The following is a 52744-nucleotide window of genomic DNA, read 5'->3' as shown; positions in this document are numbered from 1 at the left end:
ATGCAAATAGTTATGTAAATCACACATAGCAGCATATGTATAGAGAACTAGAATAACCCAAAAAAAAGTCAGCAATTTATTTCCATTGGGATTCTTTTAATACACGCCATAGTACGTATACCATTCCTGACCATGGATAGATATGACTCACGAAGTCGTAATGACACAATTGCAAACAAACCATACCACAGGCGGGGATAGAACCCGTGGTTACCGCAACAGTCTGGAGTTTTGAGACTCTCTGATCACGGGTTCTATCCCCGCTTGTGGTATGGCTTTTTTTATGGATAGATATATTAATTTACATTTATATCGGTGTATCAAGTAAACTGAAGTATTTTGCAAAATATGGAAGTAACTGGTTACTTAACCTAGAACCTCAAGGGAAATTTACTATGAATTTACTGGGTTATATTTCCTTGATTTAAAAAAGTAAATATGACCAAATAGCTGCAAAAATATCTGTAAAATATCTGAAACTTGTGTATTGAACATGAATTTTAAATTTAATTAAAGTTTACTCAGGTAAAATAATCTTTTTTTGATAAACTCAAAATTTCTACGTATTTCATTTAAAATACCGGGAAGCACTGTACCCGTAGGGGTTTTACAGCGCCTGGGACAAATTCAGGTTCAATCCAAGGAAGGGGAGGATAAGTTCTCTTCCTTGGATCAAGATCCCCTCAAATTTCTACAATGACTGAATTGATTATACAATTATAAGCATAATTATATTCAGGCTCTAAACCCGTACGGTCCAGACAGCGCCTAGGGATGGGGAGGTAATCAAGTTTGATCCAAGGGTAGGGCAGCTCCAATTCCTTGGATCAACAGCCCTGACATCAAGGCACTTGCCAGATGATTCAAAATATATTAATTACTATTAGTAATATAATTTAAAATGCGTCTCACCACTATCAGGATGTAAGACGAGGTCTTCTTCTTCCTCTTCCTCCTCTTCCTCCTCTTCTTACTCTTCTTCCTCTTCCAAATATGTAATATATTATGCCTCTCTTCTCTCTGGTTCAAATTATGTGTCCTTCTAGCTCCGGGCACACCATTATTTCCACCATCATAATTCTCGAATTTATCTTTATTATTCAACCCAATGAGACTAATAACATATTTCATATTATATAGAATAATTTATTTTAGCATTAACGAGGTTTTTGGAGAGTAAGCTTTATATTTGAGTTTATTGTAACTGATGTTTCCGGTGGAAATAACTTTTTTTTATTATTTCTGACTTGTTCTAATATACCAGATTTTACAGTGTTCTTCTCTGAAATTTTAATATATTACACTGATTACTGCTTCATTAAATGCTGTTAAATGGTTCTGAGTAATAACTTGTTTCTTTTCAAGTGCGGTATATATTAGTTTTATCATGTGTATAATAGCATCATTTATGCTTTTATTATTCTTGAATCCAAACTGACAAGGGTTTAATATGTTGTGTGAGACGAGGTAGGAATAGATCCGTCTATGAATTAATTTTTCAAAGATTTTAGAGAGCAGTGGTAAGTTAGATATTGGTCTATAGTTATTCAAGTCAGCTTGGTCACCTCCTTTGTGGATCAGTGACCCTCGCTATTTTGAGGATTGTTGGGAAGGTAGATGATTCATTCAAATTTCAAATTCAAATTCAAATTCAAAGTTTATTCTCTATAAGGATTACAATGCTGAGTTTACAGAATTTGGTTACTGTGTGGTTTACATGTAGTAAAATACTAATTACAGAAAGAATGCAGATGTAATATATACAGACTTTGCAAAAGCCTTCGACAAGTGTGACCATGGCGTAATAGCGCACAAAATGCGTGCTAAAGGAATAACAGGAAAAGTCGGTCGATGGATCTATAATTTCCTCACTAACAGAACACAGAGAGTAGTCGTCAACAGAGTAAAGTCCGAGGCAGCTACGGTGAAAAGCTCTGTTCCACAAGGTACAGTACTCGCTCCCATCTTGTTCCTCATCCTTATATCCGACATAGACAAGGATGTCAGCCACAGCACCGTGTCTTCCTTTGCAGATGACACCCGAATCTGCATGACAGTGTCTTCCATTGCAGACACTGCAAAGCTCCAGGCAGACATCAACCAAATCTTTCAGTGGGCTGCAGAAAACAATATGAAGTTCAACGATGAGAAATTTCAATTACTCAGATATGGTAAACATGAGGAAATTAAATCTTCATCAGAGTACAAAACAAATTCTGGCCACAAAATAGAGCGAAACACCAACGTCAAAGACCTGGGAGTGATTATGTCGGAGGATCTCACCTTCAAGGACCATAACATTGTATCAATCGCATCTGCTAGAAAAATGACAGGATGGATAATGAGAACCTTCAAAACTAGGGAGGCCAAGCCCATGATGACACTCTTCAGGTCACTTGTTCTATCTAGGCTGGAATATTGCTGCACACTAACAGCACCTTTCAAGGCAGGTGAAATTGCCGACCTAGAAAATGTACAGAGAACTTTCACGGCGTGCATAACGGAGATAAAACACCTCAATTATTGGGAGCGCTTGAGGTTCCTAAACCTGTATTCCCTGGAACGCAGGAGGGAGAGATACATGATTATATACACCTGGAAAATCCTAGAGGGACTAGTACCGAACTTGCACACGAAAATCACCCACTACGAAAGCAAAAGACTTGGCAGACGATGCACCATCCCCCCAATGAAAAGCAGGGGTGTCACTAGCACGTTAAGAGACCATACAATAAGTGTCAGGGGCCCGAGACTGTTCAACTGCCTCCCAGCACACATAAGGGGGATTACCAACAGACCCCTGGCAGTCTTCAAGCTGGCACTGGACAAGCACCTAAAGTCAGTTCCGGATCAGCCGGGCTGTGGCTCGTATGTTGGTTTGCGTGCAGCCAGCAGCAACATCACAACATGGCGCAGTCTGTGAGAAGGCGTTTGCACACAGTGTGCATTGAATTATTGCGTGGTGCAATAACGCCTCAGTCTGCACAAGTGCTTTTACCGCAAATTATCCGTGACACCTATGGTGTTGCGGATCAAGAACTGTATGGTGTGGCACTAAATGGTGCCTATCGTATTTTCGTCAAGCTAAGTTCAGCTGGAGTGTATGAACGGCTGGTTGACAAGTACCAGGACAGGAGCGTGGATGTTAATTCAGCGATACGTGTTCGCCTAATCGACGTGTCGAAGCATTACACATGGGTGAAAATCCGAAATGTGCCATTTGAGGCGGACGAGAATGATCTGCGGTATGTTTTTGAACAGTATGGACCTGTACACCTGGCTATGGCTGGTAAATGGACGGATGGGGCGTATGCCGGCAAGCCGGATGGTACGTTCACGATCAAGATGGAGTTGAGGCATGCCATCCCGTCTTACGTCATACTGGACGCATTTAGGACACAGGTAATGGTGTACTACGCTGGGCAGCAGAAGACGTGTAGGTTATGTGGTGCATATGACCATATGGCGGCCCAGTGTGGGAGATGGCAGCGGAGAAAGGACCTAGGTAGTGAGAAGGTGAAAGAGCCAGAACCAGAGGTGGGTCATGCTGATGAGGCACCTGTACATAGAAGTGGCACTTCCTGGAGTGAGGAAGTGGAGCGTGAGCTGCCACTGGTGGGTACCAGCCCATCACTGTCACAGTTGGTGGGAAGTGAGGCATCTGCCATGGAGAATGGGAAGACTGTGCAGATTGGTGACGTGCGGGTAGAGGAAGGCCTACTGGTGAACGTGCAGGAAAAATCCTTTGAGAAGCAAGTTGCTGAGGATAACTTAAGCATGGTGAGGAGCAATGTTCAGATTGAAGATGAGCAACTTGGAAGATTGGCGAACATGGCAGATGACTCGCCAGGAGTGGTGGAAGTAATTGAGGTGACTGCTGAGATTCACAGGGAGGCATCCAGTGAGTTGGAAATGGATGCAGAGTGTGTCAACCGTAAGAGGGCGGCGACATATTCTGACTCTGATGATGTTTTGACCCCGGCACAGAGACCGGGGAAAAAGCCATGGGTTGATGTGGTGCGTGGGAGCACTAAAGGTACGCCTGATCAGGTGTTGGATAAGGGGAAGCCACCAGTGGGCAGTGGAGAGAAAAGTGGACGCAGCAGACACACTGAAAGCGTGTCAGTGAAAGGTGAAAAGGGGCAGAGGGTGAAATCACATAAGTAGGTTTCCGGTGCATGACAGTGAATATTAATGGATTGTGTGCGAGTGAGAAGCGTCTGTGGGTAAAGGGATTTTTAAGATGTTATGCTATAGACATTGTTTTTGTGCAGGAACATAATTTCAAGTTGGGAAAGGAATTGGAGGTGGATGGGTACAGAGTGTTTGTGATGTATTCGGAGCGAATGAAGGGGGGGGTGGGAATCCTGATCCGAGAGACGAGCCCGTTTGTTGTTCTTAGGAGTGAAGGGGGGGGGGGGTCGTGTGTTAAGAATAGATGGGTGGTGGAGAGGTGAGCGGATGGCAGTCATTTGTGTGTATGTGCCGGCTGAGAATGATGTAAGGGTAAAGAATGAATTTGTGAATAACGTATTGGTATATTATTTGCGGTCATTACCGTCTGTGACAATAGTTGGTGGCGACTGGAACTGTGTGGTGCGCAGGAAGGATGTGGAACCGAGAGGGGCAGGGTGTTTTTTGGCAGGTTTAGGGGATCTATTGAGAGGTGTGGGATTGAGGGATATAGTTGATGGAGGGGATTGCGAGATAGAGCACACTTTTCATAGAAAGGGATATGCTGCACGATTAGATAGGTTGTATGTGACAAGGGGAGTGAGGGTGATGCGGGTGCAGACGGTGAATGTCGTTTATTCAGATCATAGGGCGGTTTATGCTGATTTAAATTGGGACGGTTTGCCTAAGAGATATTTGGGGTACTGGAAGCTGAATGTACGACTACTGGGTGAGGGGGTGGAGGGAGGGGATTTTGAAAGTTTGTGGGAGGACTTATGGGGTGGGGGTAAGAGTGCAAGCGATTTATTGGGGTGGTGGGATGGGGTTGCAAAGACGAGGATCAGGCAATACTATGTGCGAAGGGGAAAGAATGAGGCATGGATGACATTTGGGCTTCAACAGTATTTAGAGGGGCGGTTGCAGGGTTGTTATCAGAGGGGTGCTGTGACAGGTGTGTATCCAATGGAGGAAATTGAAGCATTAAAGTGGCAGATAAGGGATATGCACAATGAGAGATTTGATGAGGCGAGGGTGCAAGGTGGGTTAGAGGAGGCGATTTGGGGTGACAGGCCGTCAGCCTGTGTGTTACGGGGTCAGCGGAGACGCAGGTTGGCAATGGAAATTGATAAGCTGGTAGTACACGAGGACTTAGGTGGGTATACGAAGGGTCAGGAGTTGAGAACTACTGAGGGTATGAGTGGTTTTATGGATAGTTGGTTTGGAAAATATTTGAGGAGTGTAGGAGTGAACGGTGAGGATTTAGAGAGATTGGGAGAGAATGTATCTTGTGTGCTGAGTGGAAGTGATCGTATGGCATTGGGTGGGGATATTGAAGAGGGGGAGGTATGGAGAGCTTTGGAGAATATGGCGAGAGGTAAAGCGCCAGGTATAGATGGGTTACCTTGTGAATTCTATGTGAAGAATTGGAGTGTGTTGAAGGATTTTTTAGTGAACCTGATGAATGTGATGAAAAGTGAGGGGAGGATGGGCGAGTTGCAGCGTACTGCAGTAGTAGTATTGATTCCAAAAGGGGAAGGTCCTACTACAGTGCAGAACTACAGGGCGTTGTCGTTGTTATGTGCTGATTATAAGATATTCGCAAAAATCTTGGGGAACAGGCTGAAGTGCGTGATAGATAGAGTTGTTGCGAGAGGTCAGTATGAGGTGCCTGGAAGGACGATGTATGAGGGACATGGAATAATAAAAGATTTTGTGGAAAGTATGGAGGGGGAGAATGAAAGGGGGGGAGGTGTCTTAGCATTGGACTGGCAGGCTGCGTATGATTGCGTAGAACGAAAGGCACTGTGGCATATCTTACGGAGGCAGGGTTTTGGGGAAGAGATGGTACGTTGGATTGAGACTTTGTATAATAGGGTAGGTGTACGTGTGCAGGTGAATGGGAAATTGGGTGAGTGGGTTTCAATGGGTAGAGGCATAAGGCAGGGTTGTCCTCTGTCTCAACTGTTGTTTGCTTGTATACAGGACCCTTTTTATAGGGCAGTGGGGCGATGTTTAGGGGAGGTACGTGGTGTGGAGAATGGTGGGATGGGAATAATAGGGTATGTGGATGATACAACAATTCTAATGAGCAGGGAGGAAAGTTTACATGAGGTGGAGGATGTAATTGGTGGTTTTGAAGGTGTTACAGGTTTAAAAGTGAATGTGGAGAAATCGAAATTATTGGTCTTAGGGAATTGGGTAGGGAGGGCGCGATGGGACACAGCTGTGCGTTGGTGTGTGGTGGATAGACTAAAGGTGTGTGGGATAATTTATATGGGAAATGCCGGGGAGGCACGGATGCTTAATTCTGGGAGGGCAGTGGATAGGTTGGTGGGTAGGTTAAATGTTTTGAGACCCTTGCATTTGACGATACATCAACGTGTAATAGTGGTGAATGTGATGTTATATAGTATGGTCTGGCATGTGGCAGCAGTATATCCGTTGGCAGGACCGGACATTAATAGAATGCTAAAAAAGGTTTTTCGATATATATGGGGTTCTGGGTGTGATTGGTTGGGTAGAAGTGTTGTTATGCTACCGGTCGACAAAGGTGGATTGGGTTTAATAGATATAAGATTAAGGGTTAAGTGTATATATTTGAAGAGGGGGGTTCTCCGAGTGGAAGGTCGTGTGGGGAAGGGCGTGCAAGCATTATATGAGGAGGCACGCAGGTGGTGGGTAGGATCAGAGATGAGAGAGTGTGAGGATGTGCTGCGAGCTTTATTGTATGTTAGAAATCCGTCTAGGATACGGGTAGGTGTGCTGGAGCGTGCTGTAGGGGTGAGGGTGATTGCAAATGTTGAGGGCATATACCCAATGTATGCATGGGGAGACATATGGGTAAGGTTGCGGTTGGTGCGCATCAGACCAAGAGTGAGAGAGGTAATGTTTCGTTTCCTTCATGGAATACTGCCGTCTGGTGTGGTGCTTCGGGAGAGAGGGTTGATGGTGGAGGACGTATGTAGGGTGTGTGGGGATAGGGAGACAGCTTTTCATGTAGTATATTTTTGTAAAAATTTGGAGTGTATACGGGAGTGGATGGGTGGGATTTTGAGGAGGGTGGGTGGGGGAGGGATATCGGTATTAAGGGCATTGAGTTTAGATGTGGGAGGTGTGGAAGAGTCTGTGCAGCGTGCTTTGGTGTACATCATAACTGATTTTGTTTTTGTATCATGGGCCATGAGGGGTAATGGGGATTGGATGGTGCGAAAGAAGGTATTGGCTGCAACAATGTACAAAACACTTAGTCGTAATAGGGGGATATATGGAAGTAGATGGGAAAGGGTTTTTCCTGAAGGATATCGAAGTATGAATGTCAGAGGTTTGTTGGCGTGAGTAAGGAAAAAAAAAAAAAAAAAAAAAAGGGGGGGGGGATGTGTTCGGATTTTCAGGGGTTGCATCGGGCTCGTCTCAGAATTTGGGAATGTATGAGGAGTTCCGTGATATGGTGTGAAATGGCAGCGTAGTTGTGGAGTGTGTTTTAAGTAAGTTTGTGGTGGTTTGTAAGGGAAAAGTTACGTTTTTTATATGGTTATGGAAATGAGCAATATTTGTGTGCATGTGAAAAGTATACTGTCATACTCAGAATGGTATACTGATGTATGTTATGGATAAGTTAAATTTGAAATATGTTGTAATGTATTATCAGGATTGGTGGTTGTATTAAAGCAAAGGACATGCGGGCGTGATAAATATGTCTGTGTACCAAATGTACTGCTAATAATGAGATAATGTAATGTGTGTGATTTTTATCATACATCAAGTGTATATAGCAGTATGTAAGAGAGAATTTCATGTACTCAGTATGGGTTGTATATTGGTATTTGGTGAAGTTCAATGAATATTAATGACGAGTGTTGGGTATATAAGGATGTGTTGATGTACAATGTGTCAAGTAGGGTTAGGATGGTGAGGCAAGAACTGCTGAGGTCTGTAGAATAAGAATATAGTCTTGTTTAAGTTAATGTTTAATAGTAATGACTATGTATATTTCATTATATAGTAGAAGAAGTTTGTTATTTAAAACTGGAAATTATATTTGAAAAATATTACTAAATATACGTGATTGTGTAATTTTGCTTGTGGTGATGAATGTAGTGTATGGACGTGAGGTGGGATGAATGTAGTGTATGGAAGTGAGGTGGGATGAATCATTTGTTATATTGTACTGTGTTTAGTTTTTCTGTGGTGAGGTTTGGAGATTATTTTCAAACCTTTATTTGTTTCGTAATTATTGAGGTGTTACGTATTATGTATTGATATGAAGTTTAATATACAACAATAATAAGTGTGTAAAGAATTTTTGGATAATTGAGAATGTCTTCGTACATACAATTTTATGTAAAATGTCAATACCTGTGACATTCTTTGGGTTATATTGCATATTGTGTTTATGGCTGCAATTTTGGATGTAATAAACCCACCTGTATATGAAGCTGTGGGCTGTCTTAGTTTAGTTCTTATGTATAAGTTTAGTGCTACGGTAGGGAATGTGGAGTTTTCTTTTGTTATATATAATGGATACGTTTCATTGCTTACATTGTCTACATGTATAACTATGTATTGCGTTTTTCAATAAAATATAAAAAAAAAAAAAAAAGTCAGTTCCGGATCAGCCGGGCTGTGGCTCGTATGTTGGTTTGCGTGCAGCCAGCAGCAACAGCCTGGTTGATCAGGCTCTGATCCACCAGGAGGCCTGGTCTCAGACCGGGCCGCGGGGGCGTTGACCCCCGGAACTCTCTCCAGGTAAACTCCAGGTAAACAGAGGGGGGCCACTAGGACACCTAGCATGGCTAGGCATTTCGGGCAGACATTCATTGGATTTGTTAAAGAACGTTGCAATAATTGGTGACAATACTTGAGAAGCTTTTTTGTACATAAAAGCAGGCAAGTTATGTCTCCTGCCTTGTTTTTAAGGGTGTTTATGATGAGAGAGACTTCTATTGGGTTTGTTGGAGCTAGGAATAGCGTATTTGGGAAGGTGCCTATAAGATAGTCTGATGGATTGGTGTTTGTGCTTGGTATTTTTTTTTTGCTAGATTTTTCCCTGTGGTGAAGAAAACATTGAGTCTGTTTGCTGTTTCAGTTGGAGTGAGTAGGGGTTCATCTGATTTTGTAAGCTTGATTGTTTTGTTTTTGGGTAACTTTTTAGTTCCAAGAATTTCAGATAGAGTTTTCCAGGTTTTTTTCATATCACCTTTGATGTTATGTAATCTCTTTTCATAATACAATTTTTTAGATCTTCTTATCAGGCTGGTAAGTGCTGACGAGTAACGTTTAGACTGTTCTCTAGTTATTTGACCCGTTCTATACTGTTTTTCATATTTGTACTTTGTGTTAATGGATTTGAGAATGCTTGGTGTTAGCCAGGGAGTATTCAGTCTCTTTGCTGTGATCTGTTTAGTTTTTTTTTTGGGGGGGGGCATTGTTTGTTATAGAGGCTTTGGGCTTTTTTTTTAGAAAATTATTTATATATTCATTCATATCTGTATGTTTCAAGCTCATTTTGCCAACTGATGTTATTCATAGCTGCTATAAAGTTGTTAATAGCTGTCTCGTTATGTAGTCTGAAGGTTATGTGGAAAATACTGTATATATTTTCCGGAAATACGGTAATTTATAGGTAAATAGATGCCCTATATTGTATTTTTAAAAGAAGTGTTATCGAAAAAAAGAAGACACTCGCCATCTTGGTTTTGAATTGTGTACAACGTTGGTGTGTTGTGTACGAATGGTATATAATACCGACAAGATGAGAGTAAGACACATGTGCAACATCTGGGAATCTCCACGACTATGGTGCTGTTCGCACCTACTCCTAGGTTGAGGGACTGATTACCTCATCTTCTGTACATAGTTCTATTGTCTTCAAGTTATGTCCTGGAATTTGTATTGATAAAGCCACTGGATGGCGAAACGTCTACAATAAAGATACCCAGATGTTGCACATGTGTCTTACTCTCACAACGTTGGTGTGATGGGAAGGAATTTTTTGTGCTCTAGAGGTTAAAATTGTTGACACCTCTCAAATAGGAGGCGAAATTGTTGGATGTGCATAACTTGAGATATCAGGCGACTGGACAAGACAGCTCCAGGAACCTCAGATAAGCTCTCTAGATTTGTGTATAATTCTGGCCAGCATTATTTTCATAGATTTAGTTAGAGTGAGGTTTTCTGAGTATGATACACATTAATCTCCAGTCAAATTGGTGAGTGATATTAAAATATTCTCTTTTTGATATGTAATTGTGTATATCTAATTATTTTTTAATTTTAATATAGTCCACAAATTTATATATTTACCAGCATTCCTGGTGATGTATTTTTCATTTGATAATTAATAGGTCCAGAGCAACTTGTGGTTATGACAGTGGTAGGTATCGAAGGGGGACATTTTTGCGACCTAGGTGTCCCAAATTCCTACTTGTCTATGTAACTCTGATAAATAATAATTATCTTTGTTATCATTTACTGTTATGTACATAATGAGTTACATTCAGATAAATGCAATTTTCCACAGGTTACTTTAGTAATGTCTTGTGGCAATTTGCCCAGATTAGTTATGAGAAAGGTTGGGTAGTGGTCTGTAGTGTTGTCTGTGATTATGTCTGATTTTAAAGGGGATATGGTGTTTGTCCAGATGTGGTCTATTAAGATGCTTGTCTCGGTGATTCTTGTAGGTTTAGATATTGCTGGTAGCAACAGGTAGTTACTCATTGTGTTTGTGAATTCGATTACTTGTGGGTCCTAGTCGTGTAGTATGTTTATGTTGAAATTTCCTGTTAGTAGTAGGTGGTCTTTATTCATGTGTGCATCAGTCATCATGTTTCCCAGTTTTTCACTAAAGTGGAAAATGTTTGACTGTGGTACTCTGTAGATGTTTATAACTGTGAGGGGTTTTTGCAGGTCCTCCAGTTGGTATAGGTCCTCCAGCTGGTGTAGGTCCTCCAGCTGGTGTAGGTTCCCCAGCTGGTGTAGGTCCTCCAGCTGGTGGAGGCTCTCTCGCAAGTGGGTCCTCCAGCTGGTGGAGGCCCTCTGGCTTGTGGAGGCCCTCCAGCTGGTGGAGACCCTCCAGCTGGTGGAGACCCTCCAGCTGGCAGAGACCCTCCAGCTGGCGGAGACCCTCCAGCTGGGAGACCCTCCAGCTGGTGGAGACCCTCCAGCTGGCGGAGACCCTCCAGCTGGCGGAGACCCTCCAGCTGGCGGAGACCCTCCAGCTGGCGGAGACCCTCCAGCTGGCAGAGACCCTCCAGCTGGCAGAGACCCTCCAGCTGGCAAAGACCCTCCAGCTGGCAAAGACCCTCCAGCTGGTGGAGACCCTCCAGCTGGTGGAGACCCTCCAGCTGGTGGAGACTCTCCAGCTGGTGGAGACTCTCCAGCTGGTAACTACATGTGTATACAAAGCCTTAATGTAAAAGGCAATTTGCTGTCATCCATTTACATATCTTTTATTAATTGTCTTTTATTATATTTGCGTCAAGATTAGAAAATCAGCAACAAGAACCAGAAGGGAATAAATGGGAAAAAATAAGCGAAAAAAAAGTTTTTAAAGGGAAAGGACTTTACGAAAAAATAAGCCTACTGCATATTACAAATTCTGATACAAAAATCCGTAACGTATGGTTGATGTTAATGAAGTTTAAAGGCTATCGACCGGACGAGGGTCATTAAGGCTGCAGGTAACCTGTTCACCACCAGACAATAATACTTCTGTCCCTAAAATAATAATTAAACTCTCAGCATATATAAGTTGAGAGAAATACACTCAATATATATCCTGTGAAAGTCTGATGTATTAAAGTTAAACATAATAGTAAAATATCTTGTATTAGTATAGACTAGTTATTATTATTATTATTATTATTTAGAGATATAGACTGAGAAACTTCTCGTATCCAGAATAATAAGTGATGTGTGAGCCGTATGGGTCATTCAACACAAGAAATAGTGGAGGCTCGATTCTCCGTCTGTTAATGGCGAGGCAGACTACATAACTGTACTGACAGGAAGTAATGTACTAACGAGAGAAGAGCTCGGTGACGATACTGAAAAAAAGTAATACTCAAAAGTCCTGAAACTAGCTGTATATTCATATTTAAATTCCAAAATTAGGTATTCTAGGCGGAGGATTCTGGTGTATCAGTGACTCTGCTGAAGATGCGGACTCTGCTGATGCCACCATCTGGAGCTATAACAATTCTGACGTGGGAAACTGCACCTTCCATCACTACCTCGTCTTGGTACAGATGAATGGAATGTGCACTTAACTGAAAAGAAATGCAAAATATTCTTCTTTGAAGCCTTTTTATCCACTTCGAGGCTATGGGTCCCACAATTTGCATATCTATATCTATATCTATATATATATATATATATATATATATATATATATATATATATATATATATATATATATATATATATATATATATATATATATATATATATATAATAATGACACTATTGGGTGGAATCAGTAAATTCCATTTGGAGATAAGTGAATTAAGAGTTTAAACAAGGGGTCATATTTTGGCCTTGACGCCCGAAACTGTATAACCTGGGGCTTTCTGTATAGTATGTCACTGATGTCAGTTAGGTCTGTATAAGTTGTATAAAGTACTTGTAGAAATAAATATTATTATTATTATCCCCATGACCAACATGATAAATTATCACTTACCTTACAGAGTGATGTAATTCTGATAAATATTCTTCGGTAAAGCCTTTTAACTCATTTATTATAATTATTATACTTATTTCAAGGAACCTACACTTAAGAGTATTAAAAAGTACTGCTAGATGACCGAGCCTACAGAAAAACAGCATCCCTGAAATGGTGAAGATCTTTCAAACAGTTGTTGCTGTTGCAAGGTTCATACTGCCCTTGTTGATGCCAGGAAGCAGATGTTGCACGTGTGTCTAATTCTTCATCTTGTCGGTATTATGTACCATTCATATATACAACAGTATACCAGTGTTGGAAATTTGAATAGTAAGTTTATTCAGGTATACACAATAGTTACATAGATTATCATACATAGCAGCATATGTGTAGAGAACCTAAGATAACCGAAAAAAAATCAAGTAACTTATTTCCATTGGGATCCTTTTAATACCTCATTATTATACAATGTAGGAGATATCTTATTATTATACTATAAAGGATGTATACTAGGAATAAGGTAAATAGTTATTTACATCTACAATAGAGTTATTTACATCTGAAAGAGATCAAATACAGCATCCCACTTAACAAATAACCTTGGAGAAAAAAATAATTCAGGCAACCAGCTAAGTGTACCCTTTCGGGTACCTAATTGTCAAAAACATTAATTAGAACTAAAGCTTTAGTTTTTAACGAGCTGAATGAGCCACAAGGGTTGGCGCATTTTTGTGAGGATAATAATTTAGTTCCTAACCTTCTGTGGGGGCAATATAGTGCGCCAGAAGCTGTCGTCCGTCCCAAACTTCTCTGGTTCCTGGCGGCTCTGTAGGAAGCAGCCATCTACCCTGCAGGAGTCCGGAAAGTTGCCCTTAAAGTGATGGGTGTCAATCTGGACTCGCAGGACTTTGCCAGGATGCCCCAGACGAATTACTGCCCATTCGAATCCGCTAAATTGAAGCACCCCTTGACTGTCCGCTGTGGAAACAATGCTATTACAACGTCAACATCACCACTATATATATAGATATGTATATAGACATAATGTCTGCATATAGACATATGTGTATATTGAACTGCCAATAATAAAATTACATATTTGAGTGGAAAACTGGGCAGCAAGGGAGCCTGAAATAAAGTCCGAGGGTTAAAAAATACATTCTTTACATATAGTGTTAGAATTTTTTCCATCAGTAGTCCTTCCCCCACAGCAAATTAAATGGATCATGTGGCAGCCACCAATTACATACTTACAGAGGTCTTTTTCAATTCAATTCAAGTATATTCTCTATAAGGGTTACAATGTGGGGTTTACAGGTTTTGGGTATTGTGTGGTTTACATGTTATAAAATACTAATTACATTATTATTATAATAAAAAAGAAGCGCTAAGCCACAAGGGCTATACAGCAATACTAATTACAGAGGGGGCCACTAGGACACCTAGCATGGCTAGGCATTTCGAGCAGACTTAGATTAATTCTTAACATTAAATCATTTAGTTATCAATATTCTCAGTAACTTCTCACCCAGCCAACACCTGAATGGTGTACCTGGAGTTTACCTGGAGAGAGTTCCGGGGGTCAACGCCCCCGCGGCCCGGTCTGAGACCAGGCCTCCTGGTGGATCAGAGCCTGATCAACCAGGCTGTTGCTGCTGGCTGCACGCAAACCAACATACGAGCCACAGCCCGGCTGATCCGGAACTGACTAGGTGCTTGTCCAGTGCCAGCTTGAAGACTGCCAGGGGTCTTCAAGCTGGCATCTTACTTTAATATTTCACTCAGCGATCTGTTTTAAATCTAATAAACCAAGCAACTCTTAAAACGTATTTTCCAACACTAACCTTCGAGGATAGGTGGTCTGTCTAGCCTCCGTGCCGTCTCCCATCCGTCGGCCATGGAAGAGGCTCGGCCAGGGCTGAGAAGGTTACGAGGGTGACCATAGTGGGCATCGCTATACCCCACACACACACCTCCATTACCCACTGCTGCCAGGTCAACCACCTCATCAACACAAACAATTAGTAGATAGATACCCAGGAATTAGTCTACTGTTATGTCACATCCTGAGGGGATATCTAAAAAAATAACACTCCAATGGAAATAAGCTACATGTTTGTCTTTCTTGACTTTTCCTAATCCATATTCACAATTAACCCACAAATTAGAAACTAAAAGTGGGCCTCGTCTAATTCCAAACTGAGGGTTACATATGCCTTTCTAACCTTTTGCCTACCGCCAACAGGATGGGTATGGGGTACATAATTGCGATATTAAACCCACTAAACTGCAGCAGGCCTGCTGGCCCATGCTAGGTGGGTTAGTAGTGTTGTGGTAAAGCGGTTATCATGATGGTCTTCTAACCTGTTATAAACTAATTCAAGCCTACCAATACTCTGTATTTCAATACAATGATTTCTTACTGTCAAGAGAATATGAATAAGGATTCGGTGGATAAGTACTAATATAGGAAAACACTGAGTCTAAGAAATATAAAGCCTATATAAAAAGATATTTCACTCAGTGATACATCGTTATAACAGAGGCTTGCTCTTCTACATGTCTATTTTACTACATGTCCACTTACTGCCTATCTGTCAGTACTGGAAAAAGAGTAGTATTCCTTGGCTCGGTTAGCAACGCACCCATCTCACATACTGAGTGTCCGTGGTTCGATCCCCGGAACGGAGGGAAACGCTGGGTGTTTCCTTATACCTTCTGTCCCAGTTCACCTAGCAGTAAGTAGGTACGTACTGGTGGGTCGCATCCTGGGACAAAACTGACCTAATTCGCCCGAAATGCTCAGCATAACAAGGGGCTTTCTATATAGTAGTATGTCGTTGATGTCAGTTAGGCCTGTATACCATGTACATGTACTTGCAAAAATAAGGATATTATAGCATTATTATAAGACTTACTTCAAGAGGAGAGACGAGGGACCAGTCAGGCACAGCGTAACCAAAGACCCGGAGTCTGGCGATGCCTCCGTCCGGAAATATATTGAGCCTTAGGTGTGTGTATCGCTGAGAGGAAGAACTCCTGAGGAAGGTGTGGCAGGTGTCGCGGTAACCTGGTTGAGCCTTAGACCGAGGAATGATTGCATCCCACTCCTGCACACACGTGGAATATGTTAGGTTTACATATGTTGCAAGGCATGATAAAGGGGTCATACTGCAAGGCATGATAAAGGGGTCATACTGCAAGGCATGATAAAGGGGTTTACACATGCTGCGAGGCATGTAAAAGGGTTTACACATGTTGCAAGGCATGATAAAGGAGTTTACATATGTTGCAAGGCATGATAAAGGCGTTTCACATGTTGCAAGGCATAATAAAGGAGTTTAAACATGTTGCAAGGCATAATAAAGGGGTTTACACATGTTGCAAATCATGATAAAGGGGTTTACACATGTTGCAAGGCATGATAAAGGGGTTTGCCCATGTTGCAAGGCATGATAAAGGGGTTTACACATGTTGCAAGGCATGATAAAGGGGTTTACACATGTTGCAAGTCATAAAGGGGTTTACACATGTTGCAAGGCATAATAAAGGAGTTTATACATGTTGCAAAACATGATAAAGGGGTAGCAGAAGGAACAACATTCCTGCGTAGAGCGAAAATCCATCATAAATTATTAAAGCTCTACACAGAGCAAAACATTTTCTCAATGTAGGCTTATTCTGCAGTTTACAAAGCACCGGGATCATAGGCTTATTCAGCACTGGACATATATAACAAAAACTAAAATTAACCTCAAAAAGTGTAAAACATACACATTCAGTAAAACAAAACAATCAGACAAGACTCAAATACCTCGTATCACTTAAAAAATTAATGAAAATTTCGTCGCCCCTAAAATTATTTAGAATTTTTCATGTCTAAAAAATCATTACAACAGCATTTAGCAAAATAATAAAAACAAGGTTGAATTATTCTGTATCAGGAAGGAATAAATCGGTAATATATATTGTATCCACAATATTTTCCTGGGACCATACATGTACCTAAGTGGGCAAAAAACAACTAATAAGGGGCAGAATTTAAATAAATATGCTAATCAGCAACGCAACATATAGTGAGAAGCAAGAGTGTCACAGACCGGGCCGCGGGGGCGTTAACCCCCGGAACTCTCTCCAGGTAAACTCCAGGTAAACAACCAGGTAATTATGGGTGAGAATTATTTCATAATGGTGATATTTAATAAGAAATTATATCTACTTTTTAATGTTATGATGGAATGGCAGAATTGTTATTTATGTAGTACTAAAAAATCCTATTGAAAATTACCCCTAAATTAGGAGGAAATTTAAAATTTCCCTGACGATTATAGTTATGTAACATTCTGCCAATATTTTAGCTTGTAAATCTATATATTTTTACACAAATCAATTTTAAAAGCTAAAGGTCTTATCGTACCTTAAGCTCATTTCATAGCCCAGCCTTATCTAAGATATACTACCATCCCCCAGGATGCGACCCACAGCAGTCGACAAACATCCAGGTACCTACTTATAAGCTGCTAGGTGGACAGGGTCAGCAGGTGTAAGGAAACGTGCTAAACGTTTCTACCCAGCAGCATAAAGTAAACGAAAAATACCACTGAGCAGGCCATTATTTAACAAGAATCGTGTTAGGTGATTTTTCCCAGATGGATACAACACCAAGAGGAAGCAGAGTTCCAGACTCACCTCTGAGTGAAGTCTCGCCACTTGCTGGAGGTCGTGGTCACTGGCCTCGTTGCCCATCACACTCTGCCTCTCAGGGATTAATGCCTCTTCTGGAATGGGTTTCAGAGAACAAGTACAGTTAATGGAGATGGTCACATGAAACGAATATAGTTAAAAGGGAGGAAGAGGTGATCATAACTTCTTAACATTTTTTTAATGCATCAGGGTGACACTGTTAATACTTAACCTGGTATTTACTCGAGCAAATGAAAACATCTTTAAAATAAAAAAAAAATAAAAACACAAGAAAAAAGCGATCATGTTATATCGGAATTAACATGTTAAATATGGCTTAGGTGATGAGACTCAAAAACAGGAACTACTGAACAATATTAAAGGACACTATAATGTTTTAAGTATTTCACAGACACTGAATGGGATAAAATGTTACAAGAGACAGATATAAATAATGTATACAGACCATTCTTTAATATTTATGAAACTGGTATTAAACAATTTATTCCACAATGGGTAAAATGAGAAATATTAAATATTGGTTCCGTATGACATGTTGGAGGTATGAAAAATAAAGAACTTGGAAATAATGTAGGAATTTGGCTAATCAAGATACGTATCAGAGATATAAACAAGCCAGAAATTAATATACCAAGATGAGGGTACACTTATCTGCAGTGTAATGACAGCGAGGACAAGGTAGACCTACCTGCAGGTGTAATGACAGCGAAGACAGGGTAGACCTACCTGCAGGTGTAATGACAGCGAGGACAGGGTAGACCTACCTGCAGGTGTAATGACAGCGAGGACAGGGTAGACCTACCTGCAGGTGTAAAGACAGCGAGGACAGGGTAGACCTACCTGCAGGTGTAAAGACAGCGAGGGCAGGGTAGACCTACCTGCAGGTGTAATGACAGCGAGGACAGGGTAACCTACCTGCAGGTGTAAAGACAGCGAGGGCAGGGTAGACCTACCTGCAGGTGTAAAGACAGCGAGGGCAGGGTAGACCTACCTGCAGGTGTAAAGACAGCGAGGGCAGGGTAGACCTACCTGCAGGTGTAAAGACAGCGAGGGCAGGGTAGACCTACCTGCAGGTGTAAGGACGGCAGCCTGGAGTGACACTTGGGGAACGTAGTTACCAGTAAAGTGAGAGGTATCTACATCGACGCCTGCCACTACTCCCGCCACTCCTGTAATGGACAGCCATCATGTGACTCCATACCCACATTCCTACAAGGCAGTCGTTTTTGAAGTGAGTGGTGTATACTAAGCTATATAAACTGGGAAAAGGTAGGATATCTTTGAAATGAAAGGAAGTATATGCTGTACTGCATATGTAGATCATACCTGGAGGGGTATACCTAGATGGAGTTTTGGGGGCGTTGACCCCCAAAACCGACGTAAACCGACGTACAAACCACAGCCCGACTGATCAGGTACTGACTTTAGGTGTCTGCCCAGCTCCCTTATTAACACTGTTATAAAATATTCCACCTAAGCACTCTTACCATAGGTTTCATTAAACGATCCCAATAGAACCCAGTCATACACAAAATGTACCTGTGGATACATGAAGTGGAGATTTGTTTTTGTTTTTTATATAGCAAGCACTAAACTCTTAAGGGTCATTCATTACAGGGGTGGTGGAGGCCATCCTTCATTCGTTGATCACGACCTGGTCAGGAATAGAAATGAAGGTAGGGTGGGTGAGTCAGGACAACTAACGTTAATTGTATTATATTCACAGCGAAGCGCTAAACTTTAAAGGGCCACACAGTGCCTGGGGAATGAGAGGCAATCAAGGTGTGATCCGAGGAAGAGGAGGTAAGCTGTAATTCCTCTGATTAAGAGCCCCTCACCATCGACGAGGCACTCCTCCTTAAAGGGTAAATAATGCTAAATTGGCAAAAACAATGAACTTGAGAAAGAGGAAAAATGGCAAAAAAGACTGACCCAGCTTGATGATGCACCAGTCATGACCAGGCTTCCTCTTCCTCCTGGTCTCCCACCCATCCATCCACTTGCCACACTCAGTGAACTCACCCTCCTTCCATTCAGCCTCGTTCTCCTGGAAGACGATGTAATATAAAGATGTTTATTTCGTTAGAATACATCGAGTAAGAGTGAAATGGTTATAATCATGATCATAATTTTTAAAGGGGTGGACCAGTAAGCCAGTGGAAGGCCTCAGATGACCAAAAACTCCAACTGCAGGTCGTCATATAGCTAAGACTCGCGTCCGGAAACACTTGTCCTGTTTCCTAACAAATCTACCTAGAATACATTGAGGTTACATTGGTTTTAAATTGGATAGTTTTCACAGGTAGGTTACAGTTTTAGGAAAGCACTACTGTACATATTCCAACGAAAGCCCATTCTTATGCAATTCATTTCAAGCATATAAGATGCGCTACAGTCATGCTCACTACACATCATTTTACATACTGTTACATAATCGTTACATACATACAGTGGTGATAAAGTATGTAGATTTAGCCTACAATACGCCAAAAAAATCAGGGTGACTTATTACTCGTGCCTACTGGGATCCTCTGATTTTCAATGGTATGTAAAACCTAACTAAGGTAGACCACCGTCTGTTGAAATATTCAATGTCTCCATCAACTGACAAAAAAACCCTGTCAAGGAAACAGTTTTCCGATAAAACAAATACCCATTACTCTATATGTATCATTTCTCAAAACAAACTACTTGTCACCAAACAACCACTGGAATAGTTGCTGCTAATTACATATTATCATACAACAGCAGGAGTACCGGTAACTGGTTTCCGACCCACTAAAAATATAGAGTACCTTATTCGGCAGTTTGTACAGTCATGCAAAGTTATACCTATTAAACTAAGAGATTGTTTCAACATATTTCAGATAAATATGAATTTTCAATCAGGACATTGATACATTCTTTTAATATTAAGAATATTTCGGTGGTTGAGTACTTCAGTGGTTGAGTACTCAACCACCGAGGTGTCTCCCCTGGGCGGGGAGACACTTACGAACAAGTCATTTGTCCATCCTCACCATAGCAGTATGGTTAGTGAAAAGAAACCTACGTGCTAAGCCTGCTATTGCATGTCGTACGTGCAATAGCTGGCTTAGCACCTAGCTATATGGCTTTGTTGGGTTATTCTAAGAGTATCTCTCCGTGGTAAAATAACGTTTGGCGTACAAACAAAGGATTTGGGGCAAGTGGAAACTTAGGCATGTTTTCAACACCTACTGCCCGTTTACCTAACTGTAAACAGGTCATTCTCTGCTCAGACGTTGTGCTGAGCGGTTGTCAGCTGTTGCTCCTCAGTCCCGACACCTGGTGGAGGAGTGTTTACAACAACAACGGCGACTGCGTTTCGCCGCCGTGTTAATACTGTTTGTATTCAACTAACGCAGGGCTCTATCACCGGCGAATCAGTAAATGTGTTACTGCCAGCAATCATTCGTGATACATATGGCATTCAACGTGAATCCTTGTGTGGCGTCGCCTTGAATGGAACTACACGGATCTTCGTCAAGTTTTGTGACACTCAGATGTACGAGAAGATTGTGACCCAGTACCAGGATATAAGTAAGCAAGTCACCCCAGCAGTTTCTGTCCAGTTGCATGACGTTTCACGATACTATACGTGGGTACGTGTGAGAAACGTGCCTTTTGAGGCCAATGAAGTTGATATACGTGACGTTTTTGAACGTTATGGGAAGATCCACTGGTCACCATGGGTAGGTGGTCTGACGGCCACTATACTGGCCTTCAGGAGGGGTCATTTACGTTGAAAATGTCCCTGCGTCAGCCGATTCCTTCGTACGTACAACTGGAGGAGTTTCGTTCCCAGGTGTACGTTACGTACCCTGGACAGAGAAGAACTTGCCGCCTCTGCGGCGCTCTGGATCACATAGCGGCTCAGTGTGTCCAGCGCCAACCGCCATCGGGGCGTGGTCGTCGACCTGACGGTGAGGTACCCCGTCAGGCTCTGGAAGAGGAGGTTGTCGAGACCTCGCCGCGTATGACATCATGGAGTGCTGAGGTTGATAGGGCCATGCTACTAGAGTCATCTTGTGTGACTCTACCTGGGACTGCCTCCCTTGACGAGGTGGAACATGTGAACAGTGAAATCCCTCTAGCAAGAGAGGCAGGTGAGATGGAAGCCGACATTGTATCTGCGTTAAGTGACCTATTAGCATCGCATGAGTCTGATTCTGTGCCGTGTTCTGATGGGAGGAAATTACGTGCAGATGATGCTGATCAGATAGCTAAAGTGAGAGATTTGGAGAGTTCGAGGTTTCATACTGTTGAGGCAGAAATTCACAAGTACTGACATGTCTGAAGATGCTGTTTCTAGGAAGCGTGCGGCTACCCCGTCCGACTCCAAGATAAGATAAGATAAGATTTCGTTCGGATTTTTAACCCCGGAGGGTTAGCCACCCAGGATAACCCAAGAAAGTCAGTGCGTCATCGAGGACTGTCTAACTTTTTTCCATTGGGGTCCTTAATCTTGTCCCCCAGGATGCCACCCACACCAGTCGACTAACACCCAGGTACCTATTTGCTGCTAGGTGAACAGGACAACAGGTGTAAGGAAACGTGTCGAAATGTTTCCACCCGCCGGGAATCGAACCCGGGCCCTCCGTGTGTGAAGCGGGCGCTTTAGCCACCAGGCCACCGGGCCACCCATGTCCAATGATGTCTTGACCCCTGGACAACGTTCAGGGAAGACGACGTGGTCGGAAATCACGGGTGGGGGGAGGTCGCGCGAGTCCAGGACAGCAGGTAATATCACGGGGATTGCCAAAGGTGCGGGAAGTGCCTTGGGTGCTTGCCGGTGCAAAGAGAAAAAGGGAGTGGTATCCCCTAGAGGAAAGTCACCTTTAACACAGTTAGGTGTGTAACTATTAATGTTAATGGTTTGAAATCTGTCAGAAAGTGTGTGCAGGTGCGTGAGTGGTTGAATCGTTTTGCAGTGGATGTGTGTTTTTTGCAAGAACATAACCATAAAGTAGGAAGTTTGTTTGAGATGGATGGTTATGACATTTATGTGACTCACTCCAGACGTCTGAAAGGTGGAGTGGCTGTGTTGATAAAAGCAACCAGCCCGTTTGCGCTGAGACATTGGGAGGAAGGGGGGAGAGTCGCGTGGTGCGAGTCGTGGGGGATTGGGGGTAGTAGAAGGGTTGGTTTTGTAGGGGTATATGGGCCGGCTGAACATGATGTTAATATTAAAAATACTTTTGTTACAGATGTCTTGGTATATTATTTGAGGTCCCTGCCAGAAATTACAGTGGTAGGTGGTGACTGGAACTGTGTGGTGCGCCGTAAAGATGTTGAATCAAGGGGGGCGGGGTTCTGTTCGCTTGTTTTGGGTGACTTGTTGTCTGGTTTGGGGTTGGTTGATGTACGCGGAGGACGTGACTTTGGGATTGAGCATACTTTTGTGCGTAGGGGCTATGCGGCATGTTTAGATAGGGTGTATGTGTCTCGGCGGGTGGTCGTAATCAATGTGCGTGTATTGAACGTCTTTTTCTCCGACCACCGGGGAGTTTTTGTGGAGCTCGACTGGGGAGGTCTCCCACATCGTTTTAAGGGATACTGGAAACTGAATACGCGGATGCTACAAAGTGCGGATGATAGGAAACCATTCGAGGACTTCTGGGCGTCTATGGGAGTAGACTCCTGGGAGGGGTGGGATTTAGTACGACGGTGGGATGAGGTTGTGAAGCCTCGAATTAAGGATTTTTATGTGAATCGGTGTAAGGAGGCCACTCGCTTGGAGTACGGTTTTCAGAGGTACCTGGAGGGTCATCTACGACAATGTTATGCACAGGGAGAGGCATCTGGGGTTTACCCAGTGGATGAGATCGATGCTATTAAAGAACAAATCCAAGTATTGAAAAATAAGGTTTTCAATGGGGCGCGCATTTCGAGTGGGGTGGAGGAGGCTTTGTGGGGTGACAAGCCGTCTGCTTGTGTCTTACAAAGTCAGACACAAAGGCGAAAAGCGACTGAAATTGTGAGTTTAGTGGTGCAGGATGAAGTTGACGGGTATAGTGAGGGACAGGTCTTAACAACAACTGAGGGGATAAGTTTTTATGTCGATACTTGGAGTAAGATCCAGATGCAAAGTAAAGACGTGAGTGAGCATGCGATACAGGATTTGGGGAGAGGAGTACGATGCAAGTTAAATGATTATGATCGCCTTCTCATGGGTGGGCCTATATCTGAGGCAGAGGTGTGGGAGGCACTACAAGGAATGCGTAAGGGGAAGGCTCCAGGCATTGATGGCATCCCTTGTGAATTTTATATCAAACATTGGGAGGTAATACGGATTTTATGGTTCGTTTACTCAATGCAATGAAGGAGGGGGGGTGTTAGGTCTGTCTCAGCGTACGGCAGTGTTGGTCTTAGTTAGGAAATGTGATGTGCCGTTAGCGATTAAGGACTACCGTCCCATATCGTTGATGTGTAGTGACTATAAACTATATGCAAAAATATTGATGAATAGAATTAAGAAAGTGTTTGATAAGGTAATCCATACGAGTCAGTTTGGTGTGCCAGGTAGGTCAATGTATGATGGTCATGGGAATATCAGGGAGTTTGTTGAGGAATGCAGGGTGAGGGGTGGGGGTGGTGTTTTGGCTTTAGACTAGCGAGCCGCTTTTGATAGTGTGGAAAGAGAGGTTCTGTGGAAATTTATGAGATGGCAGGGTTTTGGAAATGAGGTCATCATGTGGGCCCGTTCGTTGTACAATGGAGCGGATTTTAAAGTACAAATTAATGGCAAGTTAGGTGTTTTTGTACACTTGAGCAGGGGCATTCGTCAGGGATGCCCCATGTCTCAAATGTTTTTTGCATGTATGCAGGACCCATTTTACTGGGCTGTTTGTGGGCGGGGAATTGAGACATCCTGGAGTCCGAGTAGTGGTCGACCGACCCTTGTGGGTTATGTTGATGATACTATTGTGTTATTACGTTCACGGGAGTAATTGGGTTTTGTTGGGAGACTTGTTGACATATTTGGCAAGGCTATGGTGATGTGTGTTAACAGAGAAAAATCGAAAATTATGGAGTTGGGGGAGTGGGTGGGGGATGGGGTGGATGCAGAGGGGTGGACTGTGGTTGATCGTATCACTATATGTGGTATTCATTATATGCGGGAGGTCGATCAGATGAGTGCGTGGGGGAGGGTTGTACATAGTGTCTTGGGGCGCTTAAATAGTCTACGGCCGCGACATTTAACCCTGCATCAGAGGGCGGTGGTCATTAATGTCCTGCTTTATAGCAAAGTATGGCACATTGCTGCACTGTATCCTCTGTTGCAGGGGGACGTCAAACGTCTTTTGCATAGAGTTTATCGATTTTTGTGGGGTTCAGGATGCGATTGGCTCACAAGAGCGGTGGTGGAGACACCACTGCATCAGGGAGGGTTGGGTCTCATTACTCTAGAGGCTCGTGTCATGGCATGTTACGTGAAGCGTCATTTTCTCCGACTGGGTGGGATGCATGGTGGGTTAAGTGAATTGTATCACGACCTGCGCAGGTGGTGGAGAGGGAGGAATTTAATTTGGTGCGACGCGATGCTTCGCGTATTATTGAACATGAGGGACGTGCGCTGTGTAAAATTATGTACCTTAGAAAGGGCGGGTAGGGAGGTAGTCGTGGTGCGAGTTGAAGGAATGTATCCCATGTATGCATGGGGTGATATATGGAGGTGAGTTCAACAGTTGCGTCTGCCTGCTCAAGTACGGGAAGTGGTTTTTAAATTTTTACATGGAATCTTGCCATCTGGGGTGGTGTTGTATAATAGGCGTTTGGAGGAAGACTGGGGTTGTCCGGCGTGCGGGATGGAGGAATCTGCTTTTCATGTTGTGTATTTCTGTGAGACTTTAGGTATGGTACGAGAGTGGTTCAGTAGGGTTTTGCGTTTGGTAGGGGGGGGAGGTTTGTCGGTACTCCGGGCGTTGAGTTTTGATGTAGGTGGGGTTGACTTGCGTCTACAACGTGCGGTGTCGTATGTTGTGGCCGATTATATTTTCGTGTCATGGGCTATGAGGCACGTTGATGGTAACAGTAGAATTAGGGTTTTAGCGGGGACAATTTATAGGACAAAATGTCGAAATAGGTTGGTATATGAGGGGAGATGGGAGAGAGACTTCCCGCCTGAATATAAAGCCTTGGAGTTACGAGATTTGAGATAGTTGTGAGTGTTCAGTGGGTAATCTAACGGGCTGGTCAGCTGTGTCTAATTGTGTTTGTCAAGTGTGTGAATGTTTTGTGTTCTCCGAGTTTATGTGCGTCTCCTATGTAACGGTGATGACGAAATATCTTACGTGCTTTGTATATACAACTTTTAGGAATGTTTCTCGTCATTTATGCCTCAATTACAAGTCATTGGTGTACTTTTTGTATATGGTGTGCTTCCTAGCACAGTTGAAACGTTTTTCTATTCATAGTTCGCATCGCTGTTGGGCCGTGCGGACGCACTGCGCAGTAGCGGGAAGCTCCCACTAATCCTGGTTTCTGCGCAGTTTTCACTGTTCAGACATGGCGGAGTACACCAGCAGGAGGATTAACACAGTCTGCATTGAGCTGTTGAGGGGTTCTCTGAGCCCTGCTACGATGAACGTCGTTCTTCCTGCAATTATTAGGGATTTATATGGTATCCCTAACGAGGAACTGTATGGTGTGGCCCTTAATGGGGTGAAACGAGTATTTGTGAAGTTCCTGAGGACTAGCTACTACAGCAGTGTGGTGGAGGAGTACCAGGAACGCCGAATGTGCCTCAACTCGACGATGGATGTGTGCTTGCATGACGTGTCTACTTACTATACGTGGGTACGAGTGAGGAATGTACCCTTTGAGGCAACTAAGTTTGGTATAATGGAAGTTTTTAGCAAGTATGGAGTCATTCATGAAGCCAGAGGTGGGGTATGGAGGGATGGACCATATGAGGGCCTCCCGGAAGGGTCATACAACATCAAGATGACCCTCAAGACGCCTATACCTTCGTATGTCATGTTGACAGGCACCAGAAATCAGGTATATGTGTCGTATGTGGGGCAAAGGAGAACGTGTCGTCTTTGCGGCTCTTATGATCATATAGCGGCGCAATGTGCACGTAGAGTTGCCCCGGGGGTGTCAGCCCCGGTGGAGGACGTCCAGCAAACGAGTGTGGTGGCGGCGGCGAAGACTGGGACTCCTCTATGGAGTGAGGAGGTGGAGAAGGAGGGTGAACAGATGGGGACGTGTGTCACACTCCCGGTGGAGGAGGGAGTTCCTACTCCAACGCCTGTGGTGGTGGAGGAAGTGGTGGAGTCGACACAGGAGGTGTCCTTGGAGTCAGTGCTCCAGGAATTCTTGGAGGAGGCCGTGGTAGGAGAGGACATGGATGGACGGACCAGTGAAACGCAGCAATTGCAAGGGCTGAGTGAGAAGTCGGAAGTAGCAGGGAATACTGGAAAGGATATACTTGTAGTGGCAGAGGTACACAGGGAGGATGTACCTGAGGAAGAGGTGGCTTTGGTAGGCAGCTCTAGGAAGAGGCCAGTGGGGTTGACTGAATTAGATGATGTTTTAACACCTGGGCAAAGACCAGGTAAGAAGGCATGGGCAGAGGTGGTCCGCAAATCCCCTACAGGGGGGGAGTACAGGGAAAATCGGGGGAGAGACAAGGGGGGGTAGGGGGTCCTATTAAAAAGAGTAATAAGGAAAGTGTGAGCAGCTTGAAGGGAAGTGTGAGCAAGCCACAGCGGCACAGAGGTAAGCCGCCTCTCCCTGACCATTCAGGTGTGTAACGATAAATGCTAATGGCCTAAAAACTGAGGTAAAAAGGGTCTGGTTGGAGTGGTTCCTCAAAAGGTACGACGTTGATGTTTGTTTCCTACAGGAGCATAACTATAAGTCAGGTAGTGAGTTGAGATTGAGAGGATATAAGTTGTTTGTAAGCATGGCAACGCTTTTAAAGGGCGGAGTGGCTGTTTTAGTAAAGGAGACCAGTCCATTGCGAGTCATGGGGTGGGAGGAGGGAGGAGGGGGGAGGGTTGTTCGTGTGGATGGGTGGTGGGGGGAGAGTAGGGTATGTTTTGTGGGAGTTTATATGCCTGCGGTTGGTAATGTAAGGATAAAATCAGATTTTGTTCGTGACGTTTTGTTATATTATCTCAGGGGTTTACCTGCCATAGCGATAATTGGAGGTGATTGGAATTGTGTGATTAGGCATGTAGACGTAGTACCTAGGGGGGCGGGGTGCGTGTTGGGTGTCTTAAGGGATGCTTTGTGCGATGTCGGGGTGGTAGATGTGGTTGGCAGGGGGGGGTATCAGGTTGAGCATACCTATGTACAGGGGAGTTATGAGGCAAGGTTGGATAGGATTTATGTGAGGCAGGGGATAGGAGTGGAGAGAGTTAGAACAGTAGACGTGGGTTTATCAGACCACAGAGCAGTGTTGGCTGACCTTAGGGTGGATGGTATTCCGAGAATATATCAGAGCTATTGGAAATTAAATGTGAGGCTTTTACAGGAGGAGGATCAAGGTCGGTCTTTTCAGTCATGGTGGAAAGGCTTTTGGGAGGCTAGGGATGAGGAGGTGGATTTGCTAGATTGGTGGGAGTTGCAGGCAAAGGTGAAAATTGTAGAATTTTTTAGGAAGAGGGGCAGGGAACGGGCACGCTGGAGGTTTGGATTGCAGAATTATTTAGAGGGTCAGTTGAATGATTGTTATGCGGGGGGGGGGGGGTAGGGAGGGAGTGGAAGGAGATATGGGGGAACTTAGGAGTCGTTTAGTAGAGATGCATAATGAACGTTTTGATGCACTCAGGGTCAGGGCAGGATTGGAGGACGTACTAAAAGGTGATAAGCCAACCGGGTATGTTCTCAGAAAATTCAAGGACAGACAGTTGAGGAATACCGTGGCGCATATTGTTGTGGAGGGTGGGGAGGGTTATGTGAGGGGACAGGGCCTCACTGACACAGATTCTATCAGTAGGTATGCTGATTATTGGTTTACGGAGAAATGGAAGAGAAGGGGAGGGGTGGGTGGGTTAGAAACATTTAGAGGGATGAGGGTTTCGCAGGGTATGGGGCAGGGGGATCGGGAGTTGGAGGGAGGCATTACGGGGGAAGAGGTGGGGGAAGTGGTGAATGGGTTGAGTCAGGGGAAGGCACCGGGAATAGATGGGTTATCTAATGATTTTTACAAAGCACATTGGGAGGTACTGAGGGAATGCCTAGTGGCGGTTCTGAATTATATGTTGAAATGGGGCAGAATGGCGCAAACACAGAGAACTGGGGTCGTTGTCTTGGTGCCAAAGAAGGGAGGAGAGGAGAAGGGTTTGGGAGATTATCGTCCGTTGTCGTTAATGTGTACGGATTACAAAATTTTTGCGAAGGTATTGGGGAACAGGTTAAAGAAGGTAATTGGGAGTAGCGTACATGGGGGACAGTATGGGATTCCAGGACGGACTATGAAGAATGGGCACAGTGCAATAAGGGATTTTATAGAGAACTGTCAGGGAGGGGGCGTCCTTGGATTGGATTGGGCTCAGGCATATGACTGCGTGAAGAGGGACTTTTTGTGGGGCTGTTTGGAGAAATTGGGTTTTGGAGGGGGGGTCGTGAGGTGGGTGCGCATTCTGTATGAGGGGGCTGTCATGAGGGTGCAGGTTAATGGTAAGCTGGGGGGGGCGGTGATGATGGAACAGGGATTAAGGCAGGGTTGCCCGCTGTCACAGTTGCTCTTTGCATGCATGCAACATCCTTTCTTTGAGGCTGTGGACGACGAATTGCGGGAGGTGGGGGGGGAAGTATGGGGGGCATAGTAGGTTATGTGGATGATACAACTGTGTTAGTTACGAGTGGGGAGGCTTTACGAAGGGTGGGAGAGGTCATTAGGAGTTTTGGGAATGTTTCAGGAATGGTAGTTAATTTAGCAAAGTCTAGGTTATTGGAAGTAGGAACATGGGTTGGGGGGAGATTGGGGGAGGAAATGGGATGGACGGTTTGTGACAGAATTAGGGTGTGTGGGATATGGTATATGAAGCAATTGCAGGAATGTAGGAGGATTAACTCAGAAGCAGTCACGAGTAGGGTTATAGGCAAGTTAAAAGGTTTGAGGGCCAGTGAAGTGGCGTTACAGCAGAGGGCGTTGGTAATTAACTCGGTGGTGTATAGTAAGGTCTGGGGTGTAGTGGAGGTGTTCCCTTTGAGGGTGCAGGATATACAGGAAATACAGAGGAGGGTGTTGAGGTTTGTGTGGGGGTTTGGGAGGGCCTGGTTGTCCAAAGATGTGGTCATGACGGAGGTGAAAAGGGGGGGACTAGGTTTGTTGGCCTTAGGGCCTAGGGTAATGGTATTATATATTAAGCAGAGGTATCTAAGGGTGGGGGGGAGGGGGGTGTTAGGGTGGATAGGGTGATGAGGGATGCTAGAAACTGGTGGAGTGGTAGGGATTTGAGAAAGTGTGAAGATGTAATAAGATTCATGTTGGCAGTGGGGCAGGTAAAAAGGTTGAAGGTAAACGCAGTGGTGGGTCATATGGAGGGAGTTCAGGACGCTTATTTATTTATTTATTTATTTATTTATAATTTGAGCACACTTACAGAGGTACAAAAAAATACAGAAGAGCAGCATGCCAAAGCCACTTATACTATGCATAGCATTACGGGCTGGCTTAAAATTAACTTAAGATTAACTAAGCAATGATGAAATCAGTGAAAAACATTAATGTAAACTGATTACTATAAAGCACAAGTGAGTATTACAAAGACAGGTCATATGGTTGCATGCATTGTTGTAAATTCAGTAGAATGGGAATTAGGATACCAGCAAGGGTTAGGGAGTTGGTGTACCGTTTTCTAATGGGTGTGGTGGCATCTAAGTATATGTTGCATAAGATGGGGTTGGTTAGAGAGGCAACATGTTTATTCTGTGGGGAGGAGGAGACGGCATATCATGTGGTATATTTTTGTTCATCTTTGGAAGTGGTGAGAGTCTGGATGGCGGGGGTTATTAGGCTGTTGGGGGGGGGGGGGGGGGAGTTGGTCTGTTCTTAGATCGTTGTCGATGGATGTTAGTGGGGTAGCAAGCGAAGTGGGCAGGGCTTTGATGTATGTTATGGCAGATTATTTGCATGTTTCTTGGGGTATGAGGCAGATTTCAGGGCAGTTGAGGATAAAAGCGTTAGCAGCGCGGTTTTATAGGACAAGGTGTAGGAATAGGTTAATATATGGGGGGAGATGGGAATCAAGTTTTTCGATAGGTTATCGTAATTTTACTGTAGCACAGCTTCTAAGGGAACAGGGGGGGGGCAAGGGCAGGGTCTCTTTTATTGTGAGAGGGGGGGTGTAAGGTTAGGCTAGCAGTATGGAAGGTGGTGTGAGGGTGAGATAGTGAGAGCATATATTTATGAAATGGTTATGTTCCTGCAGAGATATTTGATATTGGCGATCAGTACCCTTTGATATGTTTCAATGATAATTATAGTCTTGGTTTATATTAAATATTTACATAGGTTGTTTAAAGTTGAGGTAACATGAAGTGTATTCTTTAATTTTATGTGTAAAATCCATGTCATACAATGATGTTCTGACAGTTTGAATTTCTTTGTTGTTGTTTTATTATTATTGATATTAGATATTGTGGGTGTATATTCTTCCAATTATACAAGTGTGTGTGTATGGTAACATAATGTACATATCTGGGTTGCTATGTACTTTTATATTTTTTGTGGTTTATGCATAACCAAATTCTGTAATTCTCATTAAGGTTTAATGAGGTAAGGGCATACCGTGATTGTTAGGTTACTTAAGGGTTTTTTCTTAAAACGGTGCATGCATATATTTTTTGTATGCACTGGCATTATTAATTATTGTTAAAAGGGGGTTTGGTAGGTCATGTTGTTGGATGTGTAAATGGTGGTAATACACCTACGGGTAACGGTTTATTTAAGTACTGGGATTGTGTGGTAGAGGAATTTTGTTAATATCCAGTATAGTTCTTATTATTAATCACTTGTACGTCCTTGTAAATACGTGTGATATTCTTTGGATTATATAGGTAGTATTTATGAATTTATTAAATCCACCTGTATGTTCGGGTGTGGGTTGCCTTCGTGTAGAACGTGGAATTGTTGTTTCATTTTTAATGGATAACATGTCTTAGTTTATGTAACGTATGCATAGCATACATTTAAATATGTATTGTGTTTTCTAAATAAAAAAAAAAAATACGTGATTGCTTGTGTATGTGTGTAATTCTGTGTGCCTGTTTTTGTCACATTGTTTATTTGTATAGTGTTTATATTTTCCTGTGTTTTGACTTTATTATTTATTTATATAATAATCTAGTTAGTGCCTGGTATCTCGTTGACATATTATTTTATGCACCCATAACTATTTTGTACCTGAGTTTTCAATAAAATATATAAAAAAAAAACTAAACAGGTACTTGGGCAGTCTCGGCTGAGTGGTTGAGGGGAGTAGACGTGTGCTGGGGATCTGGACCTACTAATTCGCAGGCCTACCCATTTCTCCTGACTGATAAGTCATCATTAAAATTCCTACTGTTGGAAGACAGCTTCAGTGTTGGGAGAACTGTTATGTGCGAGCTGTGACTAAGGATATACCTATTGAAACACTGGAAATAGTTTTCCTTTTTGCAAAGGCCCTCACAGGCCTCTGCTTCCCCTCTGCCTTTCATTTGACCTCAGCCTTTCGCCTCTATCAACATACAGTGTAGAGGCGAATTTTGCTAGTCCACTGCTACTCGTGCCTCTCAAAAAGCTCACAACTCATCGCTTTGCCAACCTGAGGAATAACGACGAGTGTGCAGTCCTACGTGAGTTGGTAACCCAGGTGTCCACACACTGAAAATTCGTCTTTCACTCCAAGACACGTGTGCTAGAAGTTCTGCAAGTTTGGAATAACTATTTGTACGAGTATTGCAGTGTTTGGTAACTCTTGAGAAGTCTGCCTCAGTCAGTGACCTTGAGCGAGGCACTGCATCACCTGCCTGAGACTTTCGCCCACATTGACTATGTGAAGAAAGGCGAATGTGCATGCTCAGTTACCCCTGCTGTTCTGTATCCCCAACTCTCCGCCTTTAAACTCAGCCGTTCGCCTCTATCAAGGTGCAGTGTAGAGGTGTATTTTGCTGCTCCGCTGGTACTCGAATATGTGAGTTCTGCAAGTGCTTCAGATTTGTTGTAACTATTTGCATGAGTGTATTACGCTTACTTAGGACATTGTGCTACCATCAGTACCTACGTAGGCTTAAAATGAGTGAGGAATGTCTGGCCTGCTGGGTGACCTTGAAAATGGCACTATAAGACCCGCATGCCACTTACACCCAAACTGCGTGTGTCTAGTGAGGTGAATGTCCCTTCCTCGACTTTCCTATTCACCGGTATCCCTTAACTCGTCGCCATTATCTACATATGGGATAAGGGCGAGTTTAGCTGATCCAGGCCAAACAGCACTCCAAGCCAGCCAGTGAAGGTCAAGTGAAGGCCAGTGAAGGCCAAGGCATTCTGAATCCCAGAATACCTTTGTGAACGTTCTACAGTGTTCCGGCCGTACCTTCGGTGTTGTGAGAACTAGTTCTTATGTAGTGAAAATTTGTCTGTCATTCCAAGACACGTGTGCTAGATGTGTTAAGTGCTGTGGGTTTGGAGTAATTAACAAGTAGTACAGGGTTGGTAACTCTCGAGATGACTGTGGGCCCAGTGAATGACCTTGAAAATTGCACTGCAACCTGCAGGCCACTACACCCATATTGCCTGTGTCTAGCGAGGTGAATATCCCTTCCTTGTCCCTTCTCCTTCCTCGATTTGGAACTCAGCCATTCGCCTCTATTTACTTATGGTCTAGAGGCGGTTTTTGCCAGACCACATAAGTACTTGAGTGCACGTGTCCTCTGTGCCGCACTCCACTCATCTTACGAATGTGTCTCCTGTGTGCCTACCTGCCTGCTACAAGCAAATATCCAGGTGGTTGACACGGGCTTAGCAAGCACAGTCAAGCAAGCTTGAAAGCAGCACTAAAAGCTAGCCAGAACAAGCTAAGGCAGCCTGCAGTTATAGCTGTCCTAAGGCCCAGCATGTCTATGTATACGTTCTACAGTGCAGCTGGCATACCAGTGTTTCCTCTAGTGGCTTAAGAACAATTTAACGAGCATTGCAGTGCTGACATTTTGAGTGGGACATGCCAGAGGTTCACTTACAAACATAGTAAGTTTGTGGTGATTGGCTTGTACACAGTGAACATTCATCTGTCATACTTGTGCTAGAAATGTTAAGTGCTGCTTTCCCCAACAGTTAATTGTCGTTTGTAAGCCTGTATTAAGACTTTAAAAGGCTCAGAGTGTGCTTCAGTGTAGCGACTCCTTACATTTGATAAATCAGTGTAATACATGCTCTGCTCAGTGTAACTGAACTATTAAATACGGTTACATAATTAAATTGCTTGTCCTAGTGTCATTGCTGTGTTTTCTAATACATTTTCTCGTTCAGACTGAAACTTTACTGCTAAATTCCCAGTAATATTTCAAATTGCAGTGTTCATCTGTGGTGTGAGTGTGTAACTTATGCTTTGTATTTTTACTGTGAACAAGCTTACTGCTGCATAATGTTCAGTTTCATGAATACTTTCTTACTTGAGTAATTCGGTTACCTTTCAACTGTGTTAAGCAAGAGTCAGCCTGTTAACATCTATGTTCCTTGCCATCTCATCTAGTGGGTCTAGCGCCTAGTTAAAATTGTAATAGTAACAATTTGCAATCATTATACTTCTAGTTATACATTGTGTAAATTGTTTTAGACTATTTGATCAACTGGATTGTAGTGTTTAACTTCTGATACACCAATTTAATGACTGCAGACACGCACTGATACATAATAAACACATTAAAACGCTGGTACCTCTCCAGAAGCTGGGCCTAGTGTGTGACCTTGAGAAGTTGAGTGTGTTTATTACGGTCAGTGGTGTACCACTCTCACCTATATTTACATCAACACAAGTGTATTCTAAGTGATAAAGTGAACACTTGGTGTACTTGGTAACACTTGTCATACATAGTAATGCGTATGTAAGTGAGATTGTTTAGGTACTGGTTCATCTATCTACAGCTGCACACTTATGCTTGCATACATGTATAACATAGTAACGTGTGAGTTACCCAGGATGGACCAAGGAAGTCAACCAGAGTGATTTATCTCATTGTCATTGTAACATTACCTAGTTTTTTTTTTTTTTGTTTTTTTTTTTTTTTTTTTTTTTTTTTTTTTTTTTTTTTTTTTTTTTTTTTTTTAGTAATACTGTTTACAATCTATGGTTGGGGTAAGAGGTTGTCTTCAGCATTCATTGTGATATCTGCTATATTATTATTTCAGTGAGGTACATTAGTTGGCAGTAGCCTGAACTAACTCAAGTGGAAGTTATCATTGAATTTGAACCTCTTGTTTAATGTGATGTATGTCAGAATTCTAATTTTATGCTCAATATTATCTACTTTGTCTCTCTCTCTCTCTCTCTCTCTCTCTCTGTTCATCTTTGTAATTTGTGATATGGTGTAAGACCTCGCCTGTACCATCCATTATATCATTATATGTACCATATTATTAACACACATACAAGAGGTCTCTGAGTGTGTTTTTGGTGGGGTGTGTGTCGTACTGAGTGGTGGTGGTGGTCTGGGTTGAGTATGGTTGGAGGTGTTCATTGAACTTGAGCACTTGTGTCTTGTGATCTATTTTGGACTTTTGACTTTGTAGTGAATATTTGCTCTTGCATAAGCTATAAGGGAAAGATAAGCGAGGAATTCTTGTGTTGTGAGTCTTACACCAGATATCATCACTGGCAAACATGGCAACTGTCATAGAGGAACCTATTTCTGCAGGTGATGGAAATGATGATAGCTTCCAGACCTTTAAAAGTAAACAAAAGAGAAAAAGTGAGAAAGGGCTAGAGCGTCGACGTAGTCAGACTCACTTGACTCGTACACAATGTGATACTAAACGTCCTTGGTGCACAGAGGCTGCAAGAAGTCTTTCTTCAAAGGAAGAATGTGTTAAGCTGAACTTCCCTGACAACACCCCGCTGCCTGCTAAGTGTGCATGGCTAATGGAAGCTGTAAACAAGCATCCTAACTCAAGGATCCAATTTAGGAAAAACACACACAACTTTGTGTTTGTGGAACAGAATAAAGAGCTGATCAATGATCTACTTAGTACACCTTATGGGGATATTAAGCTGCTCCGACCTCCATCAGACACTCACCACTTTAAAAAATGGGTCAGTATCATAATCTTTGGATACCCTCTCTGCATGGACCCATCCCATCTGACTCTAAGTGAGCATATCATCAAGCCTAAAAGACTTAAAGGAAAATCCCAAATTATTGCCAGTTGGGTGGGTCCTGTGCCCCTCCCCCGGAATATCTGGGTGCATGGTTTACGTTTCCTAAACATCGAAGTGTACCTACCCCCTAAACGTAGGTGTTACAAATGCCAGCACTATGGCCATGTTGCAGTAGACTGTGGAATACTACATTCTTGGTGTGGTAAGTGTGCTGGGAAACATTCCACTAGAGAATGCACAGTAGGCCCTGACAGCCAAAAATTTAAGTGTATTAACTGTAAAGAAGTTGGGGTTACAGTTTCCCACAAGGACTGCAGTCAGAACCCAAACAACCTTCGATGTAAACCTGATAACAGTCCTTTAATGGTAACTGAGGATGGGGCCATCCAGTCTACCACAGCCAGATCTGAGACTGAACCTCTGCAAAGTGTGCAAGAACCCCACCTCACTGCAAACAATTCTGGTGATACCAGAATGCCATCACACACACCAGCTGTGGAGGAGCTAGCCATCCCTGCTAGCACATATGGAACTACTGGTCTGCCACTGCAGATACCTATGAGGGAGAGATACATGATTATATACACCTGGAAAATCCTAGAGGGACTAGTACCGAACTTGCACACGAACATCTCTCACTACGAAAGCAAAAGACTTGGCAGACGATGCACCATCCCCCCAATGAAAAGCAGGGGTGTCACTAGCACGTTAAGAGACCATACAATAAGTGTCAGGGGCCCGAGACTGTTCAACTGCCTCCCAGCACACATAAGGGGGATTACCAACAGACCCCTGGCAGTCTTCAAGCTGGCACTGGACAAGCACCTAAAGTCAGTTCCGGATCAGCCGGGCTGTGGCTCGTACGTTGGTTTGCGTGCAGCCAGCAGCAACAGCCTGGTTGATCAGGCTCTGATCCACCAGGAGGCCTGGTCACAGACCGGGCCGCGGGGCGTTGACCCCCGGAACTCTCTCCAGGTAAACTCCAGGTAAACACACACCAGCTGTGGAGGAGCTAGCCATCCCTGCTAGCACATATGGAACTACTGTTCTGCCACTACACCTGAACCTGAATGGGGATGAGTTTGTCATTTCTCCCAATACACACAACTACAACAGTCAGACGGACACCACACAGGTAACCTCCCTGGAAATTGGAGATGAGTCAGATGCACAGGACCTACCTGCAATGAATGATGAAACAGAGAACACTAATGTAACCATGGTACCTGTTAAGGTGATAGGTGTTAAAGGAAGCACTAACCCAGAAGTGCCATCCTCCGGAGAGGCATTGGATTCGCCTGACCTTCCTCATATTATAACAAATTTCCAGAAAAAAATTGAGCATCTTGAACAGATCCTGACAAGTTTAATAAATATATGTAATCAGGATGATGCTCTTGAGCATGGTGATGATGTCAAAAGTGCAGCAATCTCCGTTCAGCTTCCAGCAATTTGTGAGAAAGAAGCCCATAACTCTTGCCTTCAAGACTTGCCTCATAACTGGCTGCCAAGATGCCGAAAAATGCTTAAAAATAAAGGTCCTGAAGATAAAGACGTACAAACTATGCTATTTGCTCTTAAGTGTCTGCACACTGCAGTCAAAGCATAATAGTTTTACCATCTTATGAGCAAGAGATTGTAATAACTCACTACAATGGATACATTACAAATCTTTTCATGGAACATTGCTTCCATCAGGAAGCGGTTGCCTGACTTACATCATATTAGTGCAACCAAGAATATTGATGTCATCTGTTTGCAGGAATGTAGATTGAAAGATGGAGCACCTCCACCAAACTTGCCTGGATATGCAGCTTATAACCTAAGGTCAACCAACTGTTGTGTGATGTATGTCAGAAAGAACTTGCCACATTCACTCCTTTCCTTGCAGAGTCGAGTTAACATGCAGTATCATGGTGTCAAAGTATATGCAGGCGATTTTTCCATAAACATTTTTAATCTCTATGCCCCAGCGAACCAGCTTCGACCTGATGCTTTACCAGATCGCATCAATAGTGAACCTACCATCATTCTTGGAGATTTTAATGCCAGACATAAGAATATTGGTGGGTCTATAACAAACACCAATGGAACTAAACTAGTGAGATTGCTAAATGAGCATGATAATGTTCGAATTGTGGGCACTACTGAGCCTACTCACATATATGGTGGCATACTAGATCTGTGTCTTGGATTTAATACATCATATACGATGCATGACTCTGTCATAGTTGATGATCTTCTATCTGATCACTTCCCAAGACTAACAACTGTCAATCTTGATCACATCTCCAGCAATCAAGGAGCTAAATACAGAAGGAGGAAACTTATTCTCAAACCAGAACACAGAGACAACTTTATTAACCACTTGGATCAATGGTATAAGAATTACGAGCCCATTGGCACACAAAAATTTAATGATGATTTAATTACCACTATTGAGAGTGTTCTCACAGATCAAGTGGGCAGGAATAGGAAACAAAGACCCTCCACTATAAATAACAATAAAAACCAATGTAAATACTATAATGATCCACAGCTGCGCAATCTAACACATGCAGCTAGGAGGATTGGTAAAGCATACCGTGAATGTAGAACCCCAGACCTGCTCAGAACGTTCCAAGCTGCACTAACAAATGCAAGGAATAGAAAGGAAGAACTTAGGCAACAGGAATGGGAACAGTTTGTTAGTGGATTAAATAGGTCCACCCCTTTGAGTTTGGCTTGGAAAGGTATAAATAAAATAACCAGGAAAAAGACTGGCAATGTTGCTCATCCCTTTCCTCTTGAAAAAGCAAATGACCTCATAAATGACTGGTCCAAAACATCCAGGCATGAAAGCCTTCCATCTCATATTAGAAAAAATTTAGAGAGTACTTCTGAAGAAATGTTGAAACTGATTAATTTTATGAGCCAAAATATTGATGAGAGTGATTGCCTCTTGATACCGAGTATGAATTAGATAATGCATTAACCAAAGGTCGATCAACTGCTCCTGGAGAGGATGGTATAACCTATGATATTCTCAGAACTCTAAGGCAGGTGCCTGATAACCCTTTGTTGGCACTGTATAATCTCAGTTACATTGAAGGCGTTCTTCCTACTTCCTGGACCAATAGTCTCATTGTGCCTATCCCTAAGCCCCAACAGCCTGATACATTTAGGCCGATCTCCTTAACTAGTTGTCTTTGTAAAACTTTTGAAAGAATGATGCTTAACAGACTGTACTACAGAATCAGACATCAACTTTCCCCCTACCTCTATGGGTTCATGAAAGGTAAAAGTGTGCAGAACTGTATTTCCACCTTTCTCACTGCACACACCTCTACTAGTTCTACCACTTTTCTTTATCTAAAATCTGCATTTGATATTGCGAACAGAACCGTTATACTACATGAACTAGCCAAAATGAATATTGGTGATAGCTTACTCTGCTGGATAATAGGATACCTGTCAAATAGAGTATCCTCTGTCCTTTACCAAGGCTTCAGAAGTGATTCTAAAGAAATGTCTTAAGGTACACCGCAGGGAGGAGTTCTTAGTCCCATGCTATTTAATATTCTGATTAATGCTCTCCTAAATGCTCTACCTGCCTCACCTAAACATATAGCTACAAGCTATGCTGATGATATCATGATCTATACAACAGGGCATAAGAAGATGAATACCATTCTTAATGAAGTTCAAGCAATTTGTAATCGACTAGGTTATAAATGACCATAATTTTTAAAGGGGTGGACCGGTAAGCCAGCGGAAGGCCTCGGTCAGATGACCAAAAGCTCCAAAGGCGGGTCATCATCTGACTAAGACCCGCGTCAGGAAACATTTGTCCTGTTTCCTGACGAACCTTACCTAATCTAACCTAACCTGTAATCGACTAGGCCTCATAATATCTTCCTCTAAAACTAAGATATTAACAAGCAAACGACATCCCCCACCCATCTATTTGCAGGGTGAAATCATTAGCTACGTTAAAACTTACAGATATCTTGGTGTAGATGTACCCTTTAACAAATCCATTATACCACAACTAAACAAGAAATGTAAAGCTAGGCTAAATGCTCTCAAAGCTGTTGCTGGCTACAATCCCAACTATGGTGCTAATGTGAGAATCGTGAGAATGATGTACATAGCCTATGTTAGGTCCTTAATTGATTATGCTGCTCCCATGTTGATATTAGCTAGAGAAAGTTCTCTCCGACCCTTGGAGTTAATGCAAAATGAAGCTCTCAGGATTATTCTTGGCTGTCCCAGATCTACAAAAGTTCTTAACATGAGGAAGGAGCTTGGTATTTCTAGTATCAGTGATAGGATTGTTGAAATTAACACTGTACTCGGTATTAGAATGTTGAGAAACGAACCAGACACTGTCACAGTGAATCTTACCAAGTGTCTAGAGGTAAATACACACAGATCTAAATGGATTGTGAAAACGTGCAATTGCATTAAGTTTTATAACCTGCATGAACTGTATCACTGTAGGCAACAAGAGCATTTCACCCCTCCATGGAAGATGTGTTCATTTAATATCACATACCTACAAGTCCCTCCCAAGAAGCTCATTGCTAGTAATCCCTTCCTTAAATCTCTTGTTAGAGCAACTGCTCAAGAAGAAATTTCTCACCTAGCTGGTAGTAACAAGTTATCAGGCCCGGTGGCCTGGTGGCTAAAGCTCCCGCTTCACACACGGAGGGCCCGGGTTCGATTCCCGGCGGGTGGAAACATTTCGACACGTTTCCTTACACCTGTTGTCCTGTTCACCTAGCAGCAAATAGGTACCTGGGTGTTAGTCGACTGGTGTGGGTCGCATCCTGGGGGACAAGATTAAGGACCCCAATGGAAATAAGTTAGACAGTCCTCGATGACGCACTGACTTTCTTGGGTTATCCTGGGTGGCTAACCCTCCGGGGTTAAAAATCCGAACGAAATCTTATCTTATCTTATATACACTGATGGATCTAAACAGGAGTCTTCTGGCAGGGCTGCATCTGCTCTTGTTGCCACCTCCCCAGTTAAGAACAATAATAAATTTGTTGAGTTAGGCATAAGAATTAACAACTGGGCGTCGACACTGCAAACTGAATTGTTTGCAATCCTAATGGCGCTAAAGCTAACCTATGACACTGAGCTTGACTCTATCATCATTACTGATTCTATGTCATCATTGAAGGCTCTTGGCTCATATAATGACTCCAACAACATGCTCATTGGGGAAACCAGGTATAGATACTCAAAAATTAGGGACAAAGGAATTAATGTACAATTGCTATGGATCCCATCACACATTGGATTACTCCTTCATGATAAAGTTGATATGTTAGCCAAGAAGAGTATCCAGAAGGAGAATGTAGAATATAACTTTGGTATAACTGTGTCTAGCATTAGGAATAATATTAGGAGAGAAGTAAATAATGAAAATGATTGTTATAGGAATGCAGTTAGAAGCCTGAGTAGATCTATAACCCACTATGATAACATGAACGTAGATAAGTATGCTTATGGAGCAACTTGCAATGTGAACAGACTGACTGATGTTGTAGTGGCCAGGCTTAGGCTTGGTTACAAGTACTTCTGGCAGTTTGGGAGACACACAGATGATGATCAAACTAAATGTAAATTATGTGATCAGGCATATGGTCACTCTCTTGAACACTATGTGCTTAATTGTCCACTTATTGAGGAATACAGAGACAGACAGTATAATAACCTATGTGACATGTCAAGATATCTTATTAATGAAAATAAGATACCAGATATACTAAGCAAATTTCCTAAATTTGCTTGTAACAGATAAGTGAACTATAGATATGTAGATATAAATCCATATGTATTCCTGTTAACCCTTTGGGGCCTAGTTCCTAGGCCTTTTGTGTATCCATATGCTCTCGCGCTACCGTCCACAGGATGGATATGGGGTGCACAATAAACTAGCCACTTCGGTGGCAAAATCTAAAATCTAAATCTTCAACCTGTTCTGTTGGCAATGACAACTTCTGTCATCTTCCACTCAGATCCGACTACTCTCAGCAGTACTGTTAATGATGAGATCCTAAAAATAACTACACTGATGACTACCAACAAAATCTGCTATATGTTTGGAAACAACGGTTCTCCCATTGTAAGACACACCAATGGCATATTCTTAGGTCTACACTGACAGCAACTTGAAATTTAATACCCACATCCATAACATTGCCAAAAAGGTCTGCAAAACAGTAGGCATCCTCTCCAAGATACGTTATTGTGTACTTCTATAGCACCATTCTTTAATCTATCCTTACTTAATCTATGGCATTTGTGCCTGGGGATCTACTACAAGCTACAGGCGAAAATATTTTAAGGTAATTGATGTGTACTGTACATTTATTCTACTTTCATATTTTTTTAAAGGCCTAGCTCTATTGTGCACTTAATATATGATAGTATAAACACGTTATCAGGTTTTTATATACATTTGAAAGTGAAAAGAGAGCTATATTCCACTACTCGACGATTTTCCCTTTACGGCGGTAGGCTACCTGAACCTAACCTGCTATATAAGCAGGCCCTGTATGTATATGATTTTGAATTATTTATGACTTGCCTTGAGCATATTTTCGGCGACAGCGAACCAGTCATCTGTAGTAAAGAGCACTCGTCCTCCCAGCTGCAGGGTGAGAATACAGGTAGTTAGTAGCCTCGTGTAGCCGAGCTCTTCCAATAATACACTATGAAACAATACCCTGGCCTATCCCAGGAAATAATACCCTAGTTTATTCCATGAATTAATAATGTCCAAGCATATATCAAATAGGAACGGGCTCTTGTGAATCCGTGACAAATCTCAAGAATCATATTTCTCATTATGGCGATTTATTATAATATCGGCTATAAATGGCTTAATAATTTGCCTATTGTTGAGGTCAGGCTTATTGAGCGGTAATTTGATGGTAATGACTTATCCCTGATTTAAAGATAAGTTACATTAGACATTTTCCACACCTCCAGCGTTACACGTTTGGAAAGATATTAAAAACGCCAATTAGTGGTTCACTAACTTCCCATCTTAGAACCATCTTAATGTATGGTATAAACCTTGGTACCATCTAGATACCGACAAATTGGTTTAAACAGACACATGAGGAAACACTAGGTCACTGTCTACTTCTCATCCCAATATGTCGTTTTTCAGGTCACCATGGTCACTCACACCTCACTCTCCACCTGTATATAGTCTTTTTAACCACTGCAATAACCATAAATTTTAGAGGGGTGGACCGGTAAGCCAGCGGAAGGCCTCGGTCAGATGACCAAAAGCCCCAACGGCGGGTCACCATCTAAGACTAGCGTTAGGAAACATTTCTCTTGCTTCCTGACAAACATTACCTAGCCTAACCTCTGTATATTAGAAGTGATCAAGGTCCCAGGACCGAAACGTTTTCTAATAAATGTCCTAGTGTTTCCTCACGTTTCTTTCTAAGTTTAAAACTTAATCTAAATACGCCATTATTATTTATTTTACCTTTTCCGATATCAGGTTATTTAGCTCGGCGAATTTGGGCTTCTGATCCCTTGAAGTGGAGACAACTGGTCTCTGAGCCATGTCAGGAGGTATATATGACAGTGTGAAGGTTACTGGAGGAGAGAAATTAGTGCGTTTTACCCGTCCGGTGATGCAGTTGCTACTGCCACTATCTCCAACACCACGTGATAACCTTCATGCTTGTGAAGAGTTCTGCATCCAGGGAATTGGAGTACCTTTTAGTTAGATTCAACCTGAACACTTCCCATTCCTCAGGCGTTGCATTAGCCTTAAGAGTTTAGTGCTTCCTTGTGAATATACTATTATTATTATTATTATTATTATTGTGACTTAAGAAGATCAACTAAAACAAATTACACTGCTTGACTTTTTTTTGGTGCTGACTATCCCATCATTAATCCTCCGGGCTTAATCGTACGCAGAAAATCTCTTAATCTAGCCTAGACTTAGAATATTCAATGTAAAAACTAATCGCATCGCCTAGATATACCTAGAACCACTGTCATGGTGAGGTCGGCACTATGATTTAAAAATAAATACGCAACCACACTCTAGCCGCCCATTTTGTCATATATAATAACTTAAATGCCATAAGGAAGGATTGTATACATCCATATGTGTTTTCTAGCAGTGTGTGCATACAGAGAGCTTACTTTAGCCCTATTTTAGTTTTTTTTTTTCAATAAAATTTGGTACACCGGCGGCATGTTGCTATCCTATTCTATATAAATAAATGGGAATAACAGCTAGCTATATTTCCCCATCATATTCCATTACACAGGATGGGGCTCATGCAAGGTGTTGAAATCGGTCAGCTTGAAGTCTTAATGATCCTAGTGTAGTTCAAACGCTGTAAACCCCATTAACCAATACCATGATTATAATTCATAATACCTGGAGTATACCTGGAGAAGGTTTCGGGGGTCAGCGCCCCCGCGGTCCGGTAAAGAACAAGTAGATTTAGCTGGAGGTCAAGAGACACTTAATTGTAACAATACAATTTGCGAACTAAACCACGGTGTATAAGTATACCAAGAAGGATTAATGTTATTGTAGTCAGCTGGCCCATTGGCTTGCGTGCTGACATGGAGTTTTACGACTCACTAGCCGTAAGTTCAAACCCCACCCGTACCGTGGTTTGGAAGTCAAGAAGACGGAAAAAGTGACAGCGGGGACCCCTCGTCCAGCTGACTGACAATGACTACACTCCACTTGATGAAATTCACAGTTCAGCAGTATTATCAGTATAGTCATGGAGCAGCACTAAACCTACAAGGGCCATGCAGCGTCTGGCAGCTTAGCGGTAGCGCTATCGGCTTGTATTTTTAAAAGCATTAGATACGCTGCAGTGTATGTAAACCTTTTTCTTACTAAGAAGCCTGAAAATGTTTTACTATACCAATACACAAACCCAAAAATAATTTAACGTTAACAAAATGCAAGGTTTTAGAGAAAAATGTCACGTCAATTTAAATTTATTCTTTTAACTCATACATAAATACATATATATATATATGCAAAATAACCACAGGAGTTATTTTGCATCTTCTATCACTCGCTATTATTACATATATACATATATTTAAGACTCACCTATCGTAGGTTTAAGGCCCATTTGTCCCGTGATTTATTTACATATATTGCAGTGCAACAGAAATAAAAATAACTTATGAATATGGCAAAAAAAAACATAAGTCTTTTTAAATAACATTTTCCTAACTTAATTTCTAACATGAATTCAAGCGTCACTTAAATCACTACTTGCAGCCCAACAAGTAATATCCAGAGGCAAGGTTTGTCAAATACTCGGGTCACTCTGACTCGAATGGTCAGTGAGACTCTCTAGTCACACTGACTATTCATTCTGGTTGGGACCACTTGTCATCTAGCATGGCACAATGATTTTCATTATGTCATGGAACACTAGACAAGTAATACGTAAAAAACTATCAAACAAAGACGTGTTGGTAAATTCTGCTTATTTATACAATATCAAAATAGTCTATTTTATAAAATATAAAGGTAAACTTATATAAAATAAAAGGGTATGTAAGGTAGCTACTCAAGCTAAATTATGAACTCAGTGACTTAAAGATGTAGGGATAGACAGGACCGCGGGGGCGTTGACCCCCAGAACACCCTCCAGGTAGTTAGGAAGGCTTTAGACACTGCCGCACAAGAAACTGATACAAAAGCTAGAGGAGCAGGGAGGAATAACAAGCAAAACACTACAATGGATCAAGACATACCTGACAGGAAGGAAACGAGTGACTGTCCGTGACGAGGTGTCGGAATGGGTGCATGTGACTAGTGGGAATCCGCAAGGATCAGTCGTGCTGTTTCTTGTATACGTGAATGACATGACGGATGGGATAGTCAGAGGTATCTCTCTTCGCAGACATTGTGAAACTAATGAGGAGAATGCAAGAGACGTGGACGAGGAAAGGCTACAAAATGAGCTGGACAAACTGGAGATCTGCTATGACAAATGGCTACTGGTGTTTAACCCCAACAAGTACAAAGTTATGAAGTTTGGGGAAGGGCAAAGGAGATCACAGACGGAATACAGACTCGGGGGGGCAAAGGCTGCAAACCTTATTTAATTAATTTACGAATAAGATGTTCATTAAATATTCGCTAGTAACATTAAGATTAAGAATTTGGTATCTCCCCATTTCCACTTTTTTAATTCTATTCATAATGATATCATCCTCTTCGTCAGTAACAGAATCGTAATCCCATGGTTTGATATAATGTGGACGGAGGTAGGCGTAAGGGGAATAAGGAGCTCCTACCAGGTAGAGTGTGGTCAGCATCGATACTCTCACCGTCAACACTCGCTTGTGTAGGCCCTGCTCAGACGCACTCCACGCATTAAGACATTTGGCCGCAAAAAAGAAATTCCTGTAGTTGGGCTTTCCGTTCAACTCTCTGAGCATCCTGTAGTAGAAGACGAAGTTGGTTGTTGTGTTGACGGGCGGCACAAATGTTTCACTGCAGGGGTTTCCTGTGAGTGGTGTGGCGTGTCTAATGCTGCGGGAAAAATGTTCCTGCCACGTCTCCAGGAGCAACGTAGAGACGTTGTCAAGATGGACGTGAGGCTGCTTTACCAGAGGTTTAAACAAGAAATATGCTTCTGTGCTCCAGGCTTCAGTATTCACACCCATACCGAAATGAAACGATCTACTAACTTCAGGAAACACACATTCCCGACCATTGCTTTGATGTTTGTAGAGCCATTGATCATAAAATACTGTATCTACCTTTGAGACATCACTTGGCCATTTACGGATGGCATCCCTGATGAACTGAAGCGACACAGCGTAGCCCCATTCTACCTGCACCCTTGCTCGTAAAACCGTCCTGGAATCATGTGCTGTTCCTTGGAAACCTGTAGCCGAGTAAGCATTGATGCAATAAAGTGAAGGGTCTTCGTGAAGGAGCCAAAGTGTCTGGCTCATATAAGAAAAGAAGTCTGGTGAGACTTCCACATCTTCGTCGAGTAATATAACTGCTGGAGCATCAGGAAAGGTATGAGCGATGAATTTGAATACGTTGCGGTAATAACTGAAGAGTTTATTGTTGTGATGCCCGTGTATGGTTAGAGTGGTGAAGTTAATATTCATAAGATGGAGAAGTTGTGTTGCTGCTTGTGTTGCATTACCAAGGACAACCATGATGTTGTCGTGCTGTGCCCCAGGTGCGTTCATGAGTGTGGTGAGTGTGTGATATAGGTACTGATGCCTGTTTCCTGCCGTGACCACTACGGGCACCCTAGCAATAACAGACTGGTGGGTCACAGGAGGAGGAGAGGGGACAGGTAGTGGATCAGGGGTATACTCGTTACAGAGGCCGCCCATGGCTCCATTGGCGTTGCAGTAATGCCATCGTTGCCTTTGTACTTGTAGGCCATTCTTATTAAAGGTGGACGGCGTTGCCAGGTGGGATAGTGGCATTATAACATGAGTATGGTGGGTAGTGTAACCCTGAAGAATGGTAGTCTCGGAGATGGTACGGCCGCCCTTGATAAACATCCATGTCCAGTGTGCCATGGGTGTGAGGTGTAGGGCGAAGAGTGAACCAAGTTGAGCTAGGAGCTGGGCAGTGTCACGGAGACCTACAGTGCCAGACACGGCCACCGTCATTACAACCAGACGTCCAGGGGCTACCCTTTCCAAATACCACTTGAGGTCTGCCCAGTGAGCCCAGTACTGCACCAGAGGAAATATCTGTAAAGAACATGGTCTGTTGTAGGGTATATCTGCAGATATAGTTATCTAATATAGGGAATACCTGCTCACGATCTGTTGTAGGGAATATCCCTATAATTCACTATCTACTATAGGGAATATCTACAGATATCACTACTGTGGGGAATATCACTATCTATTGATCAGTTTATTTTTTAGGATGCTGTGATGCAGTGAAAGTGCATCAAAACTTCTCTCTGCTACACAGTCCTTCAACAGGAGCAACAATTCAGACAACCTACCACTGGTACAAGCCAAAGTGAGAGCGGGGACCTAAATAAATACTGCTACAACTTCAATAATTGTATCTGTAATTTGATCGAGTCTTGAGGATTTTTATAATTTGTTTAGCATTGCGTTAAAAAGAAAAGACTAAAAATATCTTAAAAATTCATAACAGGTGGGAAAGTGACGTAATTAAACACTACAACATGTTTTGGTCCTGGAACCTTTGCAGTAATAAATTAATACCATTATCAGGATTCATTTTTGGAACGTACCATAGCAATATATAAACCATAAGAAGTCTTTGAAAATACAATAACTAAATTAAATAAACAAACCAGAAAAGATATGACATATGTCAAAATATTAACCAACAGAGCCCTTGGAAACATGTCACACTAATTTTGAGTCATCCTATGTTAAATAAGAACATAAGAAAGAAGGAACACTGCAACAGACCTACTGACCCATGCGGAGCAGGTCCATTCCCCCCCGGATTAGCCCAATGACCCACCCAGTCTGGTCACCTCCACTCAAGGAAGGAGCACGGCACCAGACCCAGCAGCACAAGCTAGGCAGGTCCAACTCACACCCACCCACACCCACTCATGTATTTATCTAACCTATTTTTAAAACTACACAACGTTTTAGCCTGAATAACTGTACTCGGGAGTTTGTTTCACTCATCCACAACTCTATTACCAAACCAGTGCTTTCCTATATCCTTCCTGAATCTGAATTTTTCCAACTTGAAACCATTGCTGCGAGTCCTGTCTTGGCTGGAGAGAGAGTGCAGATTCAGGGCCTCAGTCTATCCTCATAGGGAAGATTTCTGATGGTTTAGAAAGACACGTAAGCAAACACTATAACATATTTATTAGAAAACGTTTCGGTCCTGGGGCCTTGATCACTTAGAAGTGATCAAGGTCCCAGGACCGAAACGTTTTCTAATAAATATGTTATAGTGTTTGCTTACGTGTCTTTCTAAACCAACTTGTCGGTATTTATTACCAAGGTTTATACCAAGATTTCTGATACATGGGATCAACTTTGTCATCCTCCTCTGTACGTTTTCCAGTGCATTTATATCCATTCTGTAATACGGTGACCAGAACTGAGCAGCATAGTCTAAATGAGGCCTAACCAAGGATATATAGAGTTGAAGAACAACCTGAGGACTTCTATTATTTATACTTCTAGATATGAAGCCAAGAATTCTGTTAGCTTTATCGCGAACACTAATGCACTGTTGTCTTGGTTTTAGATTACTGCTAACCAGAACTCCCAAATCCTTTTCGCAATCAGTAGTATTAAGATCTACATTATTTAGTTTATATGTGGCATGGTCATTTACCTGTCCAACATTTAGAACTTTGCATTTATCAATATTAAACTGCATCTGCCACTTCTCCGACCATTGCATCAGTCTACATAATGTGCTATTAATACATGTCTGCAACTTCTACATGCCCTCATATTCATTGTGCAAATTTATATCATTGTAAAATTAATTCTAGATTTCTTGAATAAAGTTTATCTGAACTGCCTCCCAGCATACATAAGAGGGATTACCAATAGACCCCTGGCTGTCTTCAAGAAAGCACTGGACAGGCACCTAAAGTCAGTACCTGAGCAGCCGGGCTGTCGTTTGTACGTCGATTTGCGTGCGGCCAGCAGTAACAGCCTGGTTGATCAGACCCTGATCCACCACGAGGCCTGGTCACAGACCGGGCCGCGGGGGCGTTGACCCCCGAAAACCTCTCCAGGTATTCACTCACAGGGTATTTACAGCGAGAGGTGTAGCCTCTCCGTGTACATACATTCAGAGATTTATTTATTTATTTATTTATTTATTTCCAATTTGTGCACACATACAGAGGTACAAAAAAAATACAGATAAGAGCAGTATGCCAAAGCCACTTATACTATGCATAGCATTACGGGCTGGCTTAAAATTAACTTAAGATTAACTAAGCAATGATTATTATTATTATTATAATCAAAAAGAAGCGCTAAGCCACAAGGACTATACAGCGCTGCTACTAAGCAATGATGAAATCAGTGATAAAACATTAATGTAAACAGATAACTATAAAGCACAAGTGAGTATTACAAAGACAGGTCATATGGTTGCATTCAGTTAGGTAGTGATTCTGTTAGGTAGTGTATTTAAAAAATAATAAAGTTAGATTGGGTTTTAGGTTTAACATTTATGTGATATAATTGTGAGAAACATTTAAGATATACAATTTATAATGTTCAGTTATTCAGTATTTATTTGGTTTTGGGTGAGTAAGTAATCTTTGAGAAGAGACTTGAATTTATAAACAGGTTGTGTTTCTTTTATATTTACAGGTAATGAATTCCAGATTTTAGGGCCTTTTATGTGCATTGAGTTTTTGCATAGTGTGAGATGGACACGAGGAACATCAAAGAGTGATCTGTGCCTTGTGTTATGGTCATGTGTTCTGTTGAGGTTGGCAAGGAGATGTTTGAGGGGAGGGTTAATATCAGAGTTAAGTGTTCTATGTATGTAATAGGTGCAGTAATAAGTATGGATGTTTTGTATGGTGAGTAGGTTTAGTGTATTGAATATTGGTGGAGTGTGCTGCCTGTAGTGAGAATTTGTTATCATTCTAACTGCAGCCTTTTGTTGGGTAATTAGTGGTCTGAGATGGTTAATTGTTGTTGAGCCCCATGCACAAATTCCATAGGTGAGATAGGGGTAAATAAGAGAGTGATATAGGGCCAGGAGGGCTGACTGTGGAACATAGTACCGTATCTTCGATAGTATGCCTACAGTCTTGGAAATTTTCTTAGAAATTTGATGTATATGTGTATGAAATTTGAGTCTATTATCAAGGTGGATTCCTAAGAATTTTCCCTCTGTTAGTTTTGTGATAGGTGATCCATTTATCATTATGTTAAGAGGGACATCTGTAGCTCTGTTACCAAACTGAATGAAGTAGGTTTTGTCAATGTTTAGTGTAAGTTTGTTAGTCCTCATCCAGGTAGATATTTTCTGTAATTCGGTATTTACAGTATTGGCTAGCGTGACTGGGCTCGGGTGAGAGAAGACGTATGTAGTGTCATCTGCAAATAGTGTGGGTTTGAGTAATTGTGAAGCATTTGGAGAAAGGAGAAAGAGAAAGGAGAAAGAGAAAGAGAAAGGAGAAAGAGAAGAGGGCCAAGGACACTTCCCTGTGGGACACCAACTGTAATTGGTTGTGCAGAAGAGTTTGCCCCATTTGCGTACACATATTGGCTTCTGTTGCTGAGGTAAGACTTGAGGTAGTTGAGGGAGTGCCCTCTTATACCATAGTGTGACAATTTTACGTGGAGCAAGTCATGGTCAACTGTATCAAAAGCTTTACGTAAGTCAATGAAGATCCCCAGTGGGACTTCTTTTTTCTCTATTGCAGTGTATATATGTTCTAGCATGTGTATAATAGCATCATTAGTATTTTTATTAGGCCTGAATCCAAATTGGCAGGGGTTGAGTATGTTTTGGGAGATAAGGTAGGAGTAGATTCGTTTATGAATTAATTTTTCGAAGATTTTTGAGAGAGGGTGTAAGTTGGATATTGGCCTATAGTTATTCAACTCTGTTTGGTCTCCTCCTTTGTGGATCGGGGTGACCCTTGCTATTTTGAGTACTGTAGGGAAGGTGGAGGATTCAATGGATTTGTTAAAGAGTGTTGCAATGATTGGTGATAGCACTTGTGACACTTTTTTGTATATAAGGGGTGGTAAGGTATTTAAATCTCCTGCCTTGTTTTTTAGTGCGTTGATAATAAGGGAGACTTCGTATGGGTTAGTCGGAGCTAGGAACAGTGTGTTCGGGTAGTTGCCGGTGAGGTAGTCATTTGGTGGGGTATCTGAGCTTGGGATTTTATTGGCAAGGTTTTGTCCTATAGTGGAGAAGAAATCATTGAGTCTGTTTGCTGTTTCTGTTGGTGGGAGTTGGGGTTCATCTGTTTTTGCTAATTTTATTTCGCTATTTCGTGATATCTTTTTTGTTCCCAGAATTTCTGATAGGGTTTTCCAGGTCTTTTTTATATCACCTCGTAAGTTGGATAATCTGTTCTCATAATACAATTTTTTTGCCCTTCTTATCAGGCTGGTTAGGACTGACGAGTAACGTTTTGTTTGGTCTCTGGTTATGTGACCCATTCTGTACTGTTTTTCATATTGGTGTTTTGTATTTATGGATTTGAGAATGCTGGGTGTTAGCCAGGGACTGTTCAGTCTCTTTGCTGTCATCTGTTTAGTTTTTTTAGGGCAGTGCTTGTTATAGAGGTATTGGGTTTTTTTTAGAAAATTATTAATACATTCGTCAATATCTGTATAGGTTTCTAGCTCAGTGTGCCAATCAATGTTTGCTATTGCTGTTGTGAAGTTATTAATGGCTGCCTCATTGTGAAGTCTGAAGGTGACTTTAGTAGTGTCTTGGGGTAGTTTACCAAGAGTTGTTATGAGGAAAGTAGGGTAGTGGTCTGTGGTATTATCTGTAATTATGCCTGATTTTAAAGGGGATATGGTGTTGGTCCAGATGTGGTCAAGTAGGGAAACACTAGTCTCTGTAACTCTTGTAGGTTTTGTTACTGTTGGTAGTAACATACAGTTACTCATTGTGTTTGTGAATTCAGTAACGTGTGGGTCCTGGTCTTGCAGGAGATTTATATTGAAGTCACCTGAGAGTAGTAAGTGATCTTTGTTCATGCGTGCATCAGTTATCATACTTCCTAGATTTTGACTAAATTGGCTAATGTTTGACTGTGGAACTCTGTAGATGTTTATCAATGTGAGAGGTTTTTGTAGGTACTTTGATTTGAATTTAGCTATTATATATTCCCCATGTTCATCCCTTGTG

The 52744-nt window shown here is 42.3% G+C and overlaps 2 protein-coding genes across 2 annotated transcripts; both read right to left on the bottom strand.

The window, feature by feature from the left end:
• Nucleotides 1-12140: 12140 nt before the first annotated feature.
• On the bottom strand, nt 12141-43529 carry LOC128694457 (allantoicase). The gene is made up of 9 exons (XM_070081495.1): nt 43376-43529; nt 42458-42520; nt 19472-19586; nt 18607-18708; nt 17525-17613; nt 15754-15945; nt 14680-14839; nt 13593-13813; nt 12141-12440 (listed from the first exon to the last, which is right to left on the bottom strand). The coding sequence occupies exons 1-9, from the start codon at nt 43454-43456 to the stop codon at nt 12291-12293; spliced, it is 1173 nt and encodes a 390-aa protein (XP_069937596.1). The 5' UTR covers nt 43457-43529; the 3' UTR covers nt 12141-12290.
• Nucleotides 43530-45022: 1493 nt separating this feature from the next.
• On the bottom strand, nt 45023-47625 carry LOC128694515 (protein O-linked-mannose beta-1,2-N-acetylglucosaminyltransferase 1-like; the record flags this gene model as incomplete). Its single annotated transcript, XM_070081494.1, has 1 exon — nt 45023-47625. A coding segment is annotated over one exon (1626 nt), but the record flags the coding sequence as incomplete, so codon positions are not given.
• Between the last annotated feature and the right edge of the window lie 5119 nt (nt 47626-52744).

This window comes from Cherax quadricarinatus, unplaced genomic scaffold (assembly GCF_038502225.1).
Source record: "Cherax quadricarinatus isolate ZL_2023a unplaced genomic scaffold, ASM3850222v1 Contig2876, whole genome shotgun sequence".
NCBI classification, from domain to species: domain Eukaryota; kingdom Metazoa; phylum Arthropoda; class Malacostraca; order Decapoda; family Parastacidae; genus Cherax; species Cherax quadricarinatus.
The sequence above is the reverse complement of the archived record's forward strand: the minus strand, read 5'-3'. Positions and strand labels throughout refer to the sequence as shown.

Coding starts and splice junctions, on each gene's coding strand:
- LOC128694457 (XM_070081495.1), bottom strand. CDS start 43,456: ATGGCTCAGAGACCAGTTGTCTCCACTTCAAGGGATCAGAAGCCCAAA. Junction 18,709..19,471: donor CTGGTGCATCATCAAGCTGG/GTCAGTCTTTTT, acceptor TGTCCATTACAG/GAGTGGCGGGAGTAGTGGCA. Junction 17,614..18,606: donor TGCCGTCCTTACACCTGCAG/GTAGGTCTACCC, acceptor AACCCATTCCAG/AAGAGGCATTAATCCCTGAG.